We start from the raw sequence: 65272 nt of genomic DNA on the forward strand, positions 1-65272 counted from the left end.
GAAAATGTGCAGTCTGTTGGTTACATGACAAGTCTCGCATCTTCTCACTGGAAGGCGAGATATCTCCTGGTGGTCAAAGAAATTAAAGCCAACAATGACATCTTTAAAATTTGGCAGCAGGCAGCTTCAGGTGACAGGAGAATTAACAGTACCATTTTTTTAGTGTGATTTCATTTGGCCAATTTGCCTGTTTTACGAGATGAAATCTCCTATTGCTAAAAAAAAAAAAAAAAAAATCCGCCGATTCCCGTATGAGATCGGCTAACTCAGCTCAAAGTGTTTTAAAAGTTCTTAGAAAGGTTCTTCGCAACTGCATGGGATTCGAAAGGCTTTCCAATCAAAAAGGTATAATCGTTACCGGCTCAACTAAGTAGACTCGGATAGATCAGTACAGCTAAAAGCAATCAATGTTTGGTAGCGTTCAGGACTTGCTGGTTGAGTGGATTATTATTCTTGAGATTTTTCAACTTATCATACACTATCTTGCTTAATTATTTTTTTTATGGAGCTTGTGAAAATAATGTAGTATTATTTTCCACTAGATAATAACGCTGATATAAAAGACGCATGAAACGTAATTCAAGAAACAGGAGGGAAAGATTCAAATTTCAGTGTTATGACAATGAGCGACTGATGTATACAACGTCTCCAGTACAGGGACATAGAAACAGGAAAGTAGATGATGGAACACGCATGTAGTCTAATTATAATCAAGATCATATTGCTGCTGGATATCATTAAACTACAGAGGAATCTGAATGTAAGAATATAATGGACTCCCCTTCCCCAATCTCAGAACTATAAATAAAATTGGAGAAGGTATCAAGTAAGAGTGTTATATGTCTCTCAAAGAATAAGAGTGTATAGTGTTAAGAAGCGGGATTTTGGCTTATCTATAAATTATTTTATTAATATGAATATCAAAAAGATTACAAAAACATTCTGACATCTATTGCATTATTCCATGCTGTCCTGTACCTCTGTAGAATAGTCGCGAGGAAGACAAAATCTACTTTTCCTTTGAAGAGACCTTGCTTCGAATTTAATCTAGGAACTTTTATGAGGGTTTTTCGAATAAAGGTGAGCGAACGGTCTCACATGGACGTACCACAGTTTCGTCGCAGAAATTCGAGTTTTTCATATTTTTTTTTCTGCCAAATCCTCAAACCCTCAATCTCATAGGGAACATTCCACAGGCAACCCACCATCTTGGTCACTCGTCTCTGAATCCTCTCCAACGCTTCTTCATCCCCAAGAAACCCAGGGGATCAGATTTGAACACAGTAATCCAGATGTGGACGTATCAAGGATTTATACAGAAGAATAACAACTTCCTTATCTCTAGTTATTAGTGTGTTCTTTAATAGCCAAGTAACGTTGTGAGCTACCTTAGCAATATATCCCGTAAATTTCGTCTCTCACACCCCTAAATCTCTAGCTTCATCTGTTTCCTGGAGTAAAGTATCATTAGTGTGAATGCACTGCTTGTAATCTGTTTATCCCAAAATGCATAATTTTACATTTCTCGACATCAAACTGATACCCATTATCTTTTGCCCATGCTGACAGCCTATTGAAATCGTTTTGCAAGTTCTCCACATCACCTTGATTAACTAATACTCTACCTAATTTCGCTTCATCAGCAAACAACTCAATATTTCCTTTTAGATTATTTCCTCTGTTATGCACAAACGAAACAATAGCAGTCCCAGCACTTAACCTTGCGGCACACCACTAGTCACCAGCTTTCGCCTGAATTCTGCTCCTCCGTATACCACCTTTTTTATATCTGTCAAGCAGTCACTCTCTTATCTACATAACCAGTGTCATATCCATTTGTTCTAATTTGCGTTACAGAGTTCCGTGTGGTATTCTGTCAAATACCTTTGCAAAATTCAGCAAAATCATCTTGTAGCCATTTCCTTTATCTAACTCAGCTGCTACACAATAACAATGAAAAAAAAAATATTGCGGGGTTGGGGTGGGGGAATTAGATTAACAACATATCTTTAATTAGTAAATTGACCAATAAGAAAACGATCTTCTAAACAAAAACAATGTGCGTCTATTAATTACTCCTTAATAAAAATTCTTGCAGTCCCAAAGAGGCGCAATTTAGTAAAATGCTAATCTCTCGTAGACAGCTTGTTTTTTTAACTTGCATCTATGCTACTTCCATACACACACGTACATACTTTTTATACGTATTCTGAGCCTGTTATAACACGAGCAAAGGCTCTTTAGCAACCATTCAGATTTTAATTTCGAATCCACCTTCAAATCCATTTTGAATAGCTAGAGGTTGGAAGTGTTACAACTTTCAGGTATTCAAAAAGAATGTCGATAAAGTTCCTCCCTTCTTAATCCCAGTCCACATATGACAACAACATACCATGGATTCGGCAACCTCCCGTGTACGGGAACTGATTTCCTTTAATGGAATAACAATAAAAAATAGTAGCTATTCTTTTAGAACTAAGTCAGGCATAAGGTCATGTACGCATTCTTTTCCAACGAAATCGAAAATTCACTACTGGACACACACACACACACACACACACACACAGCGAGAGAGAGAGAGAGAGAGAGAGAGAGAGAGAGAGAGAGAGAGAGACTTTAGTAAGCAAATGGCATAAGGAGATAAAAGTATGCAAGTCAAACTTGTAATTTTGGATTCAAGTTGCCAACTGGAAGAAATACATTACATCATCTTTATTTTTCGAATGACTTCTTATTAGTAATGTGCACAACATTGTTCTTCAATAATCGGAGAAGACAGAACTTCTCATGAAAAAGTAAAGCATAAATTAAGATCGCTAATTAATACTGAGAACATTTCCAGAGGTGGAAAATACTGGAATCATTCCCGGGCCAAAAATAGCCCAAGGAGTTCCCATTAGGCTACAGATAGGCTAACAGTGGAAATTATTATATTTATTATGTCGCGTAAAAATCTGATTAAACTTTACTCTAGGACACAATAATAATAATAATAATAATAATAACAACATATTGCATTTCTTCAAATTGAGTACTTGTTTTTTTTTAAAGAAAAATTGTAGAATCATATGAAGAAAATGGAGCTTAACCATTTTCTCTCCAATGTCCTTTCTCATCGTTTTCCCGAGTCTGCTTTTTTGACCATAAAAATTTGAAGTGTACGGGAAAAAGAAAAAAAAAAAGATTTCACGCTCATTCAATTATGTTTATTTATAATTCCTTTATAAACTGCCAAATGAAATGTATTTATGTTTCAAAAAAAAAAAAAGTTAAGACAAGTTTTAAATCAACCTAATAATACAGAGCATAGGGGGGGGGGGGGTCGTGTACTTATATATAAGATAGAGAACAAAACAGAATTTTTTATTAACAAAATTCAGAATATAATTGCGCACAAACAGATTTTTGAGAAATTCGTGAGAAGTATGCAATTTCTTTTTACGAGACATAAGTACGCTTAATTGGGGTTCAAATTTGGTGTTCTCAATCATCAAATGTCTTCTAATGTCTTTTAAGAGAGTGAATATTGGTACAAATAGGTACCAAGATTTATCGACGTAAACTCGCAAGACGTGCGACAAGAAACCCAACATCCAAAGCATCTTGTTTGCACTAAGTGAGAGCGGGCACCGGTAGCAGCACGTGGCAAACCAGAGTGCAAATATACAAGCGAATAGGCATGGCTAAGTCATATTAACACTATGGACACCGAAACAACAGTTTCATGATTCTCACCAGTGGCGTAACTAGAGGGGGGGGGGATCCTCCCCGGGCGGTGCTTTGAACCTTTTCGAACTTTTGCAGTTAATTCTAAGATACAGTCTCGAGAACTCATTTTCAACTATTGTAATACTACAGCGAATTTTCCTCACAATTGCTGTAAGTGTTGCTAGTTGTGAGAGGATTTTTTCTAAATAAAATTGATTAAGAATTACCTGCATTACTATGAAGTAGACCTCGCAATGTCATCGACGATTTTGCTAAAAGAAAAGCAAGAAAAATAATATTTTAGAGTGTTGAAATGAAAGTTTTACTTCAAAAATAAACAGTGTTTTAATTTATTTCCCTGTACGTCGTTTTGACTTTTTGTAGTATTTTTGGTGTGTATTGAGAGGGGCGACAAACTCAAGGACCGTCCATGGCTGCAAAAGCTCTAGTTACACCACTGATTCTCTCAACATTCATTTGAAAACCATCCTTAGCTCGCGGGCCATAAAATAATAGGCCATGTGCCGATCCTGCCCGCGAGCAGTAATTTGCTGACCCCAGATATAGAGCATAAAGAATATATTTACTTAAACGGACCACGACTGTAATCATGTGTATCTAATATTACTGCTTATGTATCTATTTTAGTTCTTTCAAGAAATTTTAAGAACTTCAAACTCTTAAACTCAAGAATTATATACGTGCGAATTGACAACGTTATCGCAAACCATTTAGTTTGTAATAAAAAATGATCGGCATGGATTAAAAATAACATTTTCAGTATCTGGACTACTGTGAACAGATCTGTTCGCCTGAATTTCGAGCCAATGCGATAGCGTAGAAATCACAGAAACTAATAACTGAAATAATATCAAGACCGATCAGGATATCATAGAGAATATGTTATATTAAAGTGTTTTATAAGATTTTTATACAAAAAAGGAACACATTCATTAAATGTTGATAAATTACACAACTCAGTATTTGACAATTGTAAATCAAGCCCAACATTTCTTTGTTATCGGAAAATATCTTTTATTTTCAGAAGACTAAAAAAAAATCTTCTGCTAAGACACGTCTTTACTAGTAAAAGAATAATACAAGAATTTCTGATGGATATCACAGGCTTGCTTCTTTTTAAGAAGCAAGTACGGATGAAAACCAGTTTTGATGAAACATTGTATTTAAGACACTAAATACAAATTGTCGAGAAGTGTTTTATTTTTTGTTAAAATTGGACGGCATCAATCACGTGCTGCATGCAGTAGAGATACATCTCGATGCTGGTAATTTGAATCCCTCTCCCTCGGGATGTTAATCGCGCCCAGCTCACTAATATTCTTTAAGTATTCCTTAAGTAATATTCATTCGCGTTTTTAGTAAAATGAACGTTAAGTAGTATTCTCTCTAGTATTCGTAATAAAATACTTGACTAGCTCAGTCGATGCCAGCAAAGGTTGGTTGATTGGTAGAGCTTCTGCTACTAATGGCTCACGAAAAAAAAAAAAGTTAAGCAAGTTTGAGCGCGGTTAGTAGTTGGAAGGGGTTTGCTGTTGTCACATTCTCCCTCGATGAGTCTTTAGACTCCCTGGAGGAGTCACATAATAATAATAATAATAATAATAATAATAATAATAATAATAATAATATCCTACTTGCAGTCATTTAGAAAAGTAGGAAATGATTGTTTGAACAAACTAGGACTTCAATATTTCCCCTTTCCTGCTCAGATTTAACTTTTGATGAGTAATTGTATATATGCGCTACATATTCAACGATACGAAAATATTTATATCTAGCAATGGAAATTGGCGTCAGTAATCTATTTGAGATAAGGTTGTTACCAATAATTAACGAAAAAGGAAAATGTTTTTTTTTTTTTCCCCGTCTGTGAGTGAGTGTATATTAGCAAAGTATCAAATGATCCCACTAGTCTATCAGGCTGCTTTACTCTGGTATAAGTAGAACAGTAATTCACTTACAGAAACAGCCTCATAACACTTTTCATATATTATATTCAAGTGCATATTCAAGTTGATTGCGATGTGTTTAATTTATAAAAATTAATAACTACAATAAGTTATTGGGTTATTATTTATGCTTCACTAAAATCACTAGTTACACGATGAATCATTCGAAATGAAAACGGAAAGGAAAGGATTTTTCAGTAGCGAATTCAATGGTCTTCAATTCAATTTTCTTCAAAGGTCAGTCGCCATTGACCATTGAAGAAACAATTGCGGACGAAGCACGTTCGGTATTGCTAGGATGGAAAAATAACACCTTTGGAAAGAGTCCTCGGCGTTTATTGCAAGTAATAGGTTTCCGTTTCCGTTTTGAATCTCTCTCTCTCTCTCTCTCTCTCCTCCTTATATTTGCATTTGTATATACTTCTTCTAGGCCAATACAGTTTTACCATCCTACGAAAATGATTTTATAATTAATATTTTAATTTTAAAACATTTAAGAGTCTGAAATTAAACGCATTTGGTCTACAACTGATATAATAAAAGCGATATAAAAAAGGTGATATTCTTAATATTATTTTTTATTATTTTTACTTTTCTGATTATTTTCGATAATATCAAATAAACAAATAAACACAGAAGATCAAGGTCTTCAAACAATCTTCAAACTGCATCCGAATTTACAGTTTTAGTCGTTTTTTTTTTTTAATTGTTATAGTAATGAACTGCAAAAACTGATAGAATTAATTCTAAAATGGCATTACAACTGAAGTTCGTTGACAAGACAGAGAGAGAAATCTAGTAAAAACTATGATGCAAACTCTTCTTAGACAAAAACTATTACTTAGATTTTCACAGCAAAAGTACATTTCTATGGGGAAGGTGGGAGGGGGGGGGGCTCTGAAGTGAAAGTTACGCTGACAAAAGCAGTAGATCTACAGATCTCGCGCATTTATTTGTTCGATTATCTCCAATTTTCGGTAAGGCCTTCGTTCAAACTTGCTCAGAACAGAGACAACCTGCGGCAAAGCTGGCTTAGTTATAGACCGTTTTATCTATTTACGGAGACGAAAGATCGTTCACTCGTGTTTGCCACTCTTTCCATCAATTGCGACAAGTTACTGGTTATTATTGGGTGCGGTTGGCGGAAGCGTGGCGGTCGACCTTCGTCAATTTACTCAACAAGGTCGCCGCCAGAACGTTGATGATTCCAACACAAAGGCCCTATGGGGACCGAAAACAGAAATGCTGAGAAAACTTGCAGAAAATGATTACATTCTGTAACAATTCTTGCTTTACCGAGAACCGAAACGTTGCCCTAACCCCCCCCCCCCCCCCACACACACACCCAACCACCATCACCTCGCTAAAGCCGAGTGCGCTAAGGTAACAAAGTTTCGGGAGAAACTGCCGCCAGGATTACACACCTTAACGACAAGTACAAAGCTTGTGTGTCTTTATTGAATCATACCTAGACGCCCCGGCCGATCCGGAGAACTAACAGTTGCAGGCAGATGTGAGCAAATGAAAATGCACCCTTCACAAAAGCGCGAGACTGGGAGAGCTTTATGCGTTAACTCAATTGTTCGGTGTGAACCAATCAGGCGCTACCAAACTGGAGCAGCGCGGAGTTAGTAGTAATCAGATGTTTATGGAGGAGCTAATTTCGCATGCAATCATGCTACGTAAAGGCCTCCCGCGGTGAGCAAGAACTCCCGAAATCATCCAACCTCCGTTCTGCGTCATTAGTTGGAGATTTGCTGCAGCCAATCAAGACGACACCTTCTGTAAAGCAGACATTAGTCGGTAACCGATGTCGGAGATGAAAGTTTGGCGTCTTTTAGGAAGCCAAATAGCCATCCTCGTGTAATAGTTGAGTGATTAGGGGGTCGGTAAGTTTAGTGTTAAACCGACTGGAAACAACCATAAGAACGCTTTTCTAGAGACACTTAATCCACGAGACAGTTCATCGAAAAAGTGTGAAAGAATGTCTGGAGAGAGGTTCAAGAGGTCATCCCGTCGTCCGTACGACCTTTGATTTTACACCTGAAGAACAAAAAACATAAAGATGAACTGTCGCCTTCGTTCTTTTCTCATTCGAGATATTCTTGGGGCGGAAGATGCTTCGGTCTCACCCTCCGACTGCCATGCGGCTATGTCAGCGGTAGGAGTGAAGAATATGAACGGTAGGTGTGAACAGTTTATGAATTTTTAGTGAGTAGAAGGAGCACGTGGGGATCATAAGGGAATGATTTTCAATGTTTCTGTAATGTTTACTGTTGCTCCGAAAAACAAATTTCTCTCTATATTTTTTATAATTTTTTTTTTTTGGGGGGGGGGGAACTTTCTTGGTCAACTCATGTTGCAAAGCACTTTTCATTCTTAGAATGAACAAAAAAAAAAAAAAAAAGGTCCTAACGAAGAATCAAACTGCCTTCTGCATGATGAATCTAGTCAGAAAAGCCATAGCATGTCATTTTCTAATACAGTTTTCGAATATAAGTCTGTGTTTGTTCTCTCTTTGCTGACACTGAAATACTGCTAAGATTCCTAAGAGAAGCAGACAAATGTCAACTTTCGTTTGTACTTTCATACAGCAAATTATCCACGACGGTTATTCTATAATGGTCTTCGAGTCACTTGTTGATCCACAGACTTGCTCACTTCGGGCAAAGAGAAAAATAAACTTAGGGAATGTGCAAAACATATTTACTTAGTAAGAACAATCGTAGGCGCCGAGTATTTAAAACAAATACAAGTGATGTGTTGAACACCTTTTGAAAGTTAAAAGGTGTTTCCGGTCTACTGAATACGCCTAAACATCGAAAACCGATATAAAACAATTATCCTTCCATCCCATTGCGTATCATCCCCAAACTCTTACGGCCAAGAACTAAGTTTCTTATAATCCTAACTTTGGTAATAACAGAGCAGGTAATGGCATCCTTATAGTTCTCTATGGCTGTCATTGAGTGCGTTTTCTGGCTGGTTTGTCTGTTTTTGTTCAGGAGGAAAAAACTCTAGTGATCAAAAAAAAAAAAAAATCAAATCCTGTCGAGTTTGCGAAGAGCATTTATAAGTACTTTCCGTATAAGATCGGCAAAATCATCCTTAGATGTAAAGTACTTAGAAATGCTCTGCGCAAACTCGACAAGATCTTAACACTTTTTTTTTTCAATCCATGGGCGTCGCCGGTACTTCTGATGCACTTGACATAAACATTATCACTATTCATATGGCCCCTCTCATCAGACTAAGCCCGTCTAGGATGGCGACGACATGAACTCGACAAGAATTACTCAAATTCCTACCTCACGTGTAATTTTACCAAAGGTGTGCAATTGATTTTTATATTTATAAAGGAAAAATGAAACACTTAGAGGGAAAATCAAGTACGCACTACTCCTTTTAAACCAACTTTAAACAGAAGCATGAACAAAGAAATTCAGCGATTCCCCCCCCCCCACACACACACCACCACCACCACCACCACCTTTCAAGTTTTGATGTTTCCTTCGTTAAGAATTGGTTTTAGAAATGGTTTCACTGAGCCCTGAACTGTTTGTGCATTCTTTCCTATTCTATATCAGGTGAGTTCAGACCATTCGCGTAAACAGAAAAACAAATACATTCTCAACAAAACTGTTCTACGTCTTTGTCTATGTAATGAACTGCAACGAATGATAGCAAATATCGAAGTGCATTTAGTAAGAAAAAAATGTAATCAAGCCATCAGCAACAATAAACAGAAACATGCGAACTTTGTCAAGGATAAGTTAGTTAAAAGCTACTGACTAAAACGTTTATTTTAAAAAATATTTTTATACTAAAAGAGCGAGTTAGTTAATATTCAATTGATTCTATCTCTCTTCTTATTGGTGAAAATCCTAAATAAGCATATGATGCTTTTTTAAATTTATAAACGGCAGTTTAAAACCATTCCATACTTGTGATTTAGATGCTATCGAGAAACTTTCCCGAGACTTTTCTTATTCACTTAGAACAATTAGTATCCTAATGCTGATAATAAGTAAACCCCATTCCACAGTATTTTTTCACTTTAGTCAAAGTGAGGATTTCTTTTAAGTCCTAAAAGTATATCACTTTCATTGAATTAGCTGTTCGTTAGGCTCTTCTGTAAAGAAAAAATCGCGATACTTTGAAAACTCAGCATTTTTGTGGTTAAAGACGTGAATTAGAAATAACTATTAGGCATAGCAAAGGAGTTTGAGGGGAAGAGGGGGAGGAGAAAACATACGTCAATCTACAAAAAAAAAAAAAAAAAAAAAAAAAAAGATTACTTTTCGTTACATTTTCATTAACTTTGGGCACAAGTATCAAATGAACTGAATTATAAACCTATGGATACAAAACGAAAACGTCTAGATTACGATGTCACCAAACTTCTTTGACAGATAAGTATATAAATCATTGGAAACTTATTTGAAATCGCGAGCTCTAGTTAAATCTGTGGTCTAAATCCTGGAAGTTCAACGTCTAAGATTTAGACGTTCAACTTACTGTCAACAGATTACCTCTCTACAGACCACAATGTGTTTTTTATGTACACCAAAATATGGATGGGAAGTGAACCATAGAGTTGAAATGATACAGATAAGAAGTGCAAAACTCTACATTAAGAGATGTGACAATTCTTCATACTTGGAACAAGACCGGATTAAGTTGTGTTTATGTCTCATAAAGAGTACTATTGGAAGCAATAAACGCGCAGTTCTTTACGGCATTACGGAGGAAAGATCTAATTTTAAATTAGATAATAAGTTAGTCTAAACGGACACACACTTTTTTTTTTTTTTGTTTCCATTCCTTATCATAGAATCATAGTTTGTTATTAATGGCAGACAAAATAAGAAAAATGTCCATATTGAAATATGACTTTTTAATCATCGAGGGGAAAATTCCCATGGTAAATTTTGTAATTATTTACTGCACATAAATATCTCCCTGGAAAATACAAGCAATGTCAGAATCAGGTTTTTTTGAGTTAATTTTGCCTAATTTTGTTTTGCTTAGCTAATATTGCATTTTGTTTCTTAAAGAACCGAGTGTGTCAAAGTTTATAATTTTTTATGTATAGAAAACATAATAATAATAATAATAAATCATAAACATACATATTTACACACACGGCATTTATCTGCGATATATCCTGCTTCTCGTGTGTAAGAATAATATAAAACATATCACTGCGTTTATATGAATTTATAATATTATGTACAGTATTCTGAGCTCAATTTCATCCCTGCATTTCACAGAATTACTCATTGCAAATTGAAATGAACATTGTCGATACACAACAAAACAAAATGTTTTGTATCGGCAACGCCCTCTACAATAACAAGCAACTAAAGTAATATTAATAATGTCATTCTTATAATTATTTTTCGATGTTCGGTAGATAGCGAGAAAAAATTCACATACAGCAAATAATAATAATAATAATAATAATAATAATAATAATAATAATAATAATAATAATAATATAAAAAGGTACAAAGGTGACAGTTATATCAGATAATCTATAATTTTTGATAATAAAACTGAAATCGTGATTATTGTTAATTAGAAAATATACGGTCTTTTGGGCGATTGACAGAATTAATTTTTGACAAAATTACGAATGTCCGGTTTTGGAGAAAGTAATAATTCTCTCTCTCTCTCTCTCTCTCTCTCTCTCTCGTCAATAACATCAAGCGAAAGCTATAAGGCTCACCACTAAATGAAAAGTTATACTATTGCAACGTGTTGGTGGGTTATATAGCAATACAAAACGTCTTTTATAGAGAGCATTCAATATAGAGTGTTCTCCCTCCCCCTCCAAGAACTGAATGCAAGTAAGGAATTTAGAAAGTCGACATTTTTCCGTTACAAGATGTATGAAAATGTTTAATAATATTTTCATATATATTGTAACTATATTATTTTGTTCGCAAAGAAGAAAAACGATGTTAGGCTATCTGCTATTTATTTAAAAATATTCCGAATAATTAAGAACATTTCATTTACCAAATATCCGTCAAAGTGGAATTAACTATGCGTTCGAATCCCATTTGAGTTCAATAGATCTTTTCAAAAAATCCCCTCACATATATTGTCTTTACTGAAAATTTATAAATTTAGCAGGGAAACCTCCTTCGGTTTAGTTATAGACACTAAATTTATCATTTCACTTAAATTTAGAATTCGCTTCAAAGGCTAAATTTCAACCATAAATTTCAAGTAACCAATCCACTTTGGAGATGTAAGGTAAATAGGGAAGTTGTTTTGGTTATTTATTTTCAATTAAATAAGAATTTAAGGTGAGTGATCTAAAATGAAAGCAAAATTCCGATGCTCTGAAAATATCAACACAAGCCAACCAATATGCTATAAACTCACATAGAACCTTATTTAATCGCGTTCGCATAACACGTAAATCTCTTACCTCTCACCTGATTAACTTGAAAACTTTATAAACTGGCATCTCTAATTTCTTCAACAGTCTAAAGCCAGATTGCTGGAAATGGCCAGCACACTCTCATTGATTCTTCCGGCTTGTCTACAGTCATATTTATGAATTTAGGGACACAAAACACACGCTTGAAATGATTATTTTACTAATTATTAATAAAATTAATAAAATAACACTTGACGTTTCGACCCCTGTATTGAGGTCATCATCAGAAGGATACATGTGTATAGGGAACCAAGCTACATGCTCTTGCACTCTATAAAGGTAAATTAAATCTACGCTGTTAATTAATCTGTTTCTTAGCCTGACCTCCAGTGATAATTAAATAAGATAAAATAAAATGTACACTACAGGGTTTTCGTTTCTGATCTTTTAATCTCCATTTTCATATTCACATTTATTAAATTAATATTTAACTGGATTATATTCATTATATTTTTTTATTCATTCACACATTCCATATTAATATACCTCACACGAAGACATTTTAATGAGCACATTTTAACTATTTAGCAAATTAGCAGCTACATCAAAATTACTAACTTGTGGACTGTTAATTTTGAGTTAGCTCTATATTCCATTAATGCTTGCTGACCAAATATTATCTTAAAGAAGGAACTATCTAAATCTTATGCTGCAAAGATGCTTATATTTTTATTATTCAAATTAAGGGGATATTAAATCCCACATTATTTTAAAACCGAATAAGAAACTCAAAGATTGGAATCAGAGAGTTTCACGCCGAATATAGTAAACTATAAAAGTATCGGCGATTACTAGCGTGAGCCGATGCAAGTAGTCCTAGTACGTAGTACAATCTCAGGCAACTTGTTGCAAAGGTGGGGAAAGTTCTGATCGCTAATCTTGGTATTTTCCAAGATTATTATATTTTTATATTATTTATTTCTGGATTTGTTATTTAACAATGAGTTACTACTCCTATATTACACGAGAAATATACAATATAGAATTAATTACCCCAATATTAGATATCCGACATTCTTCTATCCAATACAATAGTGTATATATAATAGTATCTAATGTCTATTTAATCTAATATAATATAATGGGGATAGTATTGAAGAAATATCGCGGGGAAAATAATTTTTTCGTAATTTTAAATTCTGATAAATTTAAATACTGTTATATTTTCCAGTAAATTCGGTAATTGTGAGGAAATGACTGGTGTTTCTAAATACATAATTAAGATATAATGTTCTTCTTTAAGTGATATGCTGCCACTAATAGGATACGCAAAAGTCTTTCGATTTTATTGAGTTGCCATATATGACAAGTATGGCTTACCATTCTTTATACAATGGTTCCCAGACTTGTCACCAATTTGGAAACCATATTCGTCTAGCTAAATGGTTTCCGTACCTACTCACCTTAACAAATCTCCGATATTTTATAACATAATAATAATAATAAAATTTGGAACAAAAATTATTTGGGAAACCCCTTCTCTGAATTGTCGAATTCCAGTAACGAAAATTATTGTGCGCATATTACTAACACTGAAAAGTACTCAAACACCAATCACTTATTAAACAATTTTCTATTACATAATTAAGTAAATAATCTCTCGAAGAAAAAATCGCATCAAGAAAAGCAGTGTGGAGAGCAGGAAGATTATCAAAGTATATTTATTCTCCACTGACTATAACTGCATACATATACAAACCAAGAGGGTCATTTCAAAAACTCTCTACACCGCTCATGAGTGGTCAATGGGATGAAATAATAGTTTCCACTTTTTCTTCACGTAAGTTATAAGACAAGACTGAGTACAAACTCTTGCTCTTTTTATGTTTTCTGGTATTCTAGTTAGGCGAAATGAGACCCAAAAATCAAGGAAGAATCTGACTAAGATCGGATATCCCGCCTTTTTCATGACAATAGAGGCCATGCGTTTCATGAGCCGGATCTTATCTGATGTAAAAGGATGGATGGCGAGTGTTTCTTCGCCATTCTCTCCGTACAGTCCTGACATTAGACATCCAAGCGTCACTATGTACCCTAAGTTGAACGAACAACTCTGTGAGAAACACTATTACCGATGACGTTTGTGCTAGTGATCCGAAAAAATGGTTTGCTGATAGGAACATAAGACTTACTCAAACGTTGGATAAAAGGAGTGATATTTTAATATATTTTACTTGTATATTTTTATATATATTTATATATATAAATATATATATTTATATATATTTAATATATTTTTTTATTTCTATTTAGGGCATTAAACAAATAACGTCCTCTCGTAGAACACGCGCCTGTAAATAGATAACGAAAGACAAATTTTAAGTTTAATAGCGAAATGTACCTTTTCATTCGTTTCTATAATTGCCATATTGTTTTTCGTTACTAGCATACAAGATTCTTTGAGTCCTGTAATGACCTAAGACTCGAATCTTTTGAGCGAATGTGGTTTACCATATCTTATTGTATCTTCATGCGAATTTTTTCTTGAAATTTACAGAATTGTAAGTTAAATTACATGCTCATCTGTAGCTCAGCCGGTTTCGAATATTTGGGTTCGAACCCTGGAATCTTCACCGGGGATTTTCAACTGAAGGTAAGTTAGCCGGTGTCATACGAGAGGACAGGGTTTTTTTTTTCTCCCGGAAACTCGGGTTTTTCATTTCACTAACCACCCAGAAAAACGCAATACATGTACTATTATTACGTGACACCTACAAGGAGTCTAAAGACTCATCGCTGGGAGGGCAGGCATACACATTACTCCGCTAAGAACAACTCACGGTCTCTCCTACTTTCACCACCAATAATTTTTTTTGTTTGTTTTTTGTCTATAAATTGCATATGTTCTCTTCGCCGATTTGTCTATATGATGGATGAAAAACCCGAGTTTCCGGGACAATAAAAAACCTGCTACATACACACCTGAAAGACTACGGAAATAAGGATCAATCACCTTATTCCTAAAATTTGCTTTCGAAAGCCTGCATGGTACAGCGCAGGACTACGCATAAAACAGTTAGATAGATGCATAATTATGTAGATATCTACATAATTAAAGTTCAGCTGAGAATATTAATAATTTTTAGCTTTTTGATGTTATGTAAATGAAAAACGTACTAAAACTACTTTTGACAATCCACTGCTGCGCCACTGAATATCGTATATTCATACCCTTTTCAAATTCACACCCTTTTCAGATTGTAGACGAAACTAGTATTTCGCTGAGATTAGGACGAACTAAAAAGGGATTACTAGAACTACCTCCACCCTTTCCCTCCAGGGGAATCAATTGAAACTGTGTTGACAGAAATATAAACTGCCACTCCAATACAATGCTCTGTTTGCAGAACTGACTACACGATAACATTCATACTGCTGCAAGTGCAGTTGTACTTTCCTTATATAACCTTCCACTCCAGTACTTGAGTTTCCGTCGATTTACACCCATCAGATAGAACAGGGAACGCTTACGAAAACAGCAAAAAGAAACGCGTGCCGGGGCACATGTGGTTCGGACCTACCCACTGTAATCAGGCTAAGTAGTCCACAAATTGGTCCGAAAGGTTACTTATCGACGTAGCGAAGTGTAAAGGCTGTTTGGTTTCCGCAGCGGGGGATAAAACTCAATAACGAGGCTTACTTGGGAAGGTGAAGGACATACACCAGCATGGATCGGAGGCAAAGTTTTTTTTTTTTTCCCACCCTCTGTTGGTTACAAGTCGGTAAGACTCCTGCGTCCTGGGTTAATGGCAGAGAAAAGTTTTCAGGTCGCGACACAGGAAATAGAATGAAAGAAAGCCGAATGTAGGAACTCGTGGCTATAGAGAATACATTCAGAAGATACACAGAAATCCCATTGGGTTTGCACTGAGCAAGACCTGCCGTACTTCTAGCGTTATGCATTTATAATAGCTTCCTAACGCTGCCTTTCTTACGAATATTTTTCTTCGTAATACTCTGGGAAAATTTTGAACGAAGAGAATAATAAAAACAGCTATATGTTTTCGTCCACCTCTATACGAGAATTTCTGCTGATTGGCAATTAGTAGAAACGCCAAGTAGATTTTTTTTTCTTTTTTTTTTTTTTTTTTTCTCACAGCTCTTCTGATGAGAACGGCATTTTGTATACGGCAGCATATTTTAAAAACTGTGGGGTAGCGGGTAGCGCCTCCTTGGAGGAGAGTCAGTATGAAAAGGACGCAATGGAATGTTCGAAAAAGAACTTGAATCACAAGTTAGAGCACAATATTTTGTATAAGGGTCGCCAGTCTTTTTTTATAAGAACGTTAGTATGAATACCGAATTTATAAATTTTTAAACACATTTCTGACCATGCTAAAACAGAACAGGAGAAAATACGAAGAATGGTTATGAAAGCAAAACTATTTAATAGCAAATTTATAACTAATTAAATTTAAAAATTATCACAGTGGCTCTCTCTCTCTCTCTCTCAGCAGTTTAATAGTGCATGTTATTTAATATATTACAAATCAACGTGTACTTTAATTGAAAAATTCTCCTAAAATTCTTATCGTAGAAAATAGAAAGAAAAAAGTTGTCCTTAAGCATAAACTTAGAGATGTATAGAAATGAATGAGACTGCGTCAATTAACATTCGGAGCAGCAACGTGAATAAAAATAGCGGACGTTCATCCGATGAAGTCGCATAGAATAGTTTCCATTTGGTACAAGATGCGTATCAGATGGTAAGTCAGATAATAATAATGAAATGTGCAAGTAATGCAGTAATATTAAGTTTTGTCGAAGCCAAATTGATCAGAATGGAAATTTAAGTCCAATTCTTTTTGAGTAATTAACATCCCCAACAAAGTCTCTTTCATGTTAAAATTATAGTTTAAGTTATTTGCAGCTTCATAGGTGAAATCAGTTGAATTTTGGAGGTAAGTCGTTTTGTAATTCCATTTTTGCACGCAGTTTTGGATCCTTGATGTTCAATCATTTCCAGTCAAGTAACATGTTATTTTTACTTGGAATATGCACCCCCCCATGTCAGTTTCAAGCCCGGATAAAGGAGGAATAGAACTGTTATTAGAGTATATGCCGCCCTTAGGCAAGCACTATTTGGTTGCCCCCTATCAAGAAAATATGTAATTAAAAAGAAAAAAGCGTTTTTAAGGATGATATACAATTTTGCCTGCTTTCGATGCCCTCCAAATTTACCACTGCTTTAGTCGCTTCATGGGTTACTTGTCCTGAGGAGGAAAGTTGGACGAAGCTAATAACACCTCCCAGTAAAACATTTTCCTGATGATGGAAACTGAGAATCCGAGCAACTTTGTACACGAGACATTGGGTGTGATGACCTGAAGGATCTCAAGACGATTGCTGTTTAAGATGACATAATCCGTGGATGAAGACTTCAAAGCCTGCAGGAAACCTTTGAGTTCACCACTTCCACAAAAAATACTAATTCACGGAAGGTCACAGTATGGAAGGTTAGAACAATGTTCTTAACTGGAAAGGCACGTTATTAGAGAAAAATGAAGAGATACAGAATATATATATTTTAGTAATAAATGAACTAAGTTGACAGGCTTATAAAAGTTAGAACTGTAGGTGGATATCAAATACGGTATTTAGTATCTAATAATAATAACGAATAATAACGAATAAATTATATTCACGATGTATTAAATTTATTACCATGCAGATTTATCTATCAACAAGTGTTGAGGACCTTTAAATAAAGGTAAAGAGTGTAGAAAAAATAGCAAAGCATGACATGATTATTCTTATGGGTGATATGAATGCCAAAGTTTGCAAAGAAAAGTAATAAAGATGAGAGAACAATAGGTAAGCGAGCATGTTGCCAAGGAAATGAGAATGGCGATTTACTGGTAACGAAAGCAACACTAATCATAATTCCAAAGAAAAGCGATCTTACTGAATGTGAAAACTGGAGAGGAATTTGTCTACTCTGACCCTCAAAAACGTTATTGTAAAATATTGATAAATAGAAATAAAAGTGAAGTAGAAAAGACATGAAAGCATGAACAAGTTGGTTTTAGAACAGGTGAGAGTACTGTTCAGAACAGCCTTATACGTAAAATCTATAAATTTTATAAATTTTACGAAAGCTTTGATAGCGTTGACAGAAAGATATTATGAATAAAGAAGCTATGGAATTTCTGATAAATATGTGAGAATAATAAAAAAATGTGTAAAGAAAGTAAAAGGCATAGTAAACTGCAACAAAATGCTTTGAGATAAAGACTGGTGTGAGATGGGTTGTGTAATGTCTGGATAACTTTGCAACATAGTAATTGATTGGATTATGTAGAAGATTGCAAGCATAAGAAGAAGAAGAAACTGAAATCTCATATCACAGTTGAAAAATCTAAATTATGCAGATGACATAGTTTTAATATAATCAAAGCACGCTGATATATAAGCAAAGTCAGAAGCATTATATAAGACAGCTGATAAGGGGAAATGAAACAAAATGCCAGAAAGAAACTAAAATTGACGAAAATACATTCGAAGTGAATGTTAACTGCTGTATATGTTGATACTAAAAAGTGGAAATGACAACGAGAAAGAATGATGAAAGCAAATGCTGTTTTTCAGAAGAGTAAATAATAGACGGAAATCATCCAAATATCATAATAAAACCAAAATAAAGATCTTCAATAACAATGTCAGGGCCATATAATTACAGAGTTCAGAGAACAAAGACACAGAAAGTAAAAATTTTCAAATAAAATATCTATGTGAAATATTAAACATATTTGCCTCACAACATTGAACAAATGATGAGTTACATAAATAGACAAAGCAAAAAAAAAAAGTATTGACAGTGAAATAAAAAGATCAGATAGAAATGGATTGGAGATGGATTGAAAAACGAACAGAGGAGAAATGCCAAGGGCAGTTTCGACACAGATCCCTCAAGGAAAAAAGGAAGGCCTAAACTAACGTGGCAAAGAATGGCAGAAAAAGAAAGAATGCTGCTTGGGAGAATATGTAGAATATGTAACACGTAATCACCTTAAAGGATTTGTTCCAAAAATATTTATTCCTGCCTCAACTATTCCTCCTTAAGCTATGGTAACGTTTCAGCTCCGTCGAACAGCTAAGACTGGAAGTTAATTTGCTTCAATTATTCATGCAAATTAAGGAATCCTACAAGTGTTTCGTTAGTCAAATAATCGCAACGTACATTGTATTCGACGTGACGTTTTATGTCAAACACAACAACCATTCGAATACAGAGGAAATATTTCAATTGCAGTGTTTCGACAAGAATCTGATGATCTTCACTGAATCGCCAAAGATGTTAAAATTTGTCTGAACAGACAAGATGCTGAATATCGGAAATCTTCCGCATTTATTACCCCTGTTTTTAACAATAATTAAGCAATAATCGTTTCGTCTTGATTAATGTGCATGGGATTTAGTACTATTTGGAAGGAATTCGTTTTCGTACGTCAATCCTTTGTAGTCGCTCCAACATCTGTTTTCGAATTATGTACTTGCTTCTAATAAAATAGGATTACTTTGTGTGTGTGTGTGTGTGTGTGTGTGTGTGTGTGTGTGTGTGTGTGTGTGTGTGTGTGTGTGTGTGTGTGTGTTTTCTGAAGATTGGGGATGCTGATCTGGTAATGGGGGAGATAATCTAATATCCTGTACATGCAGTTTCATTATGGTTTCATGGTGAAAACAACAGATGGTGGCCAATGTTGTGCAGTGTTTCTGTGACATCACGTCATTTAAAATGCACTTTCAGCAGTTGATAAATCAAAAAAGACCTGAGCTTCTTCTACAATATTAATTATTTCAAGAAATCCCTAAAATTCATATCATAAAGTAGCCGATATATATCGTACCCACGCCGATGCGACAGGTGAGGAGACTTTCTCGGGCTCCCAGTTTCGAAATAGAGAGAATAATGTTTGTGTTTATAAAGCTCTCCCTTCCCAGTAAGCTAAGCTAATTTAGATGAAATTTAAAAGAACGTATTTTCACTAAAACAGGCTAAAATTAAATTTGCATATAAGAAAAAAATGTTTTTATATAGATAAAAAGCTAACGATGTAACTGAGGCATGAAGAACGTTACCTAAACATGAATTTGTCTGCACTTTACCCAGCAATAGATCCACGTTTCTTTCCACCCCTATCCCCCTTTTTTTTGGTATACTTTCATTAAATACTTTGGCTGCGTACTTCATTGAACATAAAGAATGTAAAATGAAATGAAAATTCAATTAACTTAAAATTAGGAATTTCAATAGGATGGATGGATGAACGAATAGAATAAATGGATAGAAAGTATTGAAAAAATGCTTAGCGAATAGGTCTGTTGAAGTATGAAGATTACAAATGTATGAGTGATTCAAATCTACTTTCTAATATTTTACCGAGTGGATCGCAGAATCTTCATAAAATTTTCATTAAATAGACCGCATGATAAAACTGTAATTCTGTACAATTTGTTGTTCATTAGTAGAGCATTAAAACAAATGATTGTTTAAAAATGTATATAAAATTGGACAGTAAATAAATGACGACAGAGAATAATGCTAATACAAATCTATCCGTAAATTTAACTTAATATTAGACAGCTAGCAGTAAAAACGAATCATCTCTTCAGTTAAATTATCTGCGTGAGTTCCTTCATATAGTTATTGGCATACTGGCCGAAAACGGAGCTGATATATGATTCCATATTGCTTTCTGAAACTACCAAACTTATCTTCCCATGTTCCAAAACAATACAGCGGTAATTACAGTTTGATACTGATTGAATAGTTTAAAAACATTTAACTGAAACGTCCCGAAATAGAAAACCCAACGTTGTAGACAGGTTTATTATTATTATTATTATTATTATTATTATTATTATTATTATTATTATCATTCTAAAAGATTTACAATAACAGTTTAATTGGACCTTTCGGTCAATTTTAGGACCCCACAGAAACCTGACACATTTCCATAACAAGACTATTTCAGTGACTTCCAGCTGGGCCTTTCACAACGGACAAGCATGCGCAAAATAGTGTTCATCAAAGGCACCTAAAGAACGACAATTTTCGGCTGCACACGATGTTGTCGGGGAAACACTGAGTGTAGTTGTTGTTCCCCTATTGTACTAACTTTGTCACTTTTGGTAGTTTTGAACCCCATTAACTTGACCCCCTGGGTCTTATGATTTTTCGAACCTCGTTACATGTCAGTTTAAAAAAAAAAAAAAAATTCCGGGCTTAACAGCCGCAACTGCATTAGTTAGATCGACACAACCCATGAAGATTGTTAGGGTAATGAGTTACGAAAGGAATATTTGAACCCGGGGTCACGTTTATGTAACCATTTTACGATCGACAATGATTTCTTGTTATCTCGAATGACGGCACTTTCTTTTTAAAATCGGACAAAAGGACTGTGAACCGTAAAATATCGTTCGTATTTTTTCACCGTGTAATGACATGAGGCGGAGTGGGGTGAGGGGGTTTAGGGCTGCGAGAACGCTAACGGTTTCACTATAGTCGACGTTGATTACTAAACGAAATCATATATTTAGTTAATATTGAATGAGCAAATCAGTTCGAATTCGGTCTACGGACACACGATCTTCGAATAAGAGATATTTTAAAGGAAGGATTAAAAATGAATCAGCATTTTACTTGTATACGCGATTGTATGATTAAATATAAATACAGTAATATATTATTAGAATGTAACGAAAGACGGATATTTCAGAAAATCAGACTTCAAAGCAAACTGACAGCAATCCAATAAGAACGTTCCGTAAGATGTTTGCCATTTCAATAGACTGTATCTGTTTGAATGAAACGCCGAGTTAATTGCCAGAATAGGTCTTTTTTTTTTTTATTTATTTCACCCATAATTTACATGTCACTGCATATGTTATTAAGTAAATTCCCAAAATAATGACCATTCAGTCGTGGTAAGGCTAAGATTAAGACTAAGGATAAGGTAAGATTAAACTCTCTGCCCAACTAAAGTAAAAAGGTTTTTTGTTGTTTTTTTACTAGGTATTTTCAGATGCATATTTGATAGGAAACGTTTATTCTGTCTGGTTTAGTATGATGGGTATTACAGCAGAACCAGACTATGAGACAAATGTGTATATGTCTATAAATTGCGTGAGTTCTACTGGTCAGGTGTGCCTACTCTGGGGGACGAAAACCCCGAATTTCAGAAAGTAAAAACTTGTTACCTTCATATATGACAATTAACTCAGATTCGTTTAAAAATCTTTATTCTTCTTGTGCAATTATAGGTAATGAAACATGGTGGGTATTAAAGTCTTCAAAAATACATGTGGATTATAAGCTTGAGGGAATCATAATGTTCTAAGAATAAAGGAAAGGCGTAGGGATTGCTAATACACGGTAGGCTAGGCTAGGAGTTTACCTACTCTGTTTATTTCAGTCTCCTTCCATTCTTTTCGTTTGCTCTCTCTCTCTCTCTCCCCCATTTACACACGCACACACAATTTCGCTAACCCTCACTGTTTCATAAAGAATAACCCAGCTTTATTGCTAACAATATAATTAGATAAATTAGTATTTACAAAAGAATACACTTACATGCGAAAAGATCGTGCTGCTATGTAAAAAAATGTGTACTTAATATTATCAAGTATTTATTTATTTCGTATGGGGTTCCCCCTTTCCTCCCCTCTCCCCCTTAGAACGGGCTGAGCCCTCCTAATGAGGGATTAAGTATGTATTTTATACTGTAGATCCGTGTGTGTGTGTGTGTGTGTGTGTGTGTGTATTCAGGGTTCCAGTTTGTCTGTTCAGAGGGACGAAAAACCCGAGGGACGAAAAACCCGGGTAAAGTAAACCCCTACCTCCGTATAAGAGCGGCTAACTCACCTTTTAGTCGAAGGTGACCAGATAGACGGGAATCAAAACCAAGTCTTTGCGACCAAAGGGGCTTCGTCTATACCGACTGAGTTACGGAGGTTCTCTCTTCAAGTATTTAAAGCTTATGATGTGTAGATCTGCACAAATCAACTATTCTAATAATGTTTGAAGAATCGTGAGAAAATAATTTTCATCCGACAACAGTCCGTTTCATATTACTGACAAGTCCTTGCACGTGAAATAGGCAGTAAGGACATGCGCACATCCCGGCAATAAATTGAAACAAGCGACTATTTTGGCAAACATGTGGACGGAAACAAGTGACTGACAGTAGACAATTTCTGTACAGTCTGAACTTCAAAGTTGCTTACGCGTTTTTATTTATTAAATAAGACTACTCATCAGTTGGCACACAGAAAATATTTGCAGGATCCGCAATGCGGGAATTGTGGGTCTTTTGGGGAAGACCATATGAGGAAAAAAAGTATTGCACAAATGTTTATATAATAAAAATACACTCATTTCCATGACAATAATTTTATGTTTCAAACCTCTATATTCTACGAAAAAATATATATGTATATGGACTAGGCCTAAATCCTTGAAAAGCGTGATATATATATATATATATATATATATATATATATATATATATATATATATATATATATATATATATATATATATATATATATATATATAATACTTAAATTAAATGTACTTAATAAGTATAATGCATATATATTTTGTCAAATATACGTAAAAGGTTCTCCATTGTATTAATTAATTAATAAAAACGATATCTAGCTTCCTCCACAGCATGTCTATAACTGGAGGGGGGGGAATAGGGAATAGAAATACTATCTGTGGTGCCCTCCGGTTTTTCCTTTACGTCACTGCTAGACATAGAGAAAACTATAATACGTTAAAAAAGCGGTCAGAATGAATAAGGCGAAATGGTTAGTCCAAACGATATGGAGAAGTATTCATAATCATCTTCCTCAGCAGCCTAAGGTGGGTTTAGACTACGATGAATAATAACTTTCCAGTTATTGTTAGTTATATGAGTTATATGAGTAATATATGAGTTATATCCGGTTATATGAGTAACAAGGGACAAATACAGTGCTTAGAAAGATAAGGTTTGGAACGCTGAATAAGATACTGTACTGAGCTATACACGATGAAACTGGATTCAAATGATTTCAAAGAACTGATTAAAAAACTGAAACAGATATCACCTACAAATATTCAAGGAGAAATGAATATCTTTAAGGAATAAGTAGAAAAAGCAGTGACAAAAAGTACTGGAAATGATAACATCATAGGAGAGCTGATTAAATATGGCAGAGAAAGTCTGAATACAGGGCTACATTAACTAAATAATATTGTATGGGAAGACGCAATGGTATATAAAGAGTTAGCAACTGATACTAGTAAACAGTACATTAGAAAGTAAGAATATAAAAATTATAAAACAGTTCTAACAAGTCATCTAGGCAAAAGGTAACAAAAATAGTACTTACGGAAAGAATGAGAACAAAATGGTCAGGGAAGATCAAAGTACCACACAACAGATATTGCTACTACGGTTCGCTGAAAGAATAAGAAATATTCATATTTGTTTCCGTTGACTTTTAGAAAGCACTGGATTAGTGTAGCTCAAGGAACAACTTCGGAGGGGTTGCCATCCTAGAGAGTACATAACAAGTTGATAAGGTTATCAAAAGATATGAAAATATGCAGAATATTTTCATATGCAGAACAATGAAAATAGGCAGAAGCATTGAAAATATCAACTGGATTGTGAATGGAGAACCTGCAGAACAAGTAAAACATTTCCGCTACTTAGGCATGATTTTTAGTGAAGATGGTAAATTAAATATGGAAGTAGACAACAGAATCAACAAAGCTGGTATGGCAGGAAGTCAATTAATAAATTCATATGGAATAAGAGAGAAATTAGTCGGAACACTAAATTAGCTGTATACAAGACAGTGTTCAAACCAATTTTAACTTATGGATCTGAGAGCTGGGTCAGAAGTAAAACACTTGACCAAAGACTAGAAACCGGAGATATGAGAGTCCTGAGAAAGATTAGAGGCGTGAACAGATGGCATCAATGGCAATATCATATTAAAAACGAGGATATTAAGAAAGAACTTGACATTGTCAGATGGTCACTTAAACAGAATGGACGAGGAAAGATTAGCAAAACAAGTGTTCTCTGGCAGGTTGGCAGGAAAAAGACCCAGAGAAAGACCAAGATATAGGTGGATTGATACAGTAAAAAGTGCCTTAGAAGAAAGAAATATAAGATCTGATAATGTTGGAGTCTTGACAAGCAACAGACTGATTTCGAGGAAAATTGTAAATAGGAAGTTAGTAATGAAGTAAATTTTTTTCATGTAATACTATCATATCCTGTACACCCCTTGAGGGTGCATGGCAGGAATTTGATGATGATGATGATGGTGATCAGAAGATATCTGTAATTAGAGATAATGATGAGAAGAAAAACAGATTTGAGAACTTGTTTAATAACCAGAAGAGATATGAGATAAAGGAATCCAATATCGTCAACTATCTTCATTATGAACCTAGAAAGGACGATGGACAAGATTAAGGATGGGGGTAAAAGGGATATCGATACATGTGATGAGAATTATTCATTTTAAATTTGTATATGGCTTACTCATTATCGAAGAAGATGAAAAATAACTAGAAAGCACGGAAAAACACTTTAAATGAGAAGAGGAATAGATTCGATTTAATCTCGGGTATCAAAAAGAAAAAAATAATGGTTCAGTAGTAAAAGTATGGAACGGGAGATAAAGATAGATGGAAGAAATTCTTTGCATAATAAATGACGATTTTTTCAACGTCAGCATGTTAAGATATCAAAAAAGTGAATTGATCGAGAATCCAAAAGTGTAAATTATCGATAAAGATCAATTTAAAAAAAAATGATCTTCGTGAAATTTTTAAAGAAAAGGAAAGGAGATTTTTCTACAAAAGAAACAAAGAACATTTTTATTACATAACATGAAACATATTCACGCCTTTATTCCCTATAGAGTAAACAATGACAATGAATATTATTACTCGGCTCACCCCCCCCCCCTACTTGACACACCTGCCATTCCTTATCTATCTTCCTTTTCAAACATACCCTACGGTCACATGCTCACACACCTGACCTAGCCAGGTGAGTGAGCGTATGAAATGAAGCATTTAGGTGACCTACCCCCTTCTGCAACGTCCAACCACCTGCTCAGGAACACTCTCTTTGTCAATCTTTCCTTATTCATACACTCTACGTGTCCAAGCCACCTCCAGTGTGTCCTGATATATTCGTTCGACAATTTCTTTCATCACACACTCTTTCATTATCTTCACATTGTCCACGTGTTCTTTCATTACGTCACAGACTCCCCTAAGATGGATGTGTCATATCGACAGACATCTTGCTCTTGTTCTGTCCTTTTTTTTCCATCTATATGAATCCTCTATCGTTTATTAAAGCATTGATTCTATATGCTAGCATGCAATACCTAATACTGAATCAATTAAATTCTTCATTTATTATTTAGAAAGTTTACACCGACCAGACAGAAATAAGGTTTAGGATAACTAAACTTGTAATAAGCTTTGGTATTACACAACTATAGCAGGTGATTCCAAATGCATATTGGGTTTCATTCTCGCTGTCCCGCTCGATAGAAACGTTTGTTGAGAAAAATAAAACTATTTGTGATTGCTTCAGGTTGGTGTTATAATGATGTCTGTTATCTATTATAGCGTAGAACGATAAGCAATATCTTTCATTACTTCAAACTAAAAGCCAAATATAGTCTGGTTGAAATTTGATACAGAATTTTTATTTAGCCAAAAAGACGTCTTTTTTTTCCAAATCGCTTCATATTTTCTTTTTCAACATATTAATTATAAGTGCAGCATGCACGCATCTATACTATGAGCAATCGTAATCATGTTGCAAGGCACAAAGAACAGAAGTCCACCACAGCAGTTTGAATAAAATATGGATGAAATTAAGGGAAAAAAAAATAGCAGTTACCACGTGACACATAAAAAAAAAAAAAGATTTTTGATCTCGTAAAACAGATACCCCAGCCATAAATAACACACACAATTAACAGGCATGATATACTAGCCTCATAATCTGAGTTGCTTCTGCCATAAAATCCCAAACTAACCAATCCAACAGTGCAGGTCTAATACTGCCCAATAATATCATTGCATACAAGACTCTTAAGTTTGGAGATTGGGAATCACCGCAGTCCTATAGTTCAGAAATGCCTTCAGTTTTTGAGGAAGACAGAATGTTGATAGAAATGCAAAAGTAGCAAGGGGCTGTAAACTAGTACTGACAAATTATATACTGTAGGGAACGCATTCTTACGTCAAAGAGACAGTGCATCCATGTCTGTGAAGAATATTTCATGAAAAGTACGTAGAATGAAAAACACCATGCTAAGATCAAGATTCTCGGTCAAAGCGAAAACCGTTCGCATAATTACTTTAAAAAGTAAAAATATATCATTGTGTAAATTCGGAATCATAAAACTGCAATTTAAAAAAGTGTTTTTTTTTTTCCTTTTTTTAAAGGATAAATCTAAAGCTAATTCAGCAAGCCTTCGTATTTCAAAGCCTGTCTGAATGCAATGACACCTGTTGGCGTGTGTAAGAAAGAGAAGAATTTCGATTATTCTCCAGGTTATTCTCTACGTTTTGGAGGATGAGGGACTAATAGGGAATTCATGTTAATTAATGTAGTAGTGATAGCAAAAATAAAGCGCAATTTCATACATTTAGAAGTAATAAGGGAATTTATATATAAGGATAAACTGAATGTACGCTTACAAACCACGAGCAGTGAAAACTTGGAAGGTTGACAATAAAAGATGAATAATTAAAGGAGAAGGGAGTTGAATTTTGAATTAAGTAAGAGAAGATGACAGAAAAACCATGTTGAGATATTTCACTAAGCAATAGTAATCGAAATTTGGTTTTATTCAATTATAATTTGCACATTTAATTATAAAGTCTAATAAGTCGGTTTATAAACTGAATGCGGATACGAAGTTTCATGTGACGTTGTTAGTGCAGTTATATGAGATTTGCAAGAAATATAAATAGGACTGAATGGATGTAAAATTGTAGGAATTTTAGTTAATAAATGAAAAGACTTTATGAAAATTCATCGTCTGAACATGACATAATTATTACAATCTCCATTTCAGATACGAGTTCGTCGTATATATTTCCATACATATAAAACCTATGTCTGTAACGGATGTTTTTTTCCCCATTAAACTATAATAGGTCCGAAGCTGTGCATTCAACAGACCAGTTCAAATTGTAAGTGTAAATATCCATTTCATTGTGTGCAAATTGGGTTTCAAAAATCAATTAAGTTGGAATACTTGAAACATTGATGATAAATTTAAGTGAATTATCAGTAAAAAATAGCGATGATGACAAAGAAAGATAAAATAGGTGATGAGATACATTTGGAGATCATAAAAAAACTTTTTAATAAAGATTTGGCGATAATAAATATTATCAGAAATATGAAGGCACTCGCGGCTGATAATGCACAGTTATAAATTAAGAATAATATACCCTTAGATCATCTAAGATAACAAAATTATTGGTGTTCTTCAGACTTTTCGCTTGTGCCAAACCAAGTTTTGGATTGATTAGCACATAAGAGAATATCGCATGTGATTAAGCTAGCTGACGTAATTAAAACAAAAGAAAAACTACTACTCAATCACAGATGTTAAGCTCGACCCAAGACTCTCTCTCTCTCTCTCTCTCTCTCTCTCTCTCTCTGTGTGTGTGTGTGTGTGTCTTTAAATTGCCCTTGGAAATCCGTTTTCTTAATGTTAGAAATTAGCAAATCATGACATACTCTAAGTTTGTGACATAATAATTGGACAAACTAAAACACAAATTGATAATACTCTAAAAAAATTGATTATCGTGTATTAAAAGCCCGAAGAGAAGAAGCTTCAACTCATTTGATTCTCAAAGCCTAGATATTAAAATTTAGGGAAGGCGCCTTACACTTCTGTAATAAACTAGATCGAGCACCTTCTAAATGGAATTTACGATGTGTTCATATTATTAATATTATGAATAATACCCCCCCCCCCGCCAAAAAAAAAGAATCAAGACGAAGCGGAAAGTATAACTACGAGTAAAACTAACATACACTGAAACTATATGTTGTGCTTTAAACTCATTCAGCGTCTGCGCACCTAACAACCTATCAGGCAATACATCCAGCACTCACTGTTAACCTCTGTGTGAAGCGAAACAACAATCCTCATTCCCTAAATCTTTCTTCATTTCTAGGGATTTTCTCTGGAAAGACGTGGATTCGAATCCTGTCTAGGATAGAAAAAATCTTAATAAGGGTTCTTCAAGTAAAGGTGAGTTATCCAGACGCGACGGTCATTTTTTTTTTAATCCAGGAAATTCGTATTTTCATCCTACAATACAGGCAAATCAGACAGAAGAACGCATTCCATTAATATAAGTTTTTTTCTGCCGTAATTTCAAACAACAAACTTCTCCCACCCTTTGTAAAAACGACTATTCCTAGCATCTGTCTGATAAGTTCCTCAACGTACTGAATATGTACCATATTATCTCTGTTTAGCAAGCTCTGCAGATTACATCCTTCAACCTATCATCAAAGCATTCAAAAGCCCACACTTTACCTATGTTAAAATCAGGAGCAAACTTTCTTCTGACCCGTTTCCAAAACTTCACGATCTCCTCGAAATCCAGGTGGCCCAAAGTCGTGCGCAGCAGTCCAGTGTGGTTTAATTTAATCAAAGCAAAGGAACACCATCTTCTTGTCTCTAGCAGTCAACATTCATCTCCTATTGTAGCGTTTTCTGTTTAATGCTATCTCACTACTTTTGCAATATATCACGTTCACGTCCTTTGAACCTCGACTGTCTACCGTTACATCATCAAAGGCTCACTCCCTCTCCCTTTGATACGTATCAGAAAGCCGTTCCTATTCAATCCACCAAGCAATTATCCAACCCATTTGCCGCAATCCCTTCTACTTGTTTCTGTATGGCAATATATCAAATACCTTTGAATCTCCCTTCATCATCACTGTTGTTAACTCATTAAATGCTACCAGATTAATAAAAAACAAGACCTCCGCTTAATAAATTCATTATAGAAGCTTTCAATTCTGTCTCAGTCTTGTACGTCTCCAAACTTGGAACCAGTTTCTAATTCAATGCATCTGCTTCTTTTCTATTGTTTCTATGGATCTGATATTTTTTTATTAACATCTGATATTTATAAAACATCCAATCACTTAAACATACCAAGCATTCAATCTTATCAATCTCAATCAACCCAATTCCATCTGACAGTATGCTTCATACACGTTTTTTTTTTTTCCTACTATCTATTATACAGCGAAAAAAAATTCAAAAAAGCTTCTTGACTTGTTTCTATAGTCTTCTGTCCTTACACGTTAGCTTTTTATTTGTACTTTCCTTAATCTTCCTCCTATTCATTTTTGCTTAATTTCTCCATTCATTCACTAGCCTCGGACTCTATTTATCCTCATATTTGTCTAAATATAAACAAATCTGTCATCTTCAAAAAATAGTTTTAGCAATGATTGAAATGATCATTGCTAAATTTCAATGATCAGCAATGATTGAAATTCTCAATCATTGCTGATCTTCCGCTTCCTCTTTGGTTATCTTTTCAAGTATCTCTTGAAGCTGTCTCCAAGCTTGTCATTATCACGTGCGTTGGAATTACAAATATATATTCTTCTTTCCACTGAAATTCTTTTTATGCCTGTGTCTATCCCAGCTCAGAACTACCTGAATTACTCTTCCCAACCAGAGGCAAAGTTGATATGTCATCTACACAATCTTGTCACGCTATGATTACCAAAAATAAATGACTTGTATTAGATTCCGATACTTTTTTATTGAGATTTTGTCTACTTTAGCAGTCATTCTTCTGTTAATGTTTAAATTAATTTTCTATTATCGCTCCTTTCTCAGACCTTATTAAAACCGATTTTAATATTTTCAGAAGCAGAATTCTCTGGCGCTAGTCAATCGCTGAGTTCTCAATTCATCCCGTCAGATCGGACGTCACCAAGTTGTGGGAATGAGGATTCCTTAGATTCCCCCGGCCCACCGATGTCAGGAGCAATGGGTTACTGCGGCAGCAGGTCATCCGCAAACGTCAATGACGCGGAGCAATCTCCGAATGCCCGACATGAGCGTTCTGACGGAGAGTTAACCATGAACGGCGACAGTAAGATAAAAAAGGCTCGACGTAGAAGAACTGCGTTTACACAGGCTCAGTTGGCGTTTCTAGAGAGGAAGTTCAGATGTCAAAAGTATCTGAGCGTGGCGGACAGAGGAAGTGTGGCAGAGACACTCAACCTAACAGAGACCCAAGTGAAGACTTGGTATCAGAACAGACGGTAAGCAAAGAATGAAGGACACAAAAGAAAATTATTAGAATATGCACACACGAACACGTACATACATCGATAATTATTCCCTGACCAATCTGTGAAAGTACCATTCTGGGACACTTGAAATGCAGGATTTTTTTTTTTTCTTTATTACACCTAACTAGTATGTTATATGCAACCCGCATAATTTATCATTGTCTTGACACTCATCGAAACAGTGTAATGAATGTTTAGTACGTATTCATTTTTTTTTTTTTCTGTAGAATCACTGCAATAAACCCAACCGTCGAAAGTTGTTGTTCAAATTAGTATTATTCTATGAAGTAGTACAGAAAATCGTTTTTTTAGATGTTCTTATGCATAAAACGCATTTCGGGAACATTAAAATGAAAACAGAACTCCCAAAATTTAAGAATTCGAATTACATATTTCGTGGAAAAGCATACAAACAAAACGAATGCCTCTATGATGTGGGTTGGGGTTATTAAGAGTTAAAAGTTAAGAAGAGGTAGCTAGGATCAACCGGCAAGCATATTATGTCTACCAACTGTATATATTTTTATCCCCTTCGCGTCTGTCACGAAAATGAAACCCTTAATCTTTCTGAAAAGAGGAAACACGCATTTCTTCTGACTGCGCTACGGAGTACGTTCATCGGCTGGTTTGCACCTCTGTCCATGACGGAGCGAAGGCCTAGAAAATATTTCTCCCATCTTTGACGGAATTCAGATCTATTTTTTTAAACAAACAGTCACAATGCAGATCGTTTGTCTGGAAGCACTTTGGGAGCACTATTTCTAGATTTGAATCGGAAGATTAGGTGACCTCACGTGAAAGGGACAGTATTTTTCCCCCCTTTATTCGAAGACTACGTAGGCCTTAAATCTTTGAACATCTTATCGGTTAATCCAAACGTTTTGAAAATCAGAATCCTTCTTTCATCATATCCATAGTTCAGTGTGTTTTTGTAGTATGGTGAAAGGAACGCGGTGATCCTAATTGTAATTCGTAATTATTTGTAAGTACTCATCATCATTTTGAATCGTTTGGCCAAAGTGTGCTACAAAAATTAATGGTTAAAACTGAAACCAAAATTGAGATGGTCCCATCTATATTTATTCCCACATCTAATATAGGCGTTTACTCATTTTTGCGAAATACGTTTATAAAACAGGTTTCCATTATTAAAGGCAATACTCAAGAACTTCGGGAATACAAAACTATTAATAGAATGCCGAGCTCAATTGGGATAATTTTGAACATCGGGAATATATACTTTAAAACATGTTTAAAACTAAATAATATATTCACGGATTACCAAATACTGAATACTTTTGCCAAAAAAAAAAAAAAGAAGAAAAGAAAAGAAAAGAAAAAGAAAAAAGAAAGAAAGAAAAAGAAAAAAAGAAACGAATTATAAAGCAAATTTCTTGTTTTTTTTTCCAGAAAAATTGTCTTAAAATTTTATCAAATTTTGAGACATTTTTCCCAAACTCCAATTGTTCCGACTGGACTTGCGGTACAATCGACTTAAGGCCTGAGAAGTTCACGGAAATAAGAAATCTCTTTTTATTTGTGAGATAGTAGAGAGTGGATTTTAAAATCTACATGGAAAGGATTTCAAAAAAGGACAACAGAGGCAGTCTAGCATAAACTCCTAAATTCTTAAAAATTCTAAAATTTGTATTATTGCATTTCTTATCGTTATTATTTCTATTTTTTTATTATCATAATTCTTAATATCGAATTTATTATTGAAATATCGAAAATATTACGATAAAGGTGACCTATTTTAAGATGTGAAATCGTAACAACCTGACAGATGAATTTTATTCAACAAAGCCCAGACGAAGTTGAACAATAAACATAATTTGTGTACACTGACGAATTTACCTAACGACAGAATGAATTCAATCTAACAGTCGTACAGTAAGAAAACAAACATACACTATCTGATCAAAAATATTTCGACAATATGGCTATACACATCACAACCATGGCTCTATAGTGACATACAAGGAAGCACACGTTGTAATCTTCATAATGACAAACATTAACCGTACATTGGGTTGTACTGAAGAGTTCAAGAGCCTTTCGACGTAACTGTCATTGGGTATTACCTTTGCAACAACTCAGTTCGGGAAAATTTACCCTGTTGCTGCCCAATCAACTATAAATTATGTTATCGCGAAGTGCAAACTCCTAGGAGCAATAACCAGAACAATCGCGACCTGGTAGACCACAAAAAATCACAGAGCGGGACAACCGCGTGCTGAAGCGCTTGGCGAGAAAAGATCGCCTATCCTTCGTCGTTTTTTCGCTACTGAGTTCTCTGTAAGCAACACCACAACTGCTCGTCGGAAGCTGAAGAACATGAGTATTCTCCTAGCCGAACAGCCGCATACAAGCCTAACATCAGCAAGAGCAACGGCAAACGTCGGCTGGAGTGACGTAAAGCTCGCCCCCATTGGGCTCTGGAGCAGTCGAAACGCATTCTCTGTAATGAAAAGTGATGAATCAGGCTTCACCATTTGGCAGTTTGATAGATGAATCTGGCTTTAAGAATGCTATGAGAACGTTACCTTCCCGAATGTGTTGTGCAAAGAGTGAAGTTGGTGGAGGAGGCATGGTCTGGGGGATCATGATTCTTCTGGATGAGTTCCCCCCCTCCCCCAGTTCGAGTGATGGGAGAAATCCAAACGCCGAGGCCTACAATAGCATTCTAACAATGCTATGCTTCCCAGTATATGGAAACAATTCAGCGAAAGCCCTTTCCTGCATCAAGACGAACCTGCCGAGTTCACAAAACGAGGTCTGTGCAAGAATGATTTGATGAGATGGGTGTTGAAGCACTTGACTGGCCCGCATCCATCCTTGATTCAACAACCAACACCTATGGGATGAACTGGAACTCCGATTTCTTTTAATGTTCAACCCATACACGAGAGGTTGGTTGATCAACCTACAGTACATTAGTACCATATATGGGTAAATCTTGGGTGAGATTGCAGGCCGATCTCATTAATGCTCTTCTGAAAGAATGGAAGGGAATTACCGCAGTAACATACCAAAACCTAGCGGAAAGACATCCCAGAAGTCTGTTATAGCAGCAAAGGGTGGACCAACTCCATATTAATGCCTTTCATATTAGATTGAGCGTTGGGATGAACAGGAGTCTGGATATTTTTGATCAGATAATGTACAACGTACGTATACAAAATGGATAACAAAATAAAGATCATTATTTAGTAATTTTTGTATATTACTGTTCTAGAATTGTAATCCCGGAAAAGTACTTAATTTATAAGCAATCGCATACACATTGTGATGAAATTTGTCAAACCGAATTTGGTCATCTGAATAATTCCTGCAAAAAAATCTGCACGCGATAATTTGAGAGTGCTGTGAAATAGCAGCGAAATACATTACTGACCAACCTAATGATCATAAGGACTCAAGTTGGTTGGTTATCGTAAGGGGTCTCCAGTTTCAAGTTCACTGTACAGACACGGTTCAGTTTCAATTGCCTGTTTCATCTTTTATTTATTAGTTCCGAAATCCAGGTTACATATATTTAACTTATAAGTCCGGATTGTACACATACCGGCCACTGAATTAAAAAACCTTTATGCAGATATACGTAAACATCACTTATGCAGTGTATATGCAAAATACTTGGTCATGTGCGTGATCACGTGTTCTAGGCAACTATTTAACAATGCTGCTAGTAAGTAATCGTCAACAGTGTTGATCTAATGAGAAAAACAAAGAATATTTCGGAGTTTGATAAAGGGCTTATTGTGGTTGCCCGTCTGGCTGGAGCCATGATTTTGAAAACAGCAGAGCTGATTGCTTTCTCTAAAGGTAAGATATCACGGGTTTTTTTAATCAGTGTAAAAATATCAACATTGCCTTTGTAAAACAGTCTGTCAGGAACGAGATCGCCATCATCTGAGAAGGCGTGTACGAACAAACAGATCTTGTGTGCAGCAATTGACTGAAGCATTTAATGAAGGATGATCCCGATCCATATCTCACCGAACTATGCGAAGTGAAATGAAGAGGATCGGTATTGGCAGTTGCATGCCCATACAGAAACCATTGATCTCAAGTTCGTCCACAATGGGTGTCAAGAACACCGTGACTGGACACTGGAAAAATCATATGATCCAAAGAGTCATGGTACACCTTGTTCTGTGCCCGCGGTAAGCAGAGGGTTTCACGGGAGCCAGTTAAGCAACTCAAGGTTCTGAAAGTAGTGTCATGTTGTGGGATATGTTCTGTTGGTATGGAATGGGTCCCTGATATTGTTGGAAGGTCGGGTGTCCTCCAAAGAATATCTGAACATAGTTACCGATCAAGTCCGTCCTACAATGTTGACGTTTTATCCAGCAAGTGACCGTTATTTCATGGACGACAATGCCTGTTCATTGCGCAAGACGTGTTCAGCGAACAGCGACTTCCACCATCTTCCCCGGCTACCACACAGACCGATCTGAACGCCATTGAAAATGTATGGGATATGTTAGACAGATCCGGGAGCAAAATCCTCTTCCGTCAAATCTGAGTCAAATAAAGGACTGTAGGTGGTCTCATGGTATGTTCGTAGACGTAGGTGCAATCTAACACCTTGTGGAATCTACGCCAAACTTCATGCGTGCCATAATTCGGGCTAAAGGAGGTCTAACATAATTAAATAAAAGTTTCTAATTCAATGGCCAGTATCTACTTGGGAGAAGCTTTTTATTACCCGAGTTCCAAACCTTCGAAATGATCTCTTGTTCTAAAGCCAATTCTACGCGTCACTGTACTCTCATATATTCATGACTATACACTACACGCTAGATTATCTCAGTAGTGCAGTAGCGAGGAATCCTTATAAGAATTTTTCAATTGAAAATGGATTATCCGGTTGCATACGAAGTGGCAACATCCCAGAAATTTTATTCAGCCATAATGTTAATCAACCTGTATATTCTCTTTATCTCTTTATTGAAGGCCATTTATTCACAATAATATAAAACGACAAAATACAATATAATTCGATACAAAACATCCCAATACAGTTAACTTCAAAAACAAACTCTTTGTATTTCTATTCTTTTTGTGGAAGACAACTCAAATTTCAGAGAGCGAGAATCCTGTCACTATCCTATGAAATTTGACAACTCAATTGAAATAGTCCCTATATCACTGACGAGATTCCAACCGAGGTATGTTCAAACAAAAGGAACCAGTCCTTTCTACTGCATTATGGAAACGCCATCCAATAAAGAACGTTATATGTTTATTCCCTTGAATACTCCGGTTAGAAAATTATATCCATTCATTAACAAACATGTATAGCATCATTTATTAATTAGAAAATAAAAACAGGTTCTGAGAGTTATAACTGTTTCTTTTCTTCTGTTTTTCAGCACAAAATGGAAACGCCAGAACAGCCAACGACTAGAGCAAATGCGACAACAATGCCAAAATGTCAATAAAGAACCAGCAGCTCCTCTCTCGCCAAATCCACAGCATTCCTTTGAGTCTCAACTTGTACCTGTCAATTATTACGGCACTTGTGTTATTCCTACAGGATCCGTTACCTCCAATGCTACTTGCCTTTTGCCACCAACTATCCTAAGAAACATCTATGTGCCGGGTTTCCAGATATGAACTAGCAATTAGAAATTCTCCAGATATGGACTCCAAAAAAAAAAAAAAAAAAAAAAAAAAAAAGAATTCAGCTTGACCTGTTTTCGTCATTAGTTTTCTCTGTTCCATCTAAGCTACAAATTAAGATGAACATTTTTGGGATTCTTGCAAGATTTGAAAACAACTGTCTTCACTAAACTTATGGATATTAAACTCCTGATATCCACATGAACTTTATCCACCAATACTCGCATGTGGTATGTGAAGTATGTGGATATTATATGCAAGTAAGAAAAGACGATAATTTCGGCTATAAACTAACAAACTATCGAAGTTACAGGTTAGTTACACAGCCTCAAAAAAAAAAAAAAATCATTTGTAATATAATAAATTATGACCCAGCTGTCTGAAACCAGTTGAATTTATATTAATTGAGTGAATATCTTTTGAGCAACATGTGAATATTATGGAAAATTAATTATGATGATGACCAGGTAAGTATCGAGAACAAGGAAAAGGTAGATCAGAATGGAGGCCTCGATGTGTGTGTGTATGTGCGTGTGGTGAAGATACAGGATCTATCATGGGTAAATTTTTTAAAGGACGCGACTTATTTTTGATCATGCGAAAGTAAATTACGAAGAATAAAAACAATCATCACGTTGAATCTAAAGCGTAACCAGAACATCGCGGAAATGAAATATTCTTTTTGGAAACAATCGAAAGCTATAAATATAATGACGACAAAGTATTGTAACAGTATCATTTATATTTGTTGCTGAACTTTATGTGTTTCTTAGTAATTAATGAAAGTTCTTTGAAATTTTAAGGCCAAAACGCATCGGTAAAATGTACACTGCTTGGAAAGAAGTCAACGGACATCCCCATGGGTTGCCCGTTGGCTTCTTTAGTGCATCGTACCATGCAACGAGTCACATGTTTGTTTGCGTATAAATTGGAGGAATATGATCTCGTGGCTTGAAATCGTGGGGGTGCTGCAACTTTCGAAATATACATACACACTGTAAGTACAGTGTATACGTGTTTGGATAAAATATCAAAATTATGGTAAAAATTTAAAAAAAAAAACTAAACATGAAAAAATATTGTTTATTATCGATAAAATTATATATTTTAGTATAATTCAAAATTACTTTAAAATAAAATCGATTATCATAACCCCAAGAATGTTCTAAAATAAAAACTATAACAAATGTTATGTCTTTAATTGTAATGTCCAATATTTAAAGAGCCGGAGTAAGCACGATAAGCACTACGAACACTCTACTACTGGCGCAAACTGCATATAAACAACAGTGGAACTGCGCGACGGACAGTGTCGCATTACGCTAATAGCTCGCATCTCACTATGACGTGCATATGCTTGCGCGCGTAGCAATATGGCACTGTAGTAAACACAGTGCTGCTAGCGTCCATCGCTCTCCTAAGTGCTACAAGATGGATTTTTATTATTTCTTAAACAAAATAAGAGAATTGCATAGGATTGTTGATGATAAAATTAAATATTACAAGCAATTATAAATAAATTAATAAATATATTTATGTATCGAGAAAAAATGGGGGTGCTGCAGTTCCGTAGTGCCTATGCACGAGCCTCCCCTGAATATGATGCTCCCAAGTGGGTGCAATTGTGTCCGGGTGAAATGGTTGCGAGAAGGGAACTGACAGAAGGGAACTGGTAGGTCAAGGGACGTCCGCCCCCAACAATCCGAACCTTATTACATGCCTACAGGAGGAATTGATCGCTATGGTATGCTTTGGAAAGCAAGTCCCGTAAGATTACTGCAGTCATCAAAGCGAAAGGAGGTCCTACATCTTATTAGGGTGGGCACCATGGCTGTTTGTTCCTTACACTATGGGGGTCCTTTGACTTCTTTCCAAGCAGCGTATATTGATCAGACATGAAACGCTTCCATTTCTAAACCGAATTCGAAGTTAACTAGACAACAAATCTCTAGAGATGAACCAACATTTATGGGAATTTACTATTAATATCTAAGATTTGAATTAGGATTGAATTACAGATAAAGTGTGATCCGTATATTACCTTTCTGTATGCGTGTCCTCTGGGCTGGTTTGTCTATTTTTATTAAAACCCGAGTTTCAGGGATGCCTAATGATTTCTTCATGAGACCAATTAAGTCGCCGTCAGTTAAAAAACGTTTATAAAGATTCCATCCCAGATGGTATTCGAATCTAGAATTGTGTAAATGCACGGGAAAATGTGACGACGCGCATGTGCCGTCTGTCCAACTGCTTTAGTGAGGCACTAACACCAAACAAAATATTAACAAAATTAAATAGAACAAAATTCAAAATCCAAAAGATATGAAAGTTTTTTTTTTTTTAAAAAAATGCAAAGAACAGAAGACTAATGCAAGTCTTGTACTCGTATTTTAATTACCACATTAAAGCGACCAAAGTATACGTAATTTTTCCAAACACTCAATTTCTACTACCGTGAGATGGCACCACTCGTACAATAATAAGAATAAGGGAAAAAAAAAAAAAAAAAGGGTAAAATAGCAATAACATTTTTTTTTTTTTAAAAAAAGTCCGTTTTCTTTTATTATGAAACCAGCTGTGCAATTGTAATTTAATTGTAAGAATGTTATTCAAATAAGCAGCGGATTTCCTTTAATGGCGTGAATTTCGAGAATCTGTCATGTGCATTATTCTAGAATTCGCACTTCGAACATATACGTAGAACTCTAACAGGTATTTCAAAATTCGTTTAAGAATATTATTTGTGTTTATTCATAGAATTAGTTGTGCAGCTTGATAAACAGGTGTCTATTTTTTAACTTTACGTGCAAGCTGGTTGCTAAGATGTGGCTCATGAGATAAATACTTGCAGATATCAGGAAGCCAACTGAGGATCGATAACACCATAATCATAATTTGCGTGCCTTGATGATCAGGAAAGAAGACCTTTTTTTTTTTTTTTTTGAGAATAGAAGTCATATTTTCAAGGTATATAACTTCACGAAAGCATGATCACACAATATCCCATATCCCATGTTGTCACAACACTCCACAAAACACCACAGCCTGTATTTTTAGTTTTCCGACACCATATCATGTTAACCAAACATGCATAATTTGTTTTCTAAGCATATCAAGATAGCCATTCAACTGAAAATATGTGTAATTGGTTATTAGAACGGTACAATGTTCCCCCAAAAACTAAAAATAAAACGCAACGTTCGTGTTTTATTAAGACATCCGTGGACTTCGTTTATATTGAGCTGTGGAGGGTTCGGTAAACCAATCTTTTAATGCAAACATTCCTAGCGATTTTTTATATTCAAATTTCACTTGCAATTGAATTTGAACAACACTGGTCATCTGGCAATATTTTTCCACCTTGTGTCAAAGCACTCCATCGTGCTTATGACTAGTGACATCAAGACGTTACTACTCAGGAGAGATATATTCTTCCAACTACACCCTACACACAATGGCGAATGTTACTGGCAATATTTTGATCAATAAATGCAAATTGTTTATTATTTATTTATTTGTTTTATTTTGGTGGGCGAGTGGATAACATACCTGCTTGTCAACCAACGAGTTGTTGGTTTGAATCCCACTGCGGACTTGTAAATGCTTATGAATGTTTTTAGGAGAGAGATGAATTTCATAGTCCGTGTGAGACCATTAAGAAAGCGTAAACTAGAATTTTCATTATTTTTGGGTTATTATAAACTACAAAGTTTTTACCATTCCTGTTTAAGTATGTTCTCCATGTATTCCTATATTATTATTAATTTTCGTGTTTCCAATTCTTGCATTTAAGTCTCCTGCTAAAATTACGTAATCATTTTTTTTTTAATTTTATTATATATGTTTTGTAGCTGATTATAAAAATCAATATCATCCTGTTCTCTTCCTTCTTCTGGGGAATATAAACCAATTATTGTTAAGTAGCCTCTATCTATTTTTATTCTAGCTTCTATTATTCTTTCATTCCATAATTTATAATGTTTTAACTGTTTTGAAAGGGAGTTATGAATCCAAATCATGTGACTCCTGCTTGTGCTCTTTGGTCTCTGTCGACTCCACTATATATCACATTAAAATTTTAGGTTCTCATAGTTCCTTTTAATTTCTTTTTTGTTTCAGTAATTACTGCTATTTTAAAATTTCTTTCATTTAATAATTGGTCTAATTCTATTTCTTTATATGCTATTCCTCTTACATTCCAGTTTGCTATGTGTATTATATTTTGTCGTTTCCATTTTTGTTTTAACTTTTCCATTCCAGGGTCGTTTCCCATAGATTCAATCTGAATATCTTTTTCTGTCAGCTTACAAGGAGAATTATGTTCTCAATGTCAGGGGACTAGCCTGACGATGGAATAGTTCAGTGGTAGGGGCTGCTACCTTAAGGCTTCTGAACTAGCCTTCTTCCGAATTTAAACCCATAGGAGGAATAGGGTATATTGAAGGAGGAAAGAGTAGATGATTATATTTCCTTAAAGTGCAAGCCATTAGGAAAAAGAAAACCAGGACGTCCTCTTAAGCGATTCAACAATGACTTCTAAGGCCGGAACAGGCCATGCTAGGCCTAAATCCTTGATACGCATGATGATGTAAACTAGAATTATTCTTAATATATATATATAGCATACGTTGATTTTTAAGTGTTCCATCTACAATATATACAGTATAATCGACCTGCAATGTAGCGACACAGCAAAACCATTCATGTATGTTTTTGGTTTAACTTTTATTGATGTATATACAAACCTGAAATTTTACGGGACTGAGATCTTCCCTCCGATATACATCAAAGATCCCACAGTCCTGCAGTTAGCAGCCATATCGACCATCGATTAGTTGTGAATATTGCGAAGCTGTTCACAGATCACATTATTGGCAGTTTCAGCTGTGTACAGTAACATAAGATTTGCTAGTACAGGTAGGTCTCGTTTAGTGTGGATAATAAATTCCATGAAGTGGTCGTATCATTCGAACTTATATGTAAAATATGGTAATTGATTCCAGATCGACGGGAATTGGCAATAGAATATTTTAAACACAAGTTTTTATGTCTTTATTGGATTTATATGATTATTATAATATTTATATGTTTATTACAAAAATATAAAAGTACTGGCGCCATCTATTGGCTCAAAATGGAACTACTTTCTAATAATATTCAATATTACGAAATATTACAATAAAGGATAAAAATTACTTATAATTTAAATTTATTGTTAAAAAAGTCACAGAGTAGTTATAGAGAGAAAAATAAAAAAGCAAAAAAAAATCTAAATATCATTCCTGAAGGTAAGCTTACACTAACGAAAATATCTTCAGTCTTCGCAATACGTATTTTCGCAGCGTAGACCGAAGTGTTTTTTCTTTCTTAAAAATGCAAGTTCTGGAAGGCATCCTTTTTCAGAAAAAATCGGTTTCATCCACGTTAAATATCTGCTGATCAGTGTATCCATTGTCTTCGATTATTTTTTTTAAACAGCGGGATATTTGGATGCTGCGTCCTCATTTGTATTGACGGCCTCACCGGTAATTTAAACCTTATGCAGCTGAACACGATTTTTAAATCGGTCAAACCAACATTTGCATTAAACGTTTCTTCTACTTTATTCTTTTTTCTTTCACTCTCTTAAACAAATTTAAAGCTTTTGTCTGAATGGCTGATCTGTTAAGTAGAATGCGTTTTTGATTGCAACAGTTAAAAGACGCTCTATTTCTATCAGTGTAACACGTCTTATTCCTCACAAAAAAAGCTTATGCAAATTTACCTTTCTCTTTTATTTCCCCTGCGTGTTTTAAAATATTCCGTATCGTAGATTCAGGCCTTCCAACATCTCGTTCCGGTTTTCGAGTTACTATTACTGTGCATGCGCTTGCCTCGTATTAACTGAATTTTGGTTCGCATTAAATGATTGTGCAATTCGCACTAAATCGAATATCATTGTTTCTCCCATCAATCGCGACCTTGTTGTATCTGTAATTTTTTTTGGGCGTAATTTGCCGGCAAAGGTTGGTCGATTGGTAGAGCCTCTGCTACTAATGGCTCAGTTAAGTAAGTTTGAGTGCGGTTAGTTGTTGGAAGGGGCCCAAGCGTTCGATGCTGTTGGCACACTCTCCCTCGATGAGTCTTTGGACTCCCTGGAGATGTCAAATATTAATAATAATGTCTATAATATCAAAAACATAAAAGTACTGGCGCCATCTATCAGCTCACAATCGAACTATTTTCTAATAATATTCACTTACAGCCTATTTAGATATGGAACAATGTAAATTGTTTTGGATCCACCGCTGAGTCATCAAGCACCTCAAAAAAATAAAATAATAATAATAATAATTAATTAATTAATTAAAGATAGTCAGAGCGAGAAAGCGAATGAGAGAGAGAGAAGGAAAAGTATAGTCCTCATCCTAATTGTTCCGTTATTTTTGATTTTATAAAAATCCCAAAGTTTTAGAATTGTTTCATTTTAATACAGGAAAGAGAACGACAGATGCTTCATTCTTTTTTATAGTAAATATGTCTAAAGTCATATGTTCTTTTAAGAATTTAAAATTTTTGATGATTGCAAATTTTAAAAACTTTCACAATAAGAACAGTCATTTGAATTAACTTTGTTGTACTAAATAAACGGCCAAGATCAATCAAGAGTGATTCCATCGTATCAAGGATTTGTCGAATGAATTAGTTATGAATGCGAAAATAAATAATACATGATATTGTTGTCGATAATATCCTCTTACTTATAGGCACAACATATTCTATCTCTACAGTAGGTTTAGTAGTAGTAGGTTTAGTAGCATCTCGTATGATGTTTAGATTATCATGGAAGGGAGTGATATTAAAGAGTGGCCTTATCACCTAGATAACAATATTTATTATTAATATTCCCTCTTACATTTCTGCCATTCACATTTGTATTCATACAACGGAATGACCAAACAACTTGTTTTATGAGGGCAGCTAACCAGAATTTTGCATAAAAACAAAACGAAAATGTTATTTGATGCATTTTAAAATGTTCATTACCATTTGGTGTTTATATTTTTTCTTAATTTTCGCTTGGCTGGATTCAGAATGGCTGCTTCAATAAGTTCGAATACTTCACTAATACTACCGATTGCAGATATTTCTGAAGTTAGATCCTCTTTGAATTCTTGAGAATAATAAACTTTGAGACTTTGAACATTGCTGTTATAGTCATCAATTCTAGGGAAACTATGTCTTTCCTGGTCTTGAGCATGCTGTGTTAATCGTGAAGGAGAAATATCGGGTGATAATGAAGAAAGACTATGCGTGGAACCTGTCATCGGGTCAAATCGACGGTTAATCAAACGCTGAACACACGTTTCGGTATCAAGGTCCAGAAACAATACCCTGCCAAAATAAATAAATGCAATAAAGGAAGTGATTCTAAAAGACTGATGATATTGATATTATAAACAATGTGAGTAAATGAAATTCAGCTGATAAATTGCATCAACAAAAAAATTATCAGGTAAATACTAGAATTCCAATTGCTAATCGAGAGGCGAGAGGTTTTTATCAAGAATACAATACTATATTTGATTTTTAATTAATGTACTTGGGGCAATTACGCCATGGGAGGGGGGCAACGAGTATGGGTTTGATAATATATATATATTGTCTTTCTTGAAGTCTTTCTTGAAGAATGACTGTTAAAATTCTTCTGAAGAAGGACTGTACAGATGGGTAAAATGAGTGCTCTACTTGTCATCAAAAATTTGACATTCTGACCATGTTCTCAACGGGTGTTCGGTGTAGCCGGTGAAACGTTTTCTACCTCCATTCTTGACTATTTCCGGTCGTCGAATATCATCTAGTTCAGCTGCCTTTCCACATTTCAGATTTTTGATGAATTCCTATGTATTGGAATATACTCCCGATTCATTCCTTTTATAAATTTCTACCATTTTTGTCATTTCGTGTTTCATTTAACAATCTTTTAAAGTATTTACTCAAACAACTAAGATATCTTTATCTGATTCCTTTTATAGTACTCTTTCCACCATTTTTCTAAACTTTTTCAATAGTCTCCAGAACATTTTCCCACATTCCTGATAATCTATTTTGTTCCCATGAAAGTCCCCATAATTTCCGTTTAGTTACATCTAAACACTGCTTCGCTTTCTTACACTTTTCTCTGTAATCACTCAAAACATATGCTGACTTACTTGCAAGAACTATCGATTTGCTTTATTCATTTTCCATTACTATCTCTTTAACTTCCTGATGCTATAGCGTTCTGAATTTTCTGTCTTTGCACACAACTCCACCACATGTTTCTAAGACTGAATCGATCGTTTTCTTCATACTTCCACTCCAATATTTGATTGCTGTTTGAAAATCTTTCATATATTCTCAATAAAATTTGTATATTTGCCTTTTCTTCATAGTCTTCCATTGATGCTCTTATGTTTGACTATTACTTCAAAATCTTTTTCTCCATTAATATTCGTATATTTGTCTTTACAGCTCACCTCTGAAAGCTCATCCATTTTGATTATTTTAAACCTTTCTTTACATATTTTTCTTTTCAATATGAAATTAACTGAGCAGCGATCACGTTCCATGTGAGATTCCATGTTGTACTCTTTTCTCCTATAAGATATATCACTATAAACAATAACATAATGGATGCCATTTTTCTTATTTCTTGTGTCTTCTCTCCATATGAACTGGTGCACATCTTTATGTTAGAAGGTTTTTAGACTGATCCGGTTAGCCAAGTGACTGGCGTATCCGCTTTCTGACCAACAGGCTGCCGGTTGGAATCCGGCCATACGTATGGATGCTTGTGACTGTCCTTAGATGGGAGATGAATTCCATCAACTGCTTATTCGAGGTACGAAGTGGCTTGAAAAGTTCCATGTCTGCTCCCTTAGAGTAGGGTTTACGGATTAGGTAAAAAAAATTAAATGCAAAATTGTTGATTTATGTATGTATATAAATCAATAAAAATAGCAAAAATCCTTAGTCCACCCACGGTACTAATGTGCTATAAGTTTACAACCTTTCGAGGATGAGAGTTTACATTAAAATAGAAAAAAAAAAAGATGACTTGTACATATCCTGAAATCTAGCAGGTACTTGCCATTATTATTAGCTTTGCTATTTTCTCATTTCGGTAACTCTAGTATTCATTTCCTGCTCTGCTGTTTAGATCTCTAACAAGGATAAGCTTATCCTTTATCTTTGTCAGTTGCCTTCTTTAATGTCTTGAGAAACTGCTATGCTCCTTTGTTCACCGAACCCAATGTGGATCTATAGTCATAACTATAGATCCACATAACTAACACCTGTAGTTGTTATTTAGAAGAACCTCACCATTTTGTGTTCTTTGTTTCGGTGACACCAATCACGTTAATGTGATACTTCTCTAAGTTTCTTCCAGTTTCACTTCTCTTCACATTATATTTATAGTATCTATCTAGAATTCCAGTAATGTTGTATTTGTTCCAGTAGCTGATTTTTGACTGTTCTCTCTGGTTCCCCTGACGAAAACAGCTTGGGCATTGTATAACATTTCATTTTATTGTATGTCTCTTTTGACACAAAATCCGATTTAGTCGACTAAACCTCAAATCATCAGGCCATTCTCGTTCAATTATTGAAATATAACTTAGTGCTACCTCGATAAATGAACGATACCTAGGTCAGTGATAATTATATAGCTTTGAACCATTCAGGAACTTTTTTTTTTTTTTTTTGTAAATTGGTGATATTTTAATATTTGTAGGTATGACCGATGCCGATGTTTCCCATTCCAATCACTAGAAATGCCTTGTATTCTGTTATGTATCTCTCTTTTTATCATAAAAAACTACAGTATAGTAACACAACTCATCTTTAAACAGCTGAGATTTTACTGGTCGTAGATAACATTTCAGCTTTGATCGTCAGCGCATTCGGGGTGTCACACGATAAATTCGGATGTACCTACTACATGCACTATTTTTAAAAATCCATATTTTGCAAAAGAAGAAGAAAAGAAAGAAAGAAAGAAAGAAACGTTGAGAAATAATAAAGCACGCCATTATAACTGTCTTTATCCTTCGCTGTAGAATTATTCACCGATAGGATGCATAATTTACAATGTACATGAGTAAATTTATGTTTAAAATAAAAGACAAGTTTCGAAAAAAAAGGGAGGGGAGAAAAAAGAAAACTAGAAACACTTTAAAAGAAACGCGAAACAACAACAAACAGAACTTTAATAGGAAACACTGAAAAGAGTGGGATATTAATTGAAATAAACGCGAAGAATAAAAGACATTCCAAAAATTGAAACTTTTTTGATATGAATGAAAGAAAAAAGCAACTGCAAGATGGAAAAAGAGACAAAGAAATTTTAGCTTCCAAAGGAGTCTGAAAATATTGGTGAAGAGATAAACTGATTGGAAAGAAGTCAACAGATACCCCCATGAGCAAGGTTCATCGTGCCATGTAACGAGTCACATATTTGCAGCCCTTATAAATTGGAGGAATATGATGCTCCCAAGTCAGTGCAACTGTGTCCGGGGGGAAATGGAGTTTAAAAGAGGCGTTGTGATAGGATGCCATGTTGCAGCCCTATCTGTTCGGCAAACTGTCGACAGATTGAGACATCCCAGGTCAACAATCAGTGATACCATATTGAGATAGAAGCACAGCGAATCAACTGCAAGTGCTATCCGCAGTGGACGACCTACCACACTCACCGAACATCACCGTAGGATGCTAAGAAGGATAATATGTAAAACTGCCATTCGTATGCCGACACAATGATTGTGGAGTTCCAGGCATTGACTGGAACACGAATCTGTACAAAAACATTGAGAAACGAGGCTCACTTCATGGGTTTCCATATTAGGACCGTAATACGCAAGCCCCACATTACCCGAACTAACATGCAGTGTCGTCTTCAGTGGTGCAAAATATCGTGTACAGAAAGGGTGGGACGTGGAAGCTTTCCAAGCTTCCACGTCCCACTCTGTTATGGAAGCTGTAGTTGGCGGTGTGATGGTATGGTCCGGTTTTTCCTGGTTTGGCCTAGGACCTCTGTTTATGGTTCCACGAACACTGAACTTACCTGAACATTCTGGACAATGCTGTGCTTCCTACATTGTGGCGTTTCTACAGAATTGACCATTGTCTCCTTCAGTAAGACAATTCACTGTGTCATAAAGCTGCTGATGTAACTGCATGGTTTGTGGACATGAACGTCACCACACTTGACTTCCCTCCACAGAGATTGATCTCAACTCTATTAATCATCCGTGTGATGAACTGGAGTGTCGGGTGAGGTCAAGGGACATCCGTCCCACAACAGTCCAGGACTTCATTTACATGCTTACAGGAAGAATAGTACAAAATTCCCATTGACATGTATCGTGCACTTGTGGAAAGTATGCTCCTTAGGATTGCTGCAGTCAACGCAGCGAAAGGAGGTCCTACATCTTATTAAGGTGGGCGCCATGGCTGTTTGTTCCTCACATTATAGTATTCTTTGACTGTGTGTATCTAAGCAGTGTATATTAAAATAAACTAAAACGTATAAGCCAAATGATGAAAGCAATGCATATATGTGACCTTGTAACTACACGTACCTATTTGGATGTGAATGCTTCATCTGAGCTGTCAATTCATGAGCCTGAGTGAGGTTCAAAGGAAATCCACAGAGCACCCATCCATTGCCACTACAGTCATCCTGCTGTAGTCTTTCAGCTACAACTGAAGAAAGAACAGCATCTGGAACTGGACAAAAAAAAAATGCTAGATGTTTCATTTTGCAAGTACATTCAGTGAACGAATTCGTTAATAATTCAGATATTTTGTTCTGCTTATAGTTATCCTAGGTTAACTATAATCATCTACACAAGAAACACTTAATTCGCTTTGTACGTGGAATTATTTCAATATATATCATTTCCTGTCAGTTGGTTAAGGATTAGACAATTCACGAACCCTTCCATAGAGACCAAGCACAAGCTTATTCAGATCTTCAATAAGTAGGGCAGTGTTCTCACGCCAAGAAATGAAAATCATCTACCATCTGAAAGCATTTACGAACATCTATGGCAAAGAGATGTTCGTAAATGTCTCTAGGTGATCGAATATGCGAGCGCGCACACAAGCGTTCGTAAAAATGGCTTTTTTTTTTTAGTGAACCCCTGATATTGACCACAGAAAATTTAGTGAGATGTCGAGTGTCATCCGCAATCACTCGAGTTTGAGACTACATAAAAATGTAAAATAAGAATGATAATATCCAAACTTTTTTGGCATTATTTCAAATAGCCTATGAAAACTTATGTAAACAATGAAATAAGTAGAGAGAGAGAGAGAGAGATGAGAAGGGACTCAAGACACTGAGAAATTTGAAGTCCCTCTACCCAAAAACATTCAAACTTTTATTACAAAGAGAAAAAAAAATAGCGGATCACCTGGAGCATAATTCCTTAGCCATATCCTCATGATCCTGCGATCTCTGATGTACTAATTCAGGAGTATCAAATTCAAAAAAACGCACACTATCACGAAATTGTATGTTGTATTCTTTTTTTTAAACTACATTCAATTGCTGAGAGCTGAATGAGACTACAAGAAGTTGAATCGAAAGTGTATGCGAATCTAAATTGGACATGCATACTATATATAATTTGATTTCGTCCAATTTTACTACTAAAAATGGTTCAACTGAAACTTTTCAACAAATTTTCACAGAGATCACAACTTTTAAGAGATCATACGTTTAACGTGCCCACTCTCAAACCAACAAGCTACGGATTCGAATCCCACTTTGAATATTTGTGATGGTCTTTAGTTGTGGGCGGGTGGAGATGAATTTCATAGTCCTGTGTTAAACCATTTCCGCTTACTAGAGGCATGAAGTGACTGGAAAAAGTTCCATGTTTGGTCTCAAGAGCAGGATTTTTCGGGACGATATGTAAAAATAAATAAAATAATAAATATTATAATTAAAAATGATACGGAAAGCCTTAGTCCACCTATGGTACTGATACATGATAGGTTTACTCTTTCGTGGGTAGTTGACACATAAAAAATACCGAATTATATTGAATTCAATCACGCTATTCAATCACACTGAATTCAATCAAAACTCCAATCTTACTCTTCTTAAAAACTATTATTTTTACGGCTATTTTACCTGCTTCTGTTTAGGAGTGCCACTTTTTTTAATGTCATTGCTTTTTACTCAAGAATTATTACGGCATTGCAGATGTATTTTTAGAGACAAGGTTGATTGACAATGTGGGAGAATTAATGTGAAAAACCCCGGAATTTTTTATATATAATATATGCATATATTATATTTAAGGGTGTGCGGAGCGCTTTTTTGTAGGATGGGAAAAGATGAAAGAGAAGGCTGAAATTAGAAACTGTTTTTTAGAGGAAGAGGAAGAGTTTATGGGAAAAGGGGGCCGGGGATAGGGTTCACGCGGTGCGAACCGTTTTGACCGCGTGGATCGTCGTCTGACCTCATGGAGGAAAAATACATCTGCAATGCCCTAAGAATTCTTGAATAAAAAGCAATGACATTAAAAAATGGGAACTCCTAAACAGAAGCAGGCAAAATAGCTGAAAAAATAATAAGAGAGAAATTAATATAATCACTCTTGTCATTTCCAAGGCAAGTAATCAGATCTGTCATAGAGGCCTCTTTATCGAGCTACTAACTTATGGTATTTCTTCAGTCCTCTGCACTGAGTCAACAGCCACTACACACATTGACCTAGCAGAGTTTCCTCTCTGTTCTTTCAATGTATTGACTATTTTCCTCTGATTAGATTTCTCAATCAATTCAGGCATACCTCAGGATACTGCGCTTCCATCCAAACTCTTCTCAATACATTAATGATTCTCTCTCTCTCTCTCTCTCTCAAACAACACAGCACAATATGACGTGTGCATATTAATCAGTAAAAAGATTAGAAATTACATTAATAGTTTCATACCGAATGGATGGGATTTAACAAATATGACATCTAAAATCCATATTTAAATTTATCAAGTAGTTTTCTTTTGGTTTCCATCGGACTATTTGCGGTGAGAAAAGGAGGCAAAACAGTTATATGTCTAGAAAACATTAGCCAAAAACGAGTTATAACGTTTGACACATTAGTCTGATTTTTACAAAAGTCCACGATTTCGTCGAGTTCTTTGAATAGTGTAACACTGTTGCAGATAGTTCTCATAAATAATAACAATAACATTTATTATATGCACTGGTCGTAATAGAAATGCTCAACACGCAGTAGCTAACTAAGGAGCCAGCACCCTTATTCATTCGAAGCGTACAACAATAAAGTGGTTCCGTAGGTTGGCTGCAAGATGATAATTCGCGGAACCGAACCCGATGGTAACGTCAGAAGGCTTCTCTGCCAGATCGTGACAGCAGGAAGTCTAAGTCACAGAAAAATCGACCATAGAATTCATATTATTTCAGATAACAATACGACTGCTACGGTTTATGATCACAAATAGCCGCATTGAATTCAGATTCCTAAAACACCATTCACAGCCATGGTCTCAACTTTCGGTGAGGGGAAAGTTTCACGACAAGCTTCCTCTATTTCCAAAAATCAGTCAGGACTAAAAGATCTCTGCCTACTCCTTTTTGGGAAAAAACGAATTAAAGAATTTATTATTTATTTTTCAATAAATCTCCTGGTCCTGTTAAAAATTGTGCTGCTCAATAATTTACCTTCATTGTATTAGTCTATATTTGGCGCGGGAAAGCAGGTTTTTTCTCCCGGAAACTCGAGTTTTTCATCCCGTGAACTCAAGAAAATCGACCGTCGAACCCACACTGTTTACAGACATTAAAAATATTGTGTTAGGGTTAGGGACCACGAGATGGCGGCACTTGCTATTCGCCTTCTTCACTGCGTACCTATTAATCAGGGATAGTCTTGAGCCATTCATCTCTGATTGGCTACCAGTGGAGATTGAACTGCCCACTCAGTCTCCAAAAGTTAGTGCTAAAACGGCCTCGCCTATACAGGAATATAAAGCATTAGCTGTTTTTTTATGCATATTTCCTGTATAACTCACATTCCTCTATCTATTCAACGGCATGGAAACAAGTCTTTATGTAGTTATCCCTGAAACGTTAAATTAAAAGGTAGCGATCAGACCTTCATCCCAGTGTTCATCTCAGTACCCTCGAAAGTAATGGAAGTTATGAACAGCCAACTTATTCACTATCCTGGAGGTTCACTGATCCATTAGTAATCACCAATAGGGATTCGACCGTTCCAAGCCAATTTTTCCCATCTCTGAACACAAGTCATGGAAAAGTTGAGAAAGAAACTCATGTGGTCCCGCTCGACGCTTATAAATCATCTGATCTAATCTGTCACAGAGGCCTTCTCACCAACCCATCATCTTATGGCCTTCTTCCTGTCTTTTGTGTTCCCACTTTCTTCTCAGGTCGTTATGATGACATGTAGGATTCTTCTCACCAGTTTCTTGTTTTCTTCATTCAAAGCAGTACTTCTGCTCTTCACAACTCCAAACAAATTATAAATCCCAAATCTGCTCAATCTTAGAATACTATTTTCCCAATTAGAAGCACTGCACTATAAGTCTCCTTAATAGATGATCCCTCTGTCTCACAAAAACCTTCCAATTACTTTCTCTGCATGATGTCTTTTATAGATATTTTCAACGGCGCTGCTTTACCGAAATGGTTATCGATGTTCCTCCATTTTCCCATAATCATCTAAGAACATGAACAACCACTCGTCAATATTTATACACAGTGCAGCGCCAAACTTATTGCATGAACCACTCATCCTCTTTTTTTTTTCATTCCGTCCGCCTCTGTCCTTTGGAATAGCACCTCAGGAAACATTAATAACAAATTTCTTCTGTCCTTTGGAATAGCACCTCAGGAAACATTAATAACAACTTTCTTCTTTCTCCCTAAACTTGTAAACACATGGCACTTATTATAAGTGTTGAAAGTTCAATATTGTTTATTGAAAGATTTTTATTATTATATAGCACCTCCAGGGAGTCCAAAGACCCATTGAGGGAGGGCACCTACTCTACAATTCTCCATCTCCACCAACTACAGCGAACCTCATCATCTACACTTACGCCATCTAATGCCCAACACCACCACCACTAGTATTTTCACAGAAAATCACAAACATCCATGCCCACAGCGGGATTCGAACCCGCAGCCTTTTGGCTGGAGAGCGGATACGCTAACCACTCGGCCCACCAGGCCGGCGAAATCTTGTGTTTTTTTTCTTGTTATTATTTAATTTTTAAAGGGAAAAGATCATGATTTCATAACTTGAAATAAATGAATAAAATCCTTTTTTCACTATAAGTGAGTGCTTTTCATTTGCAACAGGATTGAATTGATAATAATCCATTACCATTCGATGCGTCAGTTTCCGCTGTTAAATACCAGACTAAGTTTACTGCGCAGTGGTGCACTGAGTAACTAGACGGGTTCCAAGTACAAGAGAATGAGCGATAAAAATATCATCTTTTTCCCGTTATAATAATAACATAATACTGTATATGGTATTTTTTCACTGGCAATAAACTATTTATTATTACTGGCAAAACGACTGGAAATTATGAAAATAATTCTTGCCTGATTTGGTGAAATTTAAAGAAATGTGGTATCATACGTTATCAAAATGTTAAAATTCATCCAGTCGTTACTGTTAGAATCAATTTTAATTTTTTTAACATCTTAAAAGAATACTTAAGTGCTAATACGAGTGAATCTAAAGGAACTGAGTTTGCTGTGTTCAATGAAAATGTTTGTTTTAATTATTTTTCGACTTTAAGTTCTTCTTTATTAATTATATTATTTCATTAGAGAAATATAAATCATAAAAACATAATTATAATAGCCCGGCTAGCTCAGTCGGTAGAGCATACAACACAGATATAACACAGACAGTACAAGACATAGAATACAACACAGACAGAACCCTCCCAGAAAATAAAATAGCTATCAACGTTCTTAAAGCAAAATTGAAACAAATAGAAATAAAAGAGACTGAAGGGACCTGGATACGTGCAAAAATCAGAACAATGGAACATGATGAAGGGAAGTCCAAAGCAGCTTGGCTCTTTGAAGAGCAGAGAAAACAAAAAAAACACACCATTGATAAAATAAAACATGAGTGGGACAGAGGTCGAGGGAGCTGCAAATCTCCTCCGATTCTTCCACTCACAATACACAAGTACCTTCTCCCAAAAACAAAGTCACAAAACAGAAACACAAAATTTGTTAAAAACCTTACCGAGATTATAGAAAGTATAGATTCACCCATTACAAAAACCGAATGCAAAAATACTATAAAGTCCCTGTCACTACACAAATCTCCAAGACCCGACGGTCTCACTGCGGAATTTTATAAAGCTTACTACCCCTTGTTTGAGACATTATTTGTGAAAATGCTGAACGAAATACAGAATTCGGAAAGCATCCCAGAATATTTCAACCTCGGTTACATAACACTGATACCAAAAAATAAAGACACCACAAACAACGCAAACTCACAATGGAGAGGCATTACACTCCTCAACACAGATTACAAAATCTTATCCAAAATCATATCACAACGAATTCAAATACACATACATAAAATAATATCAGAATCCCAAACCTGCGGCGTTAAAAACAGAAAAATAGAAGATAATATTCTGACAGTTAGATGCATATATGAACACTACCAACACAACAACCATGCCTGTTGGTAAGTTTGGACATCGAAAAGGCCTTCGATTCGGTTAGTCACCACTACCTGAAAGAAGTCATTAAAGCTGCAGGTTTTTCGGGAAGAAATTTCAAAACTTAATGTCAAACATATACAACACTGCACAGTCACGACTCATAATCAACAAGAAACTGTCTGCACCTGTTAAAATTGACTGCTCGGTCAGACAGGGAGACAGCTTATCTATGATCCTATTCGCTCTTGCCTTAGATCCGGTGATACGAGAGATATCGGGACATCCCGACATAGCGGGTACTCATATAGGAGAAGAAGGTAAAACAAAAGTACTAGCCTATGCCGACGATGTTACGTTAACGCTGACCATAGCCGAGTCCTTCACGATTGCTTGTAATGTATTTAAATCTTTTGAAAAGGCATCCACATTAAAACTCAACTTTCATAAATGTCACGCGATGTTCGTCGGCAGGTGGGCAAATAAGGCAACCGTGCCGAACGAAATTAAAATCAATGAATACTTCCCTCTTTTAGGAATCACCATAGGGGACCAAACCACCCATTATAACAAGCGATGGGAAGTAGCTCATAACAAAATTACAAAAAAAATTTCACAAATGAGACCCAGACAATTATCAATTAGTAGCAGGGTAAAAATATGTAACTACTTCTTACTATCAAAAATATGGTACCTTGTAGCCAACATTCATTACAATGGCAACGAAGTTGACAAAATGCACAGAGAATGTGCAAAATTTATTTGGGATTCGAAATACGAACCCATACGAAGGCGTACAATATTTCATGATATAGAAGCTGGAGGACTTGGTTTAATAAATAAGCATTTAAAAACTCGAAGTGCAAGAACAAAAATCATAGAGAGAGCTTACTCGGAACACAAAGCATGGAGTGCATATATCATACACTACATGCAAAGAATAATGCCCCACCAAATAATTTGTGGCAAAATACCAAAAATGTTCATTGAAGTTGCGGAGGGGGTACAAATTCATTAATAATCATATAGAAAAAAAGATTTCCTCAAAATGAAACCAAAAATTGCACATATTACTCTAACGCGAGCAGTTATACCACCACCACAACACTGAGAGTTTGAGAAAGGTAAAATTAAATTATCCAATGTACTCAAAAAGACATTCCGATTATCTATACACCCGAAACCTAAAAACATTTTATTACAAAGTTCACTACGCTTGCCTACCTACCAGAATGTGGTGCGCATACAAAAGTATTCCACTCCAAGCCCTGAACCAGAAACACTATATCACATAATGTTATACTGCCCCCCACACCTCTCCAATATGGAACACTGTTCAGAAATTCATAAAACACAAAGAACCGGTCACAGAACACACACTATTCTGGCCAAAGGATGGAAACATAACAATAACCGAAGCAATTATAATTATAACAACAATGTACTCCATCTGGACATACAGATGTGACAGAATTTATGGAAGAGCTACAGGCCCAGATATAATGCAAAAACTCAACAAACAACTAAATGAAATCATAACAGACACAATAAACAGAAAAAAGATAACAAAACACCATTGGCGGAAGACAGGCCTTATCTCTGATGAATATGAAGAAAACATGCAAATAATGGAAATAAAAGACCCGCCATAAAGAAAAAACATGAAAACAAGCCAATACAATTCGCTCTGAAAGGAAAAATAATGGAATTGAAAACTAAATACATAATATAAATATGTATATATATGTGTAGAAATATTGTATAGTAATGAATATATCTGTTTGCATAAGAGGAAGTATATGTCTTAAAATTTTCAGATAAGCTAAAAAATTGTAATATTTCGATGGATGTTAAATGGCAAAATAACTGCCCAAAAGATTTACAGGACTCTAGGTGAAAATAGATATTGGGCATGTTATCATGTTGTGAATAAAAATTGTTAACTGAAATAAGCATGCCATGTACTTATTGTATATATGTAAATAGTTCGTCCGAATGTACATAGATGCTTTTGAGAAAATAAAATATTTCGGTAGAGCACAAGAATCTTAATCTCGGGGTCGTGGTTTCGAGCCCCACGTTGAGCGTTTCGTTACTATTTTTCTTTTTCGTTGCCTTTGTAAGCCGAACGGAAGATAAACGCTCTGCTCTCCAGCAAAATCCAATCTTATTGCAGTATGGATATTTATAAAAGTCTTTAAAAGTTAGTAGATGAATTGATTGATGAAGTTCCCGAAGTATTCCAGACATAGCACTACATCGGAACTAAAAAAAAAAAGAAAAAGCATTACAGATTACGTTAGTTCATTTGAGAGATTCATATGCATTTATATAAATATAAATGTTAATTTATTACCATTTTGTTCTGCCTTGTCACATGACTGTATAATTTTTCCGAGAGGTGTATCCTGGAGACCAGCCTGTCGGACAACGTCATCAAATCTCACTGTATAACGATAATTAAAATGTATTACATCGAAGTATTTAATTATGTGACATATGTATAAAAATGCATTCTCTAATAACATCGTCAAAAAAAAAAAAAAAAAAAAAAACTAAATCTTACCTCTGACTAAATGATATTTTTCGAAGAGCATCGTGGCATAAGCATTCCTTCCGCTTCCTGGTGGTCCCAATATTATGACACGGGGAACATAAGGAGTCAAAGAACGGCGACCGCTTCTAATGAATTCTAGTACTAAACAAATTAGGAATTAATTTTGCTTTCTAAGCTATAATTTTTAACTCGCAAATTATAAAAAAAAAAAAAAAAAAAATTTGGCTTAAATGTCTACATAATAATTTTATATGTGGCTGTTTCTATACTATATATAACGGAGGAATAAAAAAAAAAAGGAGATTCTCTGATTAATTTCTTTAAAAAAATGGAATTTATCATGAATTTTCATAAAATACGAAGTACCATAAACCACATGTACTGTTCTGGTTTATAAAATATATAATACCTTGAGGAATAAGTTCGTCCACGTTATCAATATCAAATTCCTGTATATACACTCTTCGGTAAATGTCCATTATGAGACCAATCTCCTTTCGATAATCCATTAGTTGTTCTTCTTGTTCTTTAGTAAACCGAGACATTTCTTCTCTTTGAGCTATACATTAAAAGAAACGTTCTCAAGGATAGAAATTGAATTTAAAAAAATTAAATATATTTTAAATGTATAGCCCGTTTATATTTTAAATAGAAAGCCCGTTCATTAAAATATTATATTTTAATATATATTCTATATAAATATATAAATGAAATATTTACATTCTCTCAAAATCTGGACAACGACAAAGTAGATTTTTTTAAATATTATTTTAAATGTTTAAATATCAAAACTTATTATTGCCAGTGGTGTGAGTTACATATATCATTAATGCAATTTCTGATCTAACACCACAGGCAATGTAGATCGGAAAGTCTTATTATTCTATGATTTTATTTCTATGATCTTTCAGAAAGCCCGTTCATTTTGTTCAATATTTATCGTTGTTTATGCACCAGTCAAATATATTTATTTAATTATTTTTTAAAAATGTTAAAAAAACACAGTATTTGACAGGGAGTACCTTTCAGCAGAACTGCTGTAACCAAGGTAAGGCAAACAGAAATAATCCCATTTGGAGAATAAAGAATATTACTTTAGTTTTGTGAGAATTGCATATCATCGTGTCAGAATATTTGTTTCCTCAATACTCAAGCGAGGATCATCAAAATAGCGAAAATTAGCTTAAACAGATCTTAACCCAGTCTTCGGACACACATCACCTACCGGTGATGTGTGTCCGAAGACTGGGTTAAGATCTGTCAAATGTTAACAGGATATAGTTCTGTTCAGAATAGAATTTTCAAGAGTCAATAGCTCATAGGATTACCTGGTTATTGAAGAATATCCTGACATGCAGAGATAAGAAGGTTCTTATTTCGCTTTATTTAAGCCTCGTCCTGATTGTTGTGCACAGATCTGGTTGCCTAAGTTTCTTGGAAATGTAGATGAGGTGAAGTGGATTCAGAGGCGAGTTACTAAGATAGTGGCAGGACTGTGTGATGCTCCATACGAGGAGAGAGTGAAGATTTGTGGGTTACAGGAACTGGTTGATCGGCGAATAAGGGAAAATATGATAGAGACAAATAAGTTGTTTATAGGATTGATGTGGGCGAAATATTTCGGTACTAGTTTTCCTCACATTATTCGGTTGAATAATGTGAGGAAAACTAGAGGCCATCCGTGGAAATTGAGTGATAGTGTAGTCAGTAACGGAGTGAGGACTCGATTTTTTTTTCTTGGAGAGTGGTGAATGAGTGCAGTAGATCGACAAAGCGTGCGCACGCACGCACGCACACACACACACACACACACACACAGAGAGAGAGAGAGTCAGTTGTGTGTGCTTTGTGAATGCTTTTCCATGCCAAAATGCGAACAGATATTGATAATTGTTGATTAATTTTTTCCCTCGTTTTTTAAAGTGGATCTCCCGCAATGAGTCAAAGGACTCCATGAAGTGCTTGTATAATAATAATAATAATAATAATAATAATATGGCTCTGAAAGATGCAGCGTTTAAGTGACAGCACATTATCAACCTCAGCTACAACTTCGAACATGTTTATAAACTACAGAGATTATTGTTAGAATATAATGCTGTGGAATGCATACATGATTTACGTTACAAAGTGGAAACGTTATATCATTCTTGACAGATTCAAACCTCTTAATTACTTTTAGACTTCTGGAACCAGGAAACGGCATTTGCAAGATACAGATAATGCGAATAGTCAGAAACAAAATTATGGCACTTCTTTCCAGTTACCACACATTTCGGGGGGGGGGAAGTTATCCAGATGGCTAGTAATTAGTGGTGAATATTGAAAAAGTATTCTGTATCATCCACTACTTTCTCTTCAATCTTTATTGGACAGTAATATATATTTATGCGAAAGGCATGTTCAAACTGTCAATAGATTTCTTACCTGCTGAAGGACAAATATCTGCATCATTTGAAAGAAAGCGTGGGACTTTCAGCGCCACTGGAAAAAAAAAAAAAGTAATAATGATGGCAGTGACAATTCATTATCATACAAAAGATGTACGTTGCCTATGTACAGTTAAACAATTAAACTATTATAGATAAAATTTTATTAAAATATGGAGAATTACCTTGTACTACGATGACAGGGTATATTCGAGATTTCGTTCTGTAGGATTCTGTGAAAGTCAAATGGCAAATACTGCTCTCACATGTTCAATTTTTTTTAATATAATTACATTGATCTTTCGAAGTAATATTGAATTTATAGGAAGATATTGAAGATCACAATTTAGGTTCATGATTACACATTAATTGCTCAAATTCAGAGAAACATTTACATTTGCAACAACAAATGATATCAAATGGAACAATATCAGCCAAAAAGCTGCTTCTAAAATTGCAGCCGATTTCTTGCTTTTACATTTCTGAAAGGTCATTTATATATGAGAAGTTTTTTTTTATATCATTTATTATTTTTTTTCCATTAGTATAACAATCGACAAATAATTGCCAGAACATTTTCAACGATATGAACTGTAGTGGATTCTGCAACATTTTACTTCCTCTCTCTCTCTCTCTCTCTCACGCACGCACGCACACACACACACACACACACACACAAAAAAACTGCTTCGAATTTGGTTGCAATTAGTTGAATGATACGAAATTTTAAATTCATCCACCCAAAGTTAAGTTCTTGGCATCCATAATGCACTGCAGTAACCATGTATGCGAGTTATCTTATGACAATGCTTTCAACTTTCTTACCGCGACTCACTTTTCACTGGTAGTATACCTGATGATGATGCAGAAAATTCATATTAAAAACGAAATGCTGTTTGGATATAATGTAAATGAACATAGTTTTATATTAAATTTACACTGCTTCACATTCATAAGTGGCAGCTACGTAGCTATGTTGTCAAAATCGCTAGCGTTTTTAACCTGATACTCTTTCATTTTTCATGTCTATTTTTCTGAGTTGACAGTCAGAATGAAGGTTAGCAGTGCAATTTTTGTTTTCATAAGAATCAATTCGCCTGTATTGAATACAGGCGAATTGAATTCAATTTTGACTATGACATCAAAGATGCTTGGTAAAAATTCAGAACTGAATTATCTCGAGATTCAATTATAACGAGCTATAACTCGCATTAAACACTATCATGTCATCCTGTGCAGAAATTTGTTAAATAAATATCCACAGTCTGAAATAAAGTTCCCCAAAAGAGATATTTAAAAATTCCATTTCGCCAGCTCGCACATTGATTTAAGACTTGATCTAAGATGTTATAATGAAATCTCAGTGATGTTTCATTAGATTTCATAAGCTTATGGTTTTATGATATACTTTCTTAACTGTAATGCCATGATTTTATAATAAATATGAGAGAATGGTAGTAAGTGAAAACCTTATCTCGCTTAGTATCCGAGAGAACAGCCTTTCAACAGAAGAAAAACATTCTTTTCTTGTGGTGAACGAAAATAAATAACAAAAAATGAACAAATAAATGCAGAAAAACATTCTTTGATTTTAATAAATTAAAGACTAATTCTGTATGTTAGTCAAGTAGATATCTACTTGACTAACATACAGAATTAAGTCTTTAATTTATTAATACTAGTGGTCAAGAAAAAGGTCATAATAATTCTTTGATTTTTTTTTTTTACAATTCTTCTTCTTCTCTTCCGTCTAAGATGGGTTGAGTCTTCTCTTGAGCAGGATCTTCCGGTCTTCTCTATTCCTAGCTGTTCGAAAAAGTTCGTGTTCTGCATCCCGAGATGCTCTTTATTAATTTCAGCCAGGTAATTCTTGATCTTCCGGGTCTTCTTTTTTCAGTTGGAAAAGTATTGATCAGGACGTTAGGAAGTCTGTCTGCGTCCATGCGTACAGTGTGGCCAAACCATCTCAGTTGTTGTTTTCTAATTTTTTTCTATTATTGTCTTTTTATACAATAGGTCTTGTCTGACTGTGATGTTTTTTTACAATTGCAGGACAATAAAAAAGTGCAATAGTTGAAAAATATCAAGTGAAAATATCAAGGACATAAAAAACATGAGTACAATAAAAAGTACGGTAATTTTTTTTCTGAAGTATCTACATTCGTGTGAATATTTTCACTTTCTTGCATTATAATTGAGTAATAAAATGTTATATTAAAATATAATTAAATAGGAAAATGTTCATACAATAAAAATATAACTGATTAACATATACGAATATGTCGATATACTGATGCTCGTCAGAATTAGAATCAGCTCGAAGCTCTACATCTTACAAATGTCGCTATTAATACATACCAACATGTGTCGGAAAGATTCCACTGCACTGGAGAATGTAAGCTTGAAGACGAGTCAATGGAAATCCCTCTAGAATCCAACCATTTTTTCTGCAATCAGGTTTGCTGACACGAGCCTTGATAATTTCACCCCAGAGTGGTGGAGGTACCTTGTTAAATAAATAAATTTTACATAATATTCAAAACTATATCAAGGAGTAGTTCATAGTCTATTCCGCTTTTGTTAATATTTTACTAGAAAAACTTACAAAACGCAAGTAAAACATCGCCCATAGAATAGACTGACTTTAATTTCAATGCGAGGTCATTTATGTGTTTCCGTATGTTTCAGCAGTAAAGGATGCCATATGGAAGACGATATGACAAATGATCTGGAAGATATGCATCGGCAAATTATTCCAATGAGTGCAAGGCGAGTAATTATTATGGGGAACTTCAACTATGGAGATATACACTGGAAGGAAGAAAGATCACATGGCAGAAAGAAAATGGAATTTATACGCCTACTGAGAGATAATTACTTGAGGCAGCATGTAATGGGGGGGACTAGGGGGGGGGAGAGCATTGGACCTGGTCATAGAATCAGAAGAGCTGTCCAGAACCACATTGCTTACTTGGCGAAAGTCACCATGCTGTTTAGACTTGAGAAATTGTAAAACATGAGAAATATTCTGTCAAGAAGGGGTATAGGTGGAACTACAAGGCAGGTGGTTATGACAAAGCTTAGGAAGAAGCTTGAATCTGTGTTATGCCAAAACACTGTAAAAGAGGGATGTTAGTAGTGCATGAAAGATAGTTAAGGTGCATCTAGAGGAAGCAATATTAAATTACCTTACTACCTAAAGTAAGAAGGGTTAATCAGGTAGGAGTTAGATGGATGAGGAATATCATTACGCATGAGCTGCAGAAGAAGAAAATGCTGCGGAAGGCAGGTATATAAAGAAATAGGTGATCAGCAAACTCATGAACAGTACAAGGTTCAGGCAAGAAAGGTGATCATCATGGCAAGGAAGGCACAATCAGATTACGAGAAAAATCTAGCCGAGCAGCCCAAAGGAAATCCAACAGTTCTTTCGTTAAATGGAAAGTAAGAGTAAGAATGACTATGGAAGATTAACCTAAATGAGTGCTGATGGTCACAAAATAACTGAAGCAGATAAAATAGTTGAGTTACTGAGTAAAAACTTTGCAAGATCACTCATCCAAGTATATCATCAAAGTGAGGTTACTGCTGTAATATACGTGACAGATAATGATGTGGGAACAGAGGAGGATGAATTTGAGGTTCTTAGGATATTTTAGAATCTCAATGTAAATACAGCTGTGGGATTGGGTGGGATATCAGCTACGGTTTGGCGAGAATGTGCAAGGGCAGTGCCTCTGAATAGGCTCTTTAATTTAAGTCTCAGCTCTGGTAGAATTACAAGGGAGCAGAAAGAGGACAAAATAATTCCCTTGCATAAGAGAGGTTTTAAGACTACAGTAGCAAATCGTAGACCAATTAGTATCTCTGGATTGGTAAAGATACTAGAAAAACTGGTAAAAAGATAATTCAAGAATGGATGGATAAGAATATGATACTGCATGAAGGGCAACATGGCTTTGTCAAAGGTCGGTCATGCCTTAGTAATTTACTAACTTTTTTTATAATAGAAGCGGTGGTAAGATTTAGGGGCGAGTGACCAAGATGATAAGTAATCTGTGGAATGTTCCCTATGAGGATAAATTGATTGTGTGTGTGTGTGTGTGGATTGCAAAAATTGGCTGATAGGCGAAAAAAGAGGGAATATGATAGAAACATTTAAGTTACTTAAAAGGTTTTATAGGGTTGATGCAGGGGAAACGTTTCAGTAGTTAACTAGAGGGGGGGGGGGGCAGAACAGAAGTCGAAGTTGAATAAAGATGTGGTTAGCAAAAATGCGAGGAGTAGATTTTTTGCTTGGAGAGTTGTAAATGAGTGGAATGAGGTTCAAGAATCATTTGTGAGTGCTTTGTCTGTTAATGTGTTCAAGGAGCGGTATGATAGATTGTGTGGATAGTTTTGGTCTCCTGGAATGCGTTTTCGGACTCCATAGAGATGTCACGCAGAATTTGGGATGCCACGATATGTTTCGCTATATCTAAAAAGATAGTTGGAATTTTAGCAAAATTTGATGGTTACCTCAAAAGTTCTACACATCATAACACGCGTGGCCCCATAGTTTCCAGTTTTATGTCAGCTGTAGGCAACTCAGAGTAAAAACATCCTTTGCTCGTTTGATGCCGCGAAGTATGACTTCAGAATGAAGGAAGGATCTGATTGAAGTTGATATCAGCGTTCGTATATGAGGCACAAGAAGCATCTGATCTTATTATAAGGTATTCATATTGGAAACTAAGCTTAAGACCCCCAAGTGAAAAACAAAATATAAATACAAGAGCAGAACGCCTGACTACAGTGCTAAAAAAAGCAGTATAGGAAGTAATTCCTGAAAGAGAAAAGATTAACAAGAAATGGATAACTTAGGAAACCCTAAAATTGGTAAAAGAGAAAAGGGAACTGAAACTTAAGAGATAATTCAGAGGCAGCAGATGAGTTATACCATCAAAAATGCAAAGTACGGAAAGCAGCAAGAACTGATAAAACCAAATGGTCGGAGGACCAGTGCAAAGACATCGAACAGTACTATGGATGAAAAGACTCAATATAAAAGTGACACTCATTTTATTTACTTTGCAAGCATATGCACGTGAATAGGTAGTGAGTTTTAAAGCGATGATGTCTGACGTTCAGGATTTTGATAGTTGATTGAAAGAAAATCTACTGATAATTGAACAATATTTCACCAAATGGCGACTCAAAATAAATCCTTAGAAAAGTGTAGCCATACTGTTCGCCAGAAGATCAATGCTTCCTACTGGACACGTTCTCCTGTTTAACACAGAAATCCCTTGGCAGTCTGAGACAAATATCATGGCATATTGTTGGATAGAAAATTGACTTTCAGTTCCCATATTAAGTCTCAATGTTTAAAGACATCAAAAATCATTGCACAGCTC

At 35.2% G+C, this 65272-nt stretch overlaps 1 protein-coding gene across 1 annotated transcript; it reads right to left on the minus strand.

The window, feature by feature from the left end:
* Window positions 1-44185: 44185 nt before the first annotated feature.
* LOC150104097 (adenylate kinase 8-like) lies at window positions 44186-57992 on the minus strand. Its single transcript, XM_090396398.1, has 5 exons — window positions 57857-57992; window positions 57457-57588; window positions 57247-57336; window positions 48770-48917; window positions 44186-44537 (listed from the first exon to the last, which is right to left on the minus strand). The coding sequence occupies exons 1-5, from the start codon at window positions 57990-57992 to the stop codon at window positions 44186-44188; spliced, it is 858 nt and encodes a 285-aa protein (XP_090252524.1).
* Window positions 57993-65272: the final 7280 nt, after the last annotated feature.

This window comes from Typopeltis vanoorti, chromosome 8, assembly GCF_054136105.1.
Source record: "Typopeltis vanoorti isolate ZY-2024b chromosome 8, IOZ_Tvanoo_1.0, whole genome shotgun sequence".
NCBI classification, from domain to species: domain Eukaryota; kingdom Metazoa; phylum Arthropoda; class Arachnida; order Uropygi; family Thelyphonidae; genus Typopeltis; species Typopeltis vanoorti.

What these genes read in the sequence shown, in the direction of transcription:
- LOC150104097 (XM_090396398.1), bottom strand. Translation starts at nt 57,992, where the DNA reads ATGTCTCGGTTTACTAAAGAACAAGAAGAACAACTAATGGATTATCGA. An exon ending in GGACGAACTTATTCCTCAAG is followed by an intron (nt 57,589 to 57,856) that starts GTATTATATATT and finishes TAATTTGTTTAG; the next exon opens with TACTAGAATTCATTAGAAGC. An exon ending in TGACAAGGCAGAACAAAATG is followed by an intron (nt 48,918 to 57,246) that starts GTAATAAATTAA and finishes TTTTTTGTCCAG; the next exon opens with TTCCAGATGCTGTTCTTTCT.